General features: G+C 44.0%; 3 protein-coding genes across 3 annotated transcripts in view; 1 reads left to right on the top strand and 2 right to left on the bottom strand.

Moving 5' to 3' along the window:
- Positions 1-11,136: 11,136 nt before the first annotated feature.
- GLYCTK (glycerate kinase) lies at positions 11,137-21,542 on the bottom strand. The gene is made up of 4 exons (XM_056863386.1): positions 21,241-21,542; positions 19,092-19,243; positions 13,655-13,830; positions 11,137-12,033 (listed from the first exon to the last, which is right to left on the bottom strand). Exons 1-4 carry the CDS (start codon positions 21,525-21,527, stop codon positions 11,137-11,139), a joined length of 1,512 nt encoding a protein of 503 aa, XP_056719364.1. The 5' UTR covers positions 21,528-21,542.
- Positions 21,543-39,424: 17,882 nt separating this feature from the next.
- WDR82 (WD repeat domain 82) lies at positions 39,425-60,614 on the top strand. The gene is made up of 9 exons (XM_056863542.1): positions 39,425-39,586; positions 45,980-46,077; positions 53,879-53,945; positions 54,169-54,268; positions 54,490-54,606; positions 57,908-58,063; positions 58,415-58,484; positions 58,892-59,034; positions 60,555-60,614. The coding sequence occupies exons 1-9, from the start codon at positions 39,426-39,428 to the stop codon at positions 60,582-60,584; spliced, it is 942 nt and encodes a 313-aa protein (XP_056719520.1). The 5' UTR covers position 39,425; the 3' UTR covers positions 60,585-60,614.
- Positions 60,615-65,337: 4,723 nt separating this feature from the next.
- PPM1M (protein phosphatase, Mg2+/Mn2+ dependent 1M) overlaps positions 65,338-71,474 on the bottom strand; it is a 25,273-nt gene continuing 19,136 nt past the window's right edge. The window contains exons 6-10 of the mRNA XM_056863530.1: positions 71,325-71,443; positions 70,045-70,108; positions 69,299-69,406; positions 66,140-66,288; positions 65,338-65,482 (exon numbers count right to left, since the gene is read on the bottom strand). Coding sequence (XP_056719508.1) covers positions 65,338-65,482; positions 66,140-66,288; positions 69,299-69,406; positions 70,045-70,108; positions 71,325-71,443 — 585 coding nt within the window. The remainder of the gene's footprint in view (positions 65,483-66,139; positions 66,289-69,298; positions 69,407-70,044; positions 70,109-71,324; positions 71,444-71,474) is intronic.

Below are 71,474 nucleotides of genomic sequence, written 5' to 3'. Positions count from 1 at the left end.
CTGTGCTCTTGGTTAGCAACCCCGTTTTTAAAGCGTCGTTCCAGCAGCAGGCTACGGGAGAATTTTGCCTCAGCCTCATTTGCAAACCGGCAGAGCTGGCTCTGTCGGCAATTGTGAAGAGTTTGCTGCCCTTTCTACTTGTGGCTTCTCACAATCCTCACCAAGTACAACTTGAGAGGCTTGCCTTTAACTACAGAAAACCTGTTTGGAGCAGTATGTTCAGGTCTCTGCTTCCAGGCAGTTTTCTGAAGTAGTTCTCCATCGTCACTGGAAGAGAAGAGCACCGGGGATTGCCCGTAAACAATGGAAGAAATGACCATTCTCAAGTGTGTGTGTATGTGTGTGAAAAAGTGGTAACCGTGTCTGTTTTGTTAGGTTGCTTCCTTGTTGAAGTTTTATGGTCAAAGCCCACTCATCCGAGAGAAAACTCTTCTTCTAAAACTTCACGCTGTGTGTCTCACTGCGGAGTCTATTCTGACAGAGGAAGAGGATGACAAATGTTTGCACCTGGGCTGCAAGCGGAGTCTCTGCAGCCTTTATGTAGATTTAGCTGGCACTCTGCAGCCGAGGGGGAGAGGTGCACAGAATCTGATGCCTGAACAGGATTGTTGTTGCTTATGTCGCTGTCTTCCAAGTTTCCAAAAGAGTGCTTGAGGGGCTTTTTAAAGGCCTGGCATTAAACCTGTTATGTTGTTGGAAATTACAGTTTGCGAGAGTTTACAGGAGAAACCCTCCCCCATATTCACTTCATTAAAAAGGGCCCCCGTTAACACCTTGTGAAATATTACCCATTTATCAACCTCTGCACATAATAAACTATCCGCATATCTCACTATCTAATCCCTAATGAAGCGGTAATAGGAATGCTGGAGAGCAGGGATATTAATGTCTCCTAGGAGGCCACAGCGATGGTACGGCTAGAAGCCAGTTTCTTAATTCATTGCCAAAAGCTTCCACTGTTAATAAGGCAGTTACTTGTCCCTAACCGTTCATACTGTTTGGGTAAAAGTGCTTGGCTGAAGAAAAATGAGCTCAGCCCTCTAAAAGTGCTTAACCTGATCCCCTCTGTTTGGCATGCAGAAGGTCCCATGTTCAATCCCCGGCATCTCCAGTTAAAGGGACTAGGCAAGTAGGTGATGTGAAAGACCCCTGCCTGAGACCCTGGAGAGCTGCTGCCAGTCTGAGTAGACAATACTGACTTTGATGGACCAAGGGTCTGATTCAATATACGGCAGCTTCATGTTCCTCTTCTGCCCTAAGTGTAGCTACTACAGTTTACCCAGTCAGCAACCCTATTCAAGTCACTGCCCTGCTTTCTTGTTTGGCTGAGACATAGAGGTATTGTAGCATCCCCTGCTCTGCACAGAAGTGTAAGCTATATTACTCCCAGAAGGACCTTCTCCTCCACATCAAGTGCACATGTGCATGCACACACCCTTAACAAGTGTATAAAGCCTTCCGTGTTTTGTGCTGTGGCATCAGCTTCAGAGAGATCCAGCAAGGTGCCTCCTGCTCCTGGAGCTTATTTAACAATGTGCAGGTTTAGGCTGGAGCCTGCCAATTGCTGTTCCGAGAGTTGAAGATCCTATAAGAGTGAGAACCATGGTTACTCTGTCGCTGGAGCAGTTTGGCAGGTTTTTGAAGCACTACAAACACCTGCAAAACTGTTTCAATGGAGATGATAGTTGGAAGAGCGTGCATGTCATTGGCACTGATGGTTCTATCATTCCACCTTCAACACTCAGGGGGGAGGGGAACACCTGTGTAAAAACACTGGGTGGCTGTTTCAGGATTCCAGGAGACACGTTCAGCTTATCATCGACCATTTTCTTTCCATGCTTACTGGAAATTCATCCTCGGGCTGTGCTCCCCTTTTCCATTGCAGAGCTGGTTTGGAACAAATGATACGATGACGAGAGAAAACAAACGTTATCTGTGGGAGTCTCACCTCTTTAAACCCAAGTTAGGAAATGTGACCTGCTTTGTTCACATGCCCACCCACACAAAAGAATGCTGGGTGTTCCTATAATTTCTCTGTGCTATATTTTAAGCTCTCTCTTGCTGTGACATTTTCATGCTTTATCATTCTTGAAACGATTCTCCACTTTGCAGGAGCTCTGTAAAAGTGTTATTGGCCCCTATTATACAGAAGGCAAGTGAAAACTCAAACTCCTGCCACTTCACTTTGCTAGTGGGCTGTTCTTCATCAGTAATAATAATAATGAGTGTTGATTAATATGGCCAGAACTCCTGCAGCGGTGTTTGTGGCTGGACATTTGGTAACAACTCAAGGATTTTGACTCTTGCTTTCTTCTGTTCCTCTTTCTAGGCTATCCTGCCTCCTGGGCTTTGTTCACACAAAGCATTTCCCCTACATGTTGTAAAAACAAACAAAACACCCCACATGCCTAAGTGTGACATGTCATGTGGCAGCTGGTATTTGTCTTCTCATAATTACACCAGTGGTTGTACATGCAGGACTGTGGACTTTCCCTTCCTGCCCGCGGCTGTTGAATGGCGGTGTGGTGTGGGTACTGTGGCTTCCAGTGGGCAGAAACCCATGGTAGCTTTGGTTTTACAAAAGGCTCCCCACTTCTTTGGTGGCCTAGCAGAGATGGATCCCCTTTCCCACAGGAAGTATAATACACAGCCTCTGATGGAATGCCAGAAGTGCAATCATGGCGAAACGGAAACTCATTTTTCCTGTGTCTGGGTGCTCAGGTAAATGCGCTATGCATGATTATCCTTTAAACTTAAACTTAAAAAAACCTTTAATGGCATAAGGATTATCCTTAAGTAAGAAAAGTGCAAGTGGCCCTCGCTGTGGGGGAATGTTGGCACCCCAGGACGGTGGTCTTTCTCAGTAGCTATACACGTGGCAAACCATAGCCCTGTCTTTAGTCATGCTACTGTAAATCCAGCACTGTCTTTGGAACAGAGATCTTACACATTGAGTCACATAAAAATGGGTCTCTCAGAGTCCCCTCAAATTCCCATATAGGAATGTCTCTAGTCCTTTTGCCTGAAAAGATAGGCAATAAGGCCGCATTAAAGGGGGCAGGGAGCATTTTCATAATCCCTATTTGCTTCTGCAAATATACCCATTTTAAATGTGGCCCTCTTAATTATCTTTCATGACATACCAATGTGGTTGGTAAATATTTTGCACTGGCATTTTCCACACAGGAATGTTTGGTGTGCCTCTGCTAAACAATGCCTACGACAATTGTCATGACTGGCAAAGCCAGAATAAGTTAGGCAAAAACAGTAATAACTGAAGGCATGTAAAATATGAAGCTTGGCCAGTTTGCCTAATTCCTGGAGGTTCCAAAAACTCAGCTTTTCTTACCACAAGACTTGGCTCGCACACCTGCTAACATTTTGGTTTTAGCATGAACTGCAGGCAACCCTGGCCATGTGGCTCCCCAGTGTCATTCCTATTAATTGGCAAGGGATGATAGCGGGGGCCATTCGTCTATTCAGAGTACTCTCTCCTGCCCGCCACCCCCCCTCCCGCAGCAAACGTCCCTTGACAACTGCTCCATCAGAACTCTGGCAACAATACGGTGAGGGATGTTTTCTCCTCAGAAAGGGCTCTCTATCTCCCATGACCCTCCAGTGAGAGTCAGGCACGTTGTGCATGTTTGAAAAGTAAAAGTGTTCTTGCAGCCTCATTGTCCTTGACCAACTTCCCCCATTCCTCATTAAAGGAAAGGAGATTGGAAAGGGGGGGGGGAACTGTGCAAGGGGAAAGGGAGCCAAGTGAACACGGATGCGAAGTGTGCTTCAAACAGCAGCGTCCTTTCATCTAACCTTTTTTATCAGCCTTTTCCCTTTACAGGAGGAATTTATTTTAATCATCAGTGAAATACTCAGCTTTAAAAAAAAAAAAAACCCACACAGGGACGTTGTTAGTGAGATGTATGCTATTTTAACAGCTCAGGGATTACCCTGGAGAAGTGGATGCTGCTGCAAAGGCTTTGTGAACCTGTCTGAGCATAAGCAGCATCTTCAAGGATTAATGAAGAACTCTGCAGATATAAAAGAAATTGTTTTTCTCAGAGGCCACTGCTGAGTGTGGGGGGAGGGCGCAGAAAACATGGTGGGGCCAGGCAATCAGATAGTACAGATGGGTTTAGGCCCGTACAAATCATCACCGGGAGGCAGATTTAGCAAAGCTTGAATGCTTGGTTTTAACATTTATTTATTTTTTAAGAAAACACCTTTTATCCTCCCCCCCCCGAACACTCAAGTTCTACATTCGCTTAATTCCTTCTTTGCAAAACTTCACACACATTTTATTTGCCATTCAAGTACTTGAAAGGACAAGAGACCCTGTGATATGTCACACTTTCTGTGCTGGTGAATGCACTGGCAGCAAGGGAAAAGACACTTGTGTATCTACACCAAAAAGTATACTCAAGTCAGGTTTATTTATTTAATTTAATGAAACATTCCTACCACCTACCATTTCCCTTTCTCCGAAAAGGGGACCCAGTGCAAACAAAACAAAACCCAGGACAAGACAATCTACAGTGAAGAGTTAAAAAAAAGTGAGAATCATGAGACCAACAATAAAAAATTAAAACTGCCGCTCATCAGTGTTAACCAAAAACTTGGCGATGTGAAATTGCTTTACATCCTGAACGTAGTTAAGGCAGATACATGCCTAACTGCCTATGAGATATCAGTGCACAAGACTGTGGCTACGATCCAAAAACCCTGTTAATCGGCTTGGAATTTGAACTTGGGTGTCTCACATCCTTGTCTGACACTCTAACCACCATTATTATTAGCAGTTGGATTTCTAACCCGCCCTCCCCATCCAAGGCCAGGCTCAGGGCGGGGAACAACGTTAAAAATCATACATATAAAGCATCATAATAATTTTACATTTAAAACCAATAAACCTCCAATGATATTAAAATGGCGTAAAACCATCTTAAACGACAAAATTAAAACAGCAGATGGCGCTCATTTGGAGTACAGTAGCCACTGAGAGCTCAGCAGTCAAGACGGTACCCCCTATAGTTCATAGGACGAACAAGGTTGAAAAGGGGGGGTTAGGGTATGTATTTTTTGACGCTCAAAAAGAAAGCTCGATGTTTCCTTTCTATATTTTAACCACACAGAACATGCATGAAAACATACTCCCCTCTGGAAAATCCATTCAGAAGAAGGGTGTCCTAAGGTTACCTAGAAGCTAAAATGACTAAACTGTGGCTATTGTATTTTGGTCATGTCATGAGACGACAAGAGTCACTGGAAAAGACAGTCATGCTAGGAAAAGTTGAGGGCATCAGAAAAAGAGGAAGACCCAACAAGAGATGGATGGACAATAAAGGAAGGCACAGCCTTCAATTTGCAAGATCTGAGCAAGGCTGTCAAAGATAGGACATTTTGGAGGACTTTCATTCATAGGGTCGCCATGAGTCGGAAGCGACTTGACAGCACTTAACACACACACAAGGTTACTTTCACACATTCAACCATAGAGGCAGACTCCAACAGTTAACCCTATCTCCATGCCTTTCAGACAAAGAACCATCTCCCTTACGCATGTTCCCATCTTGTCTGCTTCCTCAGTTGGTTCTGCCATTTACTCGATGCCCGTGCTGTAATGCAAGCTGAATCTCTGCTGGGGTGGCGGAGAGGAAGAGATTTCTAACTGTAACAGATGCAGAACCGTGGACCTACTTAGCCAGAGATTCTGTTGTGCAATTTTAATATTGTACATACGCATGTTTTTCTGTAATACTGTTGTTCTGGCTGTGGCTAATACAATGCAGGTTCATTATATATGTAATGAATGTGACATACTTCCCACCTTGTGTACTGTTTTTAAGAATACTACTCCCTAGAAATAAATGTTTTACTTTTTTTACTTCATCAGAACAAGAACATGGTATTTTATGTATTTAACCAATAAATAACGTGTTTAAGGATATTCTGGTTTTCTGATCTGTTTGGAGCCTATCAAACTGAAGTATCACAAAACTGTGCCTTGTTTTGCTAAACTACTGGGAAGATATAGTGTGAGACGAAGGTGCTCTTTAGACATTCTCCCCAGCTGACTGAAGTGCACGACTAACTCTTTCACAGCTGAGAGTTTAAATGATCCCATTACCTCAGGCTGATTCCATGGCAAAGACCCAGGCAAATCAGCCCCGGAGAATGTCTAAGGGCACCCGAGCAGTGCAACATTGCTCAGCGAGAACGTAACTGTGCCACCTTGCATTTGCCTACCATCTTATTTAAACTGGGTACGTCTCCTAGCACCCCATTGATCAAAGTTGGGAGCCTTCCATCAATGTAAGTGGCTCGTCCTCCAGTGGAAGAGCTACTTGTCAGAGGAAATCTCCTTGGGCATCAAGAACTTCCTGCAGTCTCAGGTGTAGGATACATGCCATTGAGAGCACCATGTTAGCACAGCAGAGATCTGAAGCCCAAGTAGAAGAAGAGTTGGTTTTTATATGCCGACTTTCTCTACCACTTAAGGGAGAACCAAACCGGCTTCCAATCACCTTCCCTTCCCCTCCCCACAACAGACACCCTGTGAGGTAGGTGAGGCTGAGAGAGAGTGACTTGCCCAAGGTCACCCAGCTGGCTTCGTGTGTAGGAGTGGGGAAAACAAATCCAGTTCACCAGATTAGCCTCTGCCTCTCATGTGTAGGAGTGGGATATCAAACCTGGTTCTCCAGATCAGACTCCACCGCTCCAAACCACCGCTCTTAACCGCTACACCACGCTGGCTCTCACTACACTGGTATGCTAATGATGCACTTAGTGGGCTTTCACACACAGCAGCCTAGTTTAAATGAGACCCTGAGTATATATAAAGTCACACAGGTACATCTTTCGTGCTCACCATTGTTACATTTAAACGAGGCCTAGGAGTCTCATAGCTCTGAGATGGTAACTCCATTCAACAGGTGGTGGTTAACGCTGACCACTACTGAAGCTGGACCAGTAGGCAAGATGATGCAACTAAGGCTGTTACGCACTAGGTATTCCCAGCGATGTATTAAGAGTTTGAAAATGTTATAAAAAATACTGTTCGCACTTTCTATGTATTCCCACCAATGTATTAAGAGTTTGAAAACGTTATAAAAAATACTGTTCGGACTTTGTTTGGCCCCTTTAGCTGTGAAGATGTCTTCCAACCATTTATAAGCCGTGGTATCCAAAAACCCTTTTAAAGCGATGTTTTTTACAACATTTTCAAACCCTTAATACGTCGCTGGGAATACAAAGTGCGGTAACCACTTCTGTGATCCTGTAGTTGTTTTTTACTTTGAACTAAGCTGCACTGGAATAGGATTATTTTAAAGTCCATGTGTTTATCATTAGAGCGTGAGTCTCATCCCAAACCCGTTTATCACCCAAATTTAGGGGTGCTGAGGTAGGAAGAGTACATTCAAAAACCTATGACAATGACCTATTCACATGACCCTTTTGAGACAAAGAAGACCAGAGACTGGATTTGTTCATTTGCTTGGTCTCAGCAAACCAGAGACTGGGTTTGTTCATTTGCTTCGTCTCTAGCTGGTGATGCTCAAATAACGGTCTGCATATCTCTGCCACAGCACTTTGAGGTCAGGATAGTTGACTCTGCAGGCTTTTTGTTCTTTGGGATTAGAGGAGTTAATCAGAGTGACAGTGACTTCTGACTTTATGCAGTTAAAAAGGTCACAAACTTGAGGCTGCATTGTTTTCTGGCCAGCTTGCAAAACAAGGCATGGGAGTGCTCACAGCATCCACATGACACTGGGCATCCTCCCGTGAAATATCAACCAGCAAGAAAATGTCATCACAAAGGGTGAGCAAAAGGGCACAAGGTCAGATTATATTTCTGCTAAGACATCTGGCCTGTATTTCATACCACTCTTTCTACAGCACAGGGATAATACGCTCCGCTTTGGTGTTAAGTATTGACTCAAAGATCAAAGGGTCCTTACTGAATTTGGAGCACATTTGACGAAAGCTCTTCTGTCAGGGACTCTCCCGGTGAGGGAGCAAAATAAGATCCCCCCCCATCAGACCCAACCTGGGGTGACTTAATGTGCAGAAGGCTAATCTACTGACACCTCATGTGGGGACAGCTGCCACAACATGACAACATGCCCACAAAAATGGTAGATAAAAATACCTAGTTAATGTAGACAGGGGGGTGAACTGCTATGACGTTTCTGTATACTCTCTCTCTCTTTTGGCCATCAAGTCACAGCTGATGTACGGTGACCCTGGGGGGGGGGCTTTCAAGGCAAGAGAGATGGTTTGCCACTGATTAGCAACCTGACTTCCTGGGTGGTCTCCCATCCAAGTACTAAAAATTACAGACTGTGCTTAGCTTCTGAGAGCTGATGAGATCAGGCTAGCCCTGGCTATCTAGGTTAGCGAATACCTTCATTAGGGTATGGGGTATTTAATGTCTCACCATCCATCACTTTCTTATCCAGAACTGTGTTGAGAGATGTGGGCTTAGGCCGGAGTTCCTGAATCCCCCTGGCAAAAACGTAATTAATATTCTTAAGAAGAATGTTTTTCCCCAAAAAAAGAAACAAAGTCAAGCATATTAGAAAAGAGAAGAACACAAAAATGCATTCCAGTTTGGTTATACTGATTTAGAGATGGTAAATACAAGAATCAATACTAACATGTTTGAATCAATGGCATTTCCTCTTCCAAAAACAGCATTTTTCTTCCACCTACTCAGAGGGGCTCAAATGTGCAAAACGTGTGGGCTATCCAGGCCCTGATCTGGATGGCCCAGGCTAGCCTGATCTCGTCGGATCTCCGAAGCTAAGCAGGGTCAGCCCTGGTTAGTATTTGGATGGGAGACCACCAAGGAATACCAGGGTTGCTGTGCAGAGGAAGGCACTGGCAAACCACCTCTGTTAGTCTCTTGCCTTGAAAACCCCAAAAGGGGTCGCCCTAAGTCGGCTGCGACTTGACGGCACTTGACACACACAAAACAGGGAGCCACGGGTATATGTTTTCATGGAGTATAATGATCTCATAAGACCATGTGATTTAGAACAAATCGGGAAATTGGTTCTTGTAGGTTATCCGGCCTGTGTGACCACGGTCACACAGCCCGGATAACCTACAAGAACCAATGAACTCTGAGCGTGAAAGCCTTCGACAATAAATCGGGAAATATTTTGATTTTACATTTAATATTGGACAAAAGCTTACATATGAGTCATTGTGAGGAGGAAGGGGGAAAGCCTCTTTTCCAACAGAGAATGATTAACACTTAGCTGTGTGTTGGGAGGGGTTGTTTGGCCTACAACAGACTTAAACAGATGTAAAAATTTATACAGTTCCCCAAAGGGATCCAAAGACAGGCAGATCCTGTTACACTGAAAGGATTATATTACAATATGGCACCATGGACACACTATTCAAAAAGACCAAAATTAATATACAGAATAAGCTTACATGTTTTCCACCATGCTTTAACACAGGCCTAACGCAACCAATAAGGTAATGCTGACTTCACTTTTATTACCTTTTTTTTTTTTTTTTTTAGCAACTGGACTTTGGGAGTCCTGGATTTCTTCTCTTCCTTGGGGTGGGAAGAGTTCTAACTCCCTTTCAGATTGTGCACTGCAGGATCAAAAGATGAGCACTTACCACTGCAATCACCCCTGTTCGACAAACAGATGTGAAAAGAAGTTTGATTCTGTGACGGACAGGAGGCTGTCCTGCCCCTGAAGGGAAAATCAGCCACTCAGATGAGCTGGTAGGAGTGCTGCTCCAGCATCCAGTCACCTTTGAGAAGGGAGATGAGATGTTGGGAGGGAGCACAGGAGAAGGGGGAGTCGAGTTCTGCCTCAGGGAGAGAGAAGGGACTGCTCAGGTCTGGCTCCGGAAAAAGAGCAGATGGAGTAAAGGGTAGCTCTGCCCGGCAGTGTGGCAGAACGGTTCAGCTCCATCTCTGGGAGAGAAGAGAGGGGCTCGACTGTTTGGCCTGTCTCTGGTGATGAGCAGGCCTTGTACCATTTAGCCTGACTCTGGGGAAAGGGCTGGCTGGTTGTGGGTGGACTCCTGTGTGAGAGAGAGCATCCTGCCCAGTGGCTAGTCAATAAAAGTCTGCTTGTGCCTGAAAGCACTGTTAAAAAAAAAAAAGTCTAACTACTCTCTGAAGTCATAGCCAGTTGACATTTTTGTGCCTCAGCCAGCTTTCTACTTTGTTTACCTGGTGACCTGTGCTGCTGGTTTGTTCCTTTAAACCCAACCTGTAAATAAATAAATCTTCTTACTTGTTTATATATTAATCCAGCCTCAGTGATCTCAATAATCTTGTGCGCACTGCAAAACTTACCCCACAGAAGTGAACCCAAAGCCTGTACACTCGCTACCTGTAGAACACCTGGGAACTGAGGGTAAGGTTTATAGTTCAAAAAGAACCTAGATCCCAAAAATCTTAGGAGGCTGTGTGCATCCCCTCAGTAGGACAAAAAAAAAGCTTGTCACAGCTTCTGACTCTACAAACCACATTTCCCCCCCCCCCCAAAACACCATAACTGGAAAGGAGCAGAGGAGTGAACATCTTAAAGGACAGCTGTTTCTGTTGTATGACCAGTGTGTCTTTGTTGCCTTTATGGATACATACAGCAACAAGCCAAATCTTGGATGGAAGCACGAAGAGTCAAAGCGAAGGCACATCTGCTTGATGTGTGGCGGTAAGACCATGAAGAAGCCCAAAACTACAGAGGCATTCAGGTGAGCTCTGAGTTCACACATCTGCTGAAGCAGGCTGTTGCCTATGACAGCTCTTGTCCCAATGAACCTGTTAATCTCTGAAGTTCTACAGCCCTTAAATATTAGAATAAGATGCCATTCTTACCAAAGCTCGCATGTTACAATATGCTTAAAATCACAGGCATTTCTGCTACTGCAACATGCATTTTGGTACTAGTTGCAGGCTGAAAAACAATTCTGCAGCCCTGGAATCCAGGATGATATTGCTGGTGTTACCTTTTGTCGCAGCCGAATTAGAGGAAATGGAACATCTGCTAATTAAGAAGCCTTCCTTTATGTCGATGTTAGCAGCCTGGAGGGCAGCAATCTCCGCTGGGTGCAGTCTTAATTTTGATGCTCCTCCTTCTCAGCTCTCAGGTGCCATCACTAACCACCTCTGGCTCTGATCAAGACAACGTGAATGTCCATGACATTTGTGCCTGTCAGGCCTGTCATCAGCAGGTGACGACCGTTTTGGAACCTGGAGAAGAAGGTGTACGAATCATTACTGCTCAAAAAGGCCTCCACGTCGAAACCTTCCTGCTCGGCCTCGCCCACCAGCTCTGGACTAGAGAAGGCTCCAGCTGCCTCCGTGGGCCCGTCTTGTCCATCGGTGCCTCCGCTCAGGAACACGGCTTCATACTTCTCAAGGGAGCTGCCATGGCCGGATGACTTCGCCCTGTGCAGCTCCAAGGCCACCCGCAGGGCCAGTTCTTGGTTCCTCCCACCTTTCCCCGTTCCTTCAAGCTGCACCGTGGTCTCCCCGCCAGCCAGGAGGCAAACGGGTCTTTCTGCTTGGGATCCTTGCAAAACATTTACAGCGTCCACAAGATTCAAGCTTGGAATCTCCAGCTCCGCTGCAAGATTCAACAGAGCTTCTCCCACCTTGCCTTTTAAAGGGTCGTTTCCAGCAGCTCTCAAGCAAACCAGCTGGATGAAAAGGCTGTAGAGGCAGGCGACAGAGCTGACCTCCCCACACACTGCATCGCTCAGAACCAGAGTCAGGTAGCCCAAATTCTCTGCCTGGCGTTTGGCTTCCTCCAAAGCAAGTCTGTTTGAGCCAATGATGACGTTGTGGACACGGGCAGAGTCTCTAGGAGGGCCACGCTCTGCAGCCGGGCTGGAGAGCACTGTCTGCACCGACTCCGGCACGACATTACTTAGATTGTATTTGGCCAGTATCTGGAAACAGTCCTGGGCTCTGGGAGGACTAGCGACAGTGGGGCCGCTGGCTATAAGGTCCACAGGATCCCCGACGATATCGGAAAGGATGAGGCTCAGCACCTGGAAGCAAAGGAAACCTTTCACAGAGTGCAAAAGGACTGTCATGGATGTTCAACGGCGCCCACCTGGAATCTGGGCCTCAACTGCAACCAAGGGCAAGTTTCCCTCTGTGTGTGAATCACCCAATCAAGTGATGAGTTGTGTTTGTGGAAAAGCCATTACAGATCAACCACCACAGAGTGCACTTTCCCTATCAGCTCAGAAACGGCAGGTTTCAACGGAGGAAGCATTTTCAACTGAAAACAATGGAGGAGGCTGCAATCCTAATCAGCATTACTAGGGAGCAAGTCAATTTGAACTCTGTGGGATTGAATTCGGGGGGGGGGGGAAATGCTCAGGATCATGCTGCGAGTGATGTCTATGCAAACATGAACCAGCATGAACAGAATCATTTTAATGTGGGGGTGGGGGTGGTGGGGACCATGTTTTAAGTATGTGATAAAGGTTCTCCATCAGCATTCCCAGTTGGGCAAGGGTATTTTAAGCAACCCATGTGCCGTGTATGCTTTTGGCTGTGTGTCTGCTGTGGAAAAAACTGGTGCAGACCCAGCCACCATGCTTGCCATATAGAGTGTGGAGACTCCTTCAGCCTCTTTCCTGCTACTTTGACCAAACTGGTCCCCCTCTCCTTATTTTCTGGTGAGAAATCATTCTTCTTTCTCAGTCCGTGATTGGCGGTTCCCTCACTCCTTTCTTTCTGACTTGCTAAATGTTGAATGCAGACTTACGAAAAAGCAAGTCAAACGAATTACAATTGCACACATTCACAAACACACATACATACACATCCATCATGGTGCAACTATGCAGACCACAGAAAATATGAATTAAGTAACTATATATATACATTCCATTTACATAATTTGTTCCTGCTGCATAAATTGGGGTTTTTGATTGCATGATTTTGGGATTTGTAAGCATTGAATTTCAGCTCCTCTGCTAAAGCCGTCTGTTTGGTTAACAGACTGGATTATATTGCTTTTGATTTTGAAAAAGCAGCTTCTGAGCCCTCATGGTTATGTAGAAGTAGTGTGAAAAAAGGTTGGTAAGAGCTTCAGAGGAAACGAGTTTGCTCCTGTAGATTTCACAGACTGTCATGCTTCTGTGCTCCGAATGGCTCTCTCCTGGCCACCTTGCCTTCCTTCTCTCCACACGATCCTTTCCACCAAGCCCTCTTGCATCTCTCACCTTCCAAACATACAAACCCCCCCCCCAACAACAACCAAATTTTGTAACAACTGGCCATCAGAACACCACACACACTCCTTTTCTCTCTCATTTTCCATAATTTATTCCGGATGCATCATTTTGGATTTCCTTGGCACACAATGTGCACAACCCCCCTTCTGCAACCTGAAGGTGGAAACCCTACCAGAAGAGCTGCGCAGCTATCAGGTGGTCTTTCAGGTCAGTAATGCCGGAATGCCTCTAATGCGTCCCACCAGCTATCTGATTTGCAGTCACTGACACTGATCAGGACTGAAAGCATCCAGCCCTTCTGTACCCACCACAGTCTAATTCTACCTCCCCCGCCCCCTGGGGCATCTGAGCTGAAAATCTAAACAGCGCCCCTTTCAAACATTCACAGAATTCATTGTTAGAGGCAATCATTCACACCCACCTGTGCTGGGAAGGCAGCCCGTGCCAGCCCTCCACCTTTTAACACAGACAGCGCTTTCCGAATGGTGTTAAGCTCTTGAATGGTGGCTCCTTTTGAAGCTAGGAGCTTGGTAACAGTCTCCTTTTCTTCAAGGGTGACTGGTGGGGCAGGGGCAGGCAACAGTGCAGAACCCCCTCCTAAAACACAGAAGGAAGTCACAGCTAGGACGTTTTTTATACAAAAGGATTGCTTCTCACAACCCAGAGACAAGCCTCTCACAGGCTTCCTATGAATGGAAGCAGATTTTGTCCTCGGTTTGAAAACCACACGTGCAGTTTATTGGAATGATGGCCAGCTGTGCTTTCATACCTGGTGGTCAAAACGGAGAACCAGATGTGAAATCCCTCTGAATGTATTAACACTCATTGACAGTTACTTGGGGCAGTCCGGGATCCGTAAATGTTGTTAACACAAGCAGCTTGTGCAAAAACCAAAGGACCCGGTGTAAGAACACAGGTCTTCCAGGTATATTGAAGAAGAGCAGTCGCACATCCGCATCAGGGCAAAACTAGAAGCGGTGCTTCTCCTGGACGTGCCTGGGCTGCAGCAGGTGGCTATGCCCCTGCCCTGATCTCTGGGCTGCCAACCATTGCTATGGCTTCCCCGACTGCAAGAGGGCCGACACCGCCTCTTGGCCAAGGGATGCACAGCTCCTCCACATCACTGAGTGGCCCCTTTAAGGAGATGCCAGAAGCAGCTGGACCATCAGGCAAACCAGGAACAGGTGCGGCAGGTCAGGGTGGGCTGTTGGCAGGGTTGCCAGCTCTGGGTTGGAAAATACATGGAGGTTTGGGGGGGGGGCAGAGCCTGAGGAGGGTTGGGGAGGGGAGGGACTTCAGTGGGGTATAATGCCATAGAGTCCACCTTCCAAAGCGGCAGTTTTCTCCAGGTGAACTGATCTCTATTGCCTGGACATCAGTTATAATAGCAGGAGAACTCCAGCCACCGCCTGGAGGTTGGGCATGTGTGCCACCAAACCTGGCCCATATAAGCAGCCAAATGTCGGGCCAGGGAGGAGGCCCCAGGCCTTCTCCAGGCTTTGCAGGCGAGTTAGCTACCAAATTCCCCACAAATAGTTCTGGCAGGAATCCATGGGGTTGGATCCCATGGGAAAGATCCTTCTGCATAAAGGGGTGAGGCAATTTTTTGCCTTTTCCGCACTGCTGTGCCTGCCCTTCAGCTCTTTCCTCATGCTGCTCCTGGGAGGTCCCCCACCCTCTAGGACCAGCACATTGGGGGTATTTTAGGCTGCAGGGGAGAGGGGAGGCGGGGAAGTTGTATTTCCATTCATGGAATTTAGACAGGATTCAGCTCAAGAAGAAGAAAAAGGAGTTGGTCTTTATATCCCACTTTTCTCAAAGTGGCTTACAATCTCCTTCCCTTCCTCTCCCCACAACAGACACCTTGTGAGGTAGGTGGGGCTGAGAGAGTTCTGAGAGAACTGTGACTAGCCCAAGGTCACCCCAGCTGGCTTCATGTGGAGGAGTGGGGAATCGAACCCAGTTCTCCAGATTAGAGTCCGCTGCTCTTAACCACTACGCCATGCTGGCTCTAGGATGTGATGCTTCTACTTTGAAAATAGCTGCTCGTCCACATCCCTGGCCATCAGCCTCTTCCCCCGTTGCTCAAGTGTGTGGAAAGTACAGGTGAGCATAGTGCAGTGTGTGTGTGTGAGTGGGGGGGGGAACAGAGCAGCTGAGTAGGGAATGTTAGTTTAGTGGTATTTGCTGCCCAGAGGGAAGGGTGTAGAATGAGGTCATGGTGGTCTACAGAGAAGGAGATTAGGTCACAAGGATACTGAGACTGGAGGCATGCAGGGGAGGGTGGGAGCTGTTTTGGAGGCTTAAGGAGGAAATGGGAGATGGTCTAAGGTGCTCAGGTCTAAAGCAGAGGGATCCAACTGGAGGCAAGGATGGTGCCGGTGAGAACTGATGGGCAAGAAATGAAAGAATGGCATAATAGGATTGGGTGGCAAAGGTTGTTTTTTGTTTTTAAAAGGTAGCCACTGATCCTCCCACTTTCCTCCACAGTTTGCTAGGTGGGCAGGTTGACCCTTCAATTCATTTGAGTTTGTCGCTCCTGTACTAAAGAAAACAGAACAGCTCCAGTGGGGGAGAGAAAGAGAGAAGAAGGATTTACAGTCCTCATTGTTTTATTGACCTCATTCATAATGAGAAGCTCTTTTTTTTTAAAGCACCAGCAGTCCAAGCTAAATATAGAAACAGAGAACCGAACTGCAGCTAAAAGCTTATGGCAAGTGACACAGAGGGATGGGAAGGAGAGGGTCAGCAAAGCAAAGAGAAAATAGCTCAAGCAACGAGGCTCCCGCAGAGATTGGGCAATGGATGCCTGATCACAACTAACAGGACAAGATGTGATAAAAAGTTACGAAAAGGGGAGAGCGAGCAACTCTGCAGCGCAGTATGCATTCCAACGCTGCCATTAAAGGATAAACACAGAGATTTGAGACACAAACTCTTCAAAACATGACAAACCAGACACAAATGAAACAAGCATGACTTTTCATCGCTCACGAGGGATCTAACCAGCAGACAGCAAAGGGGTATTTTAAAAAAAAGGGAGTTTTGCACATGGTTTATTTTTATTTTTTTAAAAGGAAAACAGAACAGGCTGTGGCAGGATTTTAAAGGCCTACAAGACTTTGCAGGCAGAAAGAACTAAAAGGCAAGACAAAGCTCAAGGAAATTGCCCATCAAACAGTACTTCCCCCTGGCAGACTGAACAATGGTGTGGAATTCTGTTGTACCCCTTGAAGCAAAGCAACCTTCACTAAGACTACACTGGACTTGGGGGAACTATCAAACATGTAAAGTGTCCCTGAGGGAGGGCTCTCTTGTGAGTTAAATGTGGCAATGCTAAGATAGGAGTCTGTGAACATGTACACACACATACATGTATGCCTTTGCTGTCCATTTCTACACATGAGCAGTGTGGATGCCTTAGAGACCATCTTCACCCCTACGCTCCATAACAATTGTGGTGGTCTCTGGTCCACCGTCCACTCATCAAAATAAGAACCAGGATGGCACACAAAGGCACTCTGATCTGGAAACCCCTCTTCCTTCAGGGCCACAGGAGCCCAAGGGCTTTATTGTCTGGACTTTAGCAGTTGAGCATAGTTCAGCCCTAAACCTAAGGAATATCAGCAAGATAATGTACACACACACAATGTTGTATTGCATAGATCTTCAGTGGCTCAGTACTCTATGTTGAGAGCCAGCGTGGTATAGTGGTTAAGAGTGGCAGACTCTGATCTGCAGAACCAGATTTGGCTCCCCAATCCTCCACATGCAGCCTGCTGGGTGGCCTTGGGCTAGTCACAGTTCTCTCAGAACTCTTTCAGTATCACCTACCTCACAAGGTGCCTGCTGTAAGGGGTAAAGGAAGGCAATTGTAAGCCACTTTGAGACTTCTTACAGTAGAGAAAACGGGGCATAAAAACCAACTGTTCGTCTTCTTTGAAATGCAAAAGGGCCATCCTATAAAACAACATTCTGGTCATGGTCTCTGGGCAACGTTACTTCAACATTATCAGGTACTGGAATTATGCCCATTTATCTAAAAGGCATTCTGAATACTACACAGGCAAACTACCTCTAATTGTGTAAATTGTGTCCCAGATGCAACGCCTCTTCATCCATTTCTGTACCATCTAATGCAGAGGTGTCAGTTATACGGCCCAGGGTCTGGATCGGCCCTTTGAGAGCTCTTATCCAGCCTGCAAGCCAGCCAAGGCAGCCCCCCCCCCAGTCCTGACCTGGCAAGCCCGCTGCAGGCTGGCCAGCTGAGGCAGCCCCCCTTGATCTGGGCTGGCGAGCTCAGCAGCCGAGGCAACCAACCCCCCAACCCCCAAATCTGGGCTGGTGAGTCATGGTCCAGCCCGACCAAGTGACATTTATGTCTGACCCTCATAACAAATGAATTCGACACCCCTGATCTAATGCTACTCCTAGCAACAATGATGGTCCTTACTGGCAAACTGGATTCAAAAAAGGCTGTTCTGCCAGCACACCACTATGCATCATCTTCCTTTGCGCCTACGGGTATGAAAATGTTTCACATAAGTAGGTTAACTTGTCACCCATTATAGCTCTTGTGAATGGCCACTGTGCTTTTTGCATAGCAATGTGACAAACAATGCCTCCTACTTTTCCTGGTATTTTAGCCTCCACTTTTCACATTGTTTTTCCTCTGTGAGTAGCTATAACTGCTGAGTGAGGCAGTACGTCATGTATCTGATGGAATGGGCTCGAGCTCAAGGTAGCATTAAATTAAGATGCCGTGAGAGTTTTGCTATAACAGACTAAGACATCTACCCAATTTGAAAATGCGAAAATGCCTCATCATCACACACCAAAAATCAAGAAAATACAGAACATCCTGTTCAGTTGCTTCACCTCCCAATTAGAGCAAACCAGGGAGCACCTTCTCCAGTTGTATGGTGCCTAACATTTTCATCCCCAGCCCTTTGCTTTAAGATTTTCTGAGTCAGGGCTGCCACCTCCTGGATGAAGCTTGTCTTGACGCTTCCAAATACATGCAAGCATTTTGAGAAACAAAAGCAAGAGCACTGCTTTGCAAGGCTTAAGAATACAGCAACGTAAGGACAGAAAGCTAACCTGGAGATTATTTATGATTGCGGGAACCTCAGATCTCAAACATGTCTGCGAGAAAAAATGAGGCAGGAAAACTTGAGCGAAAGACCGGAAAGAGGAAAAAGTTATTTAGCAGAGGGAACAAAACTGACATAACCACGTCATAATTAGAAATCTATGTTAGTGAGGTAACTAAATTGCTCAGTATTAGAAATATTTAAACTAAGTATTCCCAATTACAATACTTTCCACAAGAATGTCAGTGGAAACCACGCTAGATCAGACCAGAAATCTATGTAGTTCAACAACTAGTTTCCCACAGCAGCCGGATGGAGTGATCACATTCCAAAAGGCAGCTTCCTCTGGGATGTAAGAGCAACCAAAACTGGGAACAGGTGGCCTATACGCTACCTGCATCACCACTGACATCATATTCAAAGCCAGCAGATAGGAGAGCAAGAGCTGCGTCTCAGAGAGCAGGCCGCTGCCTGTTGGAGGAGCACATTCTAAAACACATGCAGCGAAGTTGCCACCAGTGCGAGAGTCACACTGGGAACTACTCTGAGCCGCTTTCTGCTCCAGTTCGGCTTCCTCTGCAACAGACAACATGACCTAGTTTGCCAAGCATGTTCTTCCACGCACAAAGAAGAAGAAAACAGAAACCGGACTGGGAAAGGGGGAAATGGGAAAGGACCACTGTGAGAAGGCAAATGGAAGAAAAGAAAGCTATGGCAAAAGTCAAACCCCCACCCCCCACCCCGTTCTCAAATCCAAGGCATTACCCGAGATCAGCACTAGAAGAAGGTCCTCTGCCGTCAGGCCCTCAGCCAATTCCTGGATGGCACTGGCTGCTTTCAGAGACTCTCTGTCGGGAAGGTTGTGCTTAGCTCCTTCCATGACTTGGATGCGACTCTGGGGCTTCAGCAACATCTCCCTGCAGAGTTAAAAAAAAAAAAAACTCAGCAGGTCTCTCCTGAGCTACACTTGCCTGACTCCCATTAAGAATGCCCTTGAGAATGGAGGCCCTATAAGGCAGTCAAATGCAGACTGCTTCACTGCTAACCAGGGCAAGAGCCAGGGTGGGGTCCAGTGACCCAACTAAGCACTGATTCACCTCACCCAGGATTTTTTCCCATAAACTACAAAGAAGAAGAAGAAGAAGAAGAAGAAGAAGAAGAAGAAGAAGAAGAAGAAGAAGAGTTGGTTTTTATATGCCGACTTTCTCTACCACTAATCAAACCAGCTTACAATCACCTTCCCTTCCCCACAACAGACACCCTGTGAGGTAGGTGGGGCTGAGAGAGCTCTAAGAGGGCTGTGACTAGCCCAAGGTCACCCAGCTGGCTTCATGTGGAGGAGTGGGGAAACAAATCCAGTTCGCCAGATTAGCATCCGCCGCTCATGTGGAGGAGTGGGGAATCAAGCCCGGCTCTCCAGATCAGACACCACCGCTCCAAACCAACATTTCTGTTTAAAGCGATTTTTTTTAAGTAAAGGAAAAATTCCGAACAAAAATAATAATAATCAGTAACAGCTATTGCCTCCCTCCCCCAAAAGTGGTAGTGCTCTAAACTCCGCCCACCCAAGATTCACCATGGTGAATTTTTTCAAAAGCACAATTACCTTTATCGTGCTCCAGTGAGCCTGAAAAAAATTCCCTCTTTAGCTACTATGAGTCTAACAAACTGCTTAAACGAGGTAAGGGGTAACTTATGCAAGTTATTATTGATTCGAGAAGATATTTATTACAGATAGGTTAAAATTTCAAAACTTTTCTTACTGGATGTAGATTAAAGTGTACTTAGGCATCTAGGCTTGGTAAGATGCTCCACCTGAGAAATATGGCAGCGCTACAGACTGAAGAAGACTGAAGCTCCTAGTAGCTCAGTGGGCCTGCGCACAGTCCAGTAGCTCTACAGGGCCAGGGTTTTCCTCACACAGAAGACTGATAAGAGTGTTCAGCTCCAGGGCAATGTAGGCTGGTGCTTGGACCTCCCGCAAAACATAGAGCACCACAGAAAGATTTCAGTTGGCACTCAGGGCCAAACTAGATGTGGCAACAGGAGAACCACAGCTGTTTTTAAAGCTTAAATTGCAGTTCTGACCCAGCTTGGATCAGCACCATGGCACAAGATGGCCACGGCTATTTAATGATCCCAACTGTCCCCCTGGGATTCTATTTGCCCCATACAGATGCCCTTGTCTTCCTGCCCCCAAATTCACAAGGCAAGCAGCAGCTAGGAGGGAATTCAGATTGTAAAAATGGCACAGGAAGTTTGGAAAGTATGTAGAAGAGAACCATACCCACAGTCTTGAGCTTCTTAGAGGAAGGACAGGATAAAAATTGGATAGTTTGGACCCCTACAGTTATAATTTTTAATTTATAAAGCAGCATGGCTGTGCCACTGGCATTCTCATTTGGTCCTAGGTTACACCAGGTGGCCCCGGCTGCCTGCAGAGCTTCTCTTATCAGCAAGGTTGTATTTAGCACCCTTTGTGTTCTTTTGGTTAAAAGGCTTCTTTGTAGGGCAGGGTTTAGATACCAGCAACTTTTGGCAGAAATGTAAGACTGGCGTAAGAGATCAAGAGTGAAACTAAAGTTAGGTCAAGTCAGAAAGAATTCAAGGGAGAATCCTAGAGACTGACAGAACTTTTGCTCCCCGCATCTTTTTGTTTTTGCCATCATTCTTGGTGACCCCGTAGGGTTTTCAAGCCAACAGACTTTCAGAGGTGTTTGCCATCGCCTGCCTCTGCATCAGGACCCCGGCATTCCTTGGAGGTCTCCCATCCAAATACTTACCAGGGCTGACCATGACTAGCTTCTGTGAACTGATGAGATCAGGCTAGCCTGGGGCTATCTGCATCAGGGTCCGTCCGTCCCCATATCTTAGTTTGCACTTATTGTCAAATAACAGGGCACTGCTTCCTCACCTCATTCCTTTGTGCTGCAGAGTTGCCTGAATGCCCTGAGGAACACTAACAATTCCTCTAACAAGGTGGTCGCCAAGGATGCTTTCTGCCGCCGCTGCCATGCCCAGGACAGCCTTCCCAACGCCAACCAGATACAAGTTCCTCCTCAGTTCAAAAGACCGACCGTGGACTACAAGCCTGGGGTGTCCGCCTGTTTCAAGCACCAGGGCCGCCTTCAGCATGGGACCTGGCAGGACGGTGCCGACAGCACTGCGGAAGAGGTGCAGCCCATGCTCCTTGAGGGACATGTTGGGAGGAGCTGCCTCGCTAACAGAGTGAAAGGCCGGCCGCCAGCAAGCCCTGCAAACACCAGGTAAACCCCTCCAGGCAGAGACCATGGCCTTAGCAGTTAGCCTGCAATGGTCAGAAGAAAAAGAATTGGTTTTTATATGCCGACTTTCTCTACCACTTAAGGGAGAATCAAACTGGCCTACAATCACCTTCCCCTCCCCACAACAGACACCCTGTGAGGCAGGTGAGGCTGAGAGAGGTGTGACTAGCCCAAGGTCACCCAGCTGGCTTCATGTGTGGGAGAGGGGAAACAAACCCAGTTCGCTAGATTAGCCTCCGCCGCTCACATGGAGGAGTGGGGAATCAAACCCGGTTCTCCAGATCAGACTCCACCGCTCCAAACCACCGCTCTTAACCACCACACCACGCTGGCTCTTTTCTACCAAACCTGCAACAACAGGTAGAAAAGGTTAATATTTTAAACTACTTAATAATAACATAGTCAGTGGAACTACACGTTACCGCGTTCCTGTGTCAGCCACCTTGGTAGCCCTGAGCGGGCAGAAATGTGGGATATAAATATTGAAAATAAATAAAAATTAAAAAAATATTTAGTGCTGTGATAATTTTCAGACTTTTTTTCTTTTGCAAATGGCGATGTGGGAACTGTTTTTTAGATGGCAAGGATGGTGCAGGGAGGGGAACCTTTTAATCGTATTCCCCACTGGAAAATGCCATCCCGCAGCCGTTGTTACCCCTCCTGGGGCAAAATATGGACACTGGTCAATTTTCCACATTGAGGGTAAAAGCATCTCTAGGGTTTAGTGATTCAGCAGGGAAAAAGCAAGGGAAGACAGGGTTGAAAAGGCACAGCCCCACTCTTTCCATCCAAAAAGCAGTCCCAGCAGCTGCATTTGCAAAAGAAAAATAAACTCTATTAAAATGATCACTGAACTGAGCATAACATGCATGTCTGCCTTGTGGATAAGACATGGGTGATAGGATTGCCAGGTTCCTCTTCACCACCAACAGGTTTTTGGGGTGGAGCCTGAGGAGGGTGAGGTTTGGGAAGGGGAGGGACTTCAATGCCATAGAGTCCAATTGCGAAAGCGGCCATTTTCTCCAGGTGATCTGATCTCTGTCAGCTGGAGATCAGTTGTAATAGCAGGAGATTTCCAGTTAGTACCTGCAGGCTGGCAATCCTAACGGGTGATGAAATGTGTTCATGTCCCCCCTTGCAGCTTACCTGTCTTACAGAAACCCTGCCTCCATCCCAGATTGTTTTCTTGCCTCAGCCTCCAGCAACAGTAATGCCAGCTTCCTCCTCCCCTAAGAAAGTCCAGAGGTCTTCTAGTCCAGCCAATCTAATGGAGGTTAATAATTAAAAGGTCAGGGCCTACCTGAAAACCCCTGTCTTCCATTAGGAAACTAAGCAAACCAGGAGCCCACAAGACAGAAAACTTCAGAAACCTACAGGCATGCCTAACTAGCTTGTTTCCCAAAAAGGTATAGGATATACTGGAAGACTGCAAGACAGCAAGGCCATAAGGTTAGGGTTTGTGAGGTTAGGGTTACAAAATAATGAAGCAAATGGGAGAGGGCTCTTTAAGGATCACTTGGTTGAGCAATATGAGCACTGGAGGATGAGAGAAATAAGGATTGCCATTATTCTTCAAAAGATTTGATCCTATTACCAACGATTTCCTCCAAGGACACAATAGTGTCTGTCAGCAGACTAATCAGCAGGATCTTTAACATAATGGCCATAGATGAGAAAATAAGCTTCCAAAGGTCCTCTGTCTGCTAAAGACCACAATCTCATAGAATTCGACAGACTGGTTCATGCTCCCCACTTACTTGAGCAAGAAAACTGAGGGTAGCTTTGTCAGTTCAGCTTCTTTGTGTGGAGGAAATAACGGAAGATTTTGTGGTGCTTTTGTAGTACCCGTTTGCTTACAAGTACATAGGTTGAGCTGATGGGAAATAGTAGGCAGACACTGGCTGTTACCCCACTAGGTATTCCCAGCGATGTATTAAGAGTTTGGAAATGTTATAAAAAATACTGTTCGCACTTTCTATGTATTCCCAGCGATGTATTAAGAGTTTGAAACTTATAAAAAATACTGTTCACACTTTGTTTGGCCCCTTTAGCTGTGATGACGTCTTCCAACCATTTTTTAACTGTGGCATCCAAAAACCCTTTTAAAGCGATGTTTTTTATAACATTTCCAAACTCTTGATACATCGCTGGGAATATCTAGTGCAGTAACAGCCACTGTTATCTCCTAAGCTGCACCAGGCCACAAAGGCAAGAGCAGCTTCCCTAGAGATTCCCCCTCCCCAAATGCTGTTTCTGTCAGCTAATTCAAAGTGTAAAGTATTGGATTTTTCTGGCCAGACTAAAAAAATGGCAAGAATTGTTGCTTTCAACAGTTTCAGCCTGCATGCAAGTGAGCCTTCAGATGCTTCGTGCTGAAAGCTTTAAATAAACAGGTCAACAATGCTGGAATGTCACGCTTATGACACCCAGTTCTATTTTTCATTATCGGGCAATCCAGAGCATCTGAGGCAGACCTAAACCAATGTCTGAAACCTGTGGTAGGAGGAGGTTGTTATGCCAACTGATATGAAATGTGGACATTTATCAATTTGCTGTACAGTGCAAACATGCTGAAGGCATGCGGTAGGCGGGGCTTCCTTTTCCTGAACAGATTTACCGGTAGTCTAGGAGAGCTTCTGGACCTGGCATTGTCCCAAGAGTCTCATATTTCGCAGCTGTGGCCAGAAAACACTTGTATCAGATTTAGCTGATGCATAGGCTGTGCCCTTTTCTAACAACAGGGGATCATGCCCGTCAAGTATACCTTTATAACCTCATGAGGATCGACTGTTACAATGTGCTTCTTGTGACCTGTCCTTGAAGATGGCTGAAAAGCCTGTGAGTTCAGAATGGAGCAGACTGTTCTCTTGAAAGACTGGGGAGATGTGAGCATGGAGCAGCAGCAAGAAGCATGCCTCGTCTGCACTGGCTCCCTGTGCAATCCTGAAGTGTGCAGGGCCTAAGCAACAAACAGATTAATTGATTTTGACCTATAAAGCCCTAAACCTTCTAGGCCTTGGAACTATGTCAAACTCAAGACCCAAGGGCCATGTCAGCCCTTCTTGTGGCCAACGACACCCTGTCACACATTACTGAACAACTTTCAGCGCCCTTCTGTTGAGAAAATACAGGAGTCACCTATCGGTGCTAGTATATGTGACAACTGCAACCGCTGGAGAATTTCCACAGCTGGCTTTTGAGGGATGGCAACGGTTGCTCCTCGGGCTTCTCTGTAGGACACAGCAAGGAAAATGAGTGCATGCATAATACCTTTTGTTGACACCTTAATAACGGATAACTTGCCAGAACCGCTGTAACCCTCCCCCCCCACCACCACTTTCAGTTTTGGCATCTAACTGAGCTAGAATCATTGGTCTAGCTTTAAAGTACGGAGGAACTGATTTTGTTTAGTGAAATTAAATAATACCACCTATACATCATCTTGTAGATATTTTCTCTTAATGACTGAGACAGTATGGGTTTCATATCCCGTGACCAAAGTCTTTCCCATTTATTTAACAGTATATCATGGCCCAACATCTGTGCCCAACTAGTCATAGTGGGTTTTATTCTTTCCTGCTCGCAATAGAGTTCTAACAGTAACTTGTACATCTTGGATATTAAATGATCATTTGTATCCAATAAAAGTTTTTGAAAAATTGATTTGTTTTTAGAAAATCCAGTTTTCAAGTCCTGAAGAAAGACAGAGTTTATCTGATGGTATTGAAACCAGGTCAAAAGATCCTTAACTTCATCGTAGTCTTTTAGCGAGCATTTATTTCCATCCCAGAAAATACTTTTCTCAATGTAGCCCACCCCGCTCACTGCCCGTGCCCTAGAACGTTTTTGTTAGTGGAGATGCCATCAGGGGGCAATGGAAGAATCGTACATCACTCAGAATGGGGCTCCTCCCCCTCCACCCCCCAGCAGCTGCTTCTGCTCTGCGAAATGAGCTGGCTGGCAACGTTCAGCTATGCTCAACATCACAGGCCTTCAAAAAGGCTTGCGGGACTTCCCCCCCCACACACACATTGTAAAAGACTTTTATGGAGACGGGTTGGTTTATTATTATCATCCTACATTATTATTATTATCTATTCGATAGCGCCATCAGTGTACCTGGCACTGCCAAGGCCCCTGCCTCAAGGGGGTTTCAATCTAAATGCTGACAATAGGAAAGCCCATAGAGGGAGGGAAGAGAGCGGCAAGGGTAACAAGGGATGAGCATATGCAGTTCCACCTACTTAAGCTTCATTATCATGTGCTTGGCTTCATGCTGTGAATGTGTGTGGCATTAACGGGTTTAATCTATTGTTATTAGATTGTACTTTTACGGCATTTGGTGCGCTGCTTCAGTCTGGAAAAGAAGGGAAAGCCAAGTGCTCACCCTCCGCTGGCGGATCTAGACAGAGAAGGCTGTGACCTTGTTTGGCACAACAGAGTGGTTTGCCCAGAACATCACTGCCGATTTGCTACAATGGGAATGGAGGATCTCACAGCGGCAGCTGCTTTCCCTGCTTCTGCTTACTGCTGTTCCCTCCTGAGCAATGAAAGAGCCGTTGCAGCATCCATAAATGTACATAATTTATGATCGGAGCTGAGCTGAAGCAGAATTTCAACTTATGACAATGACGATAGCCGGCCCAATATATCAACCAAGTTTTTTTGTTTTTTAACTTCTGAGCCTCTGTTTGGAAAGTGGTCCGGAAGCCCTCATTAATCTTTGCAGAGATTTGCTGAGAATTGCTTCTTCGGTGACAGGATTGCGCAGGGATTGTGACAGGCTTAGATTAATCTTCTTTAAATGAAAACTTCATGAGCTGCCATTAATGAATAATGGCCCCAATCTGCATATTAATTTGAATAAATCATCACAATATGCTCTTCTTTGGGAGGTCCTTTTGTGATTCTGCAGCAGCCCGCTGTCCTGAGCACCAATACATGAGACTAAAGTTGGTCTCATATGATGATGATGAAATTCATCAGAGGTGTTGCAAAGAGGGCATTCTAAATAAATATGAATCGGGGCCCCAAGCATATTGCACAGTCATCCTTTTGCCTGAAACAATAAATCCAAAAATCAAATTATTACTAAAGAAACAACCAGTTCAAGAAATAATAGATTTAGTCAACGCTACCTCTAAAACAAAATTTTGGGTCACTTGTACAGCTAGGCCACTGGAAAACTATCAGACACCAAGGAATCATGGGTTAGATTCAGTGACCTATCAGTGGAAAGTCCTGATGGTGATGGATATTTCCTACTTTACCTCTCCCCCCAACAGTCTTTTCTGATACTTTGGAAATTTATTCCGGGGTGTGTGAGACATGAACTAATAGCCAGACATATCAGGATGCTGCAGAGGGGAGGGGAAAGGGATGGGATTGTTTTTCTTGCCTTCTCCATCAGTGGAGTTCAATGCAAAGCATTTTTCAAAAATAAGGACCAGACACCCACTGGCTAGCAGTGAAGTTTACCTTCAAACAAATGTCACAGCAGTAATTTCACAATACAAGACTCCACTGTTTACTAACACATTTATCACCCTGCATTTTTGGGTATGTGCTTTAAACATCCTAGACGTACTTTAAAATTTAATGAGTTCACCAAGAGGCTCCAGAATGCTGCCATCTGGCGGCAGAAAGAGTGGAAGCCTCTAGAACTGATATAAGGTCATCTAGCCCAGTGTTTCCCAACCTATGGGTCTGGACCCAAAAGTGGGTTGCGAAGCCTGCAGAAGTGAGTTGTGGGCTCTTGTGGGCTTATGGAGCCTCTTCCCTTCCGCTCCTTGCCTAGTGCCCGGCTGAACTCACGCTTAATCTCTGAGGCAGGGTGCAGAGGGCCAGCCGCCCAACCAGCAGTCCGTGGTGAGCAAGACTGCAAGCTGTGCCTGGAAAGTAGCGCGGGTACCTTCTTGCCCTACACAGAAGTGGGCTCTGTCATCATCCCCTTCATTTTTTTTCCTTTGTTCGGTCACACTCCTCCCCATGCTTTGCTTTGAATACCTAGATGTTTCTCAGCAGTCACTAAGGTGGGTTTTTTTGTTTGTTTTTTTAAAGGCCTTTTGTGAGCTGCACCTGCTCTTGCAGCTGCAACAAATGGCCAAAGGAATCACTTCCCCAGGAAAGTTTCTGGTGCTGCTGCTCCTGCCTGCTTCACAGGTGCCATTTCTTTGAAGAAGAAGAAGAAGAAGAAGAAGAGTTGGCTTTTATATGCTGACTTTCTCTGCCACTTAAGGGAGAATCAAACTGGCTTACAATCACCTTCCCTTCCCCTCCCCACAACAAACACCCTGTGAGGTAGGTGAGGCTGAGAGTGTGTGACTAGCCCATAGTCACCCAGCTGGCTTTGTGTGTAGGAGTTGGGAAACAAATCCAGTTCACCAGATTAGCCTCCGCCACTCATGTGGAGGAGTGGGGAATCAAACCCAGTTCTCCAGATCATACTCCACCGCTCCAAACCACCGTTCTTAACCACTACACCACGCTGGCTCTCTCTTTGCTGCTGCTGCTGGCTCCAGCCCTGCTTGGTGCAACAGCAGCAGCTCCCGTGCTGTGTGTGTGCTCTTTGGGAGGGGGGGGGTCAAGGGCAATAGTGCTGAGATTATTACGTTAGCCCACAGGGGGAAAACATCAGGACCAAGCTACCCTTGACTCGTGGTCTCTGATTGCTGGGGAAGGCACGATTTATACACATCTCCTGGCCCTGCCTCTTCAGTCTTCTGCAAAAAAAAAAAAAAAAAGAGCCAATGCAGAATGGGGTCTGCTTGGTGACTATCCAGGAGGAGCCCTTAGAAGCCGTCATGATCCTAATATTCCATTTCATTTTTAAAGGTCTGCCCTGCTGATGCATGAGCAACTGACTAGCAACTTTCGCTTTTTAAAGTTGCCATTTTGTTGGGCAAGGTTTGTGATCAGCGTGGCAGCCCTGGTGGAGGAACAAAATGGTCTTCTTGGGCCTTCCTCCCACATGAGTCTATATTATTTTTCAATCCAAGAAGCATCTCTCGGATGTGCTCCCCAAACCTGTATTTCACAACCTTAAAATGCCAGTTTCGTCCCCTCTCTCACACCGGCCATTGGCAGAGACAGAATGTGTCTGGGACTCTGGATAGGATGTCCTGGTCTGAGTTGATGATCAAAAGAAAACAGAAGGTGCTTCATGTTTGGAAACAGATACATTTTCCCAAAAGGAGAAATGTTCCACGGAGGTTAAATAGAATATGAGGGAGGGGTCCTTCACTTCTAAAACAGTACTGTAAGAGGGAGGAGCTTGATGCTTGAAATTCGACTAAATAGGGAGCAACCCAAGTAAATCCCAATCTCTTTTCCATGTTTTGGTTTCTCAAACTCTACTTTAGAGGCTAAGTAAATGGGTGGGACCCCGGCTTTGTATACCCAGGTGAGGCCAAATCCCTCCCCCTGGCTTTTGTGCGGTTTCTCTGAAGTAAATCCCATTTAATTCAATGGGGCTTTCTTCCAAAGCCAGTCTATGTTTTCTTACCTAGGAGTAAACCCTGTAGAATACAGAGACTTACTTCTGCGTAGACATACATAGGATTGTGCATTCTGACAGGGGTGTGGAAGAGATGCACTAATTCTTGGTGCTACTTTCTTCAATTACATTTTAAATAGCCAAAGGAAAAAAAATAGATCTGGTAGCCTTCAAGGTTCAACAAGATCCATTTGCTGCGTCTATAATTTTTATAGCTCATGAAGCTATAACTTGCAATCCGATAGTTGTGTTCGTACATTCACATTACTGTGATGACTTCATGGAGGCAAGGGATCACGGGGTCTTGAAAGCACCGGCCAAGTCACTGCCTCCTTGCACAGACGGTTTTTATTTTCAGTTGACTGCTCCAGCTACCTGAAGGTGTGGTTATCTTCACCCACCTCAGGGTTACCATACATTGCAAAGGAGAAGAGCCACAATTCTGCAACCTGCCTCTTTGCCTAGGAAACCTCCCTGGGACAATTCTCCCTCTCTGGTTTCCTCCTCTTCTTCTTTGCCCTTTTCCTCCTGGCTGGCTTGGCTTTCCTTTCTGCTCCCGTGCCTTCTTCCTCCAGCCAGCCTCATCCCATTTCCCTCTCCTCTCTTTTTTTAGCCCCAGCTTCACACCTGGCCCTTGAATTAAACTCCTCTTCTCTGCTCCCTACTGTCCATAGCCATGCCCTGCCTTAAAACACCTGGGCCCAGACAGCCGTTGTTCTCCCATCCAGGCTTGCTCATTGCCTTTATACCTGTTGAGCTTTCTTGGAACACACTGGAGACTACCATGACTGCATCCTCCTGCCCCCACCCTGCTCCTCCAGGTGAGTCCTGCTGCTGGGTTCAGGGGTGTGTCTGTAGCAGCCCGTGGCAATAATTGGCTTGAGCATATGGTTTTCCTCTGGATCTAAATAAATAAAAAGCATTCCTTAAGACCTAATGCAGTAATGTGGGGTAAACGTCATACCACTTACAGCTGTTTTGAAATAACTACACGGCTACAAGGTTAAAGGCACTTCATGCTGCCTGCTTGATAGTTAAGTCTGAAAAGTCGGCACTTGCTTATCTGAGGTGCTTTTCCAGGCATAGAATGGAAGGTCATCTCTGTTTTGGGATTTTTGGTCTCTGCTTTGAGATACAGTGTAAAGGACGGAATTATGCCACTGTCGGACGGAATTATGCCACTGTCTGATAAGACAGTGCAGCAGTACAATAAACCTTGTACTGGTGATTTTGCACTTGTAAACCTGGTGACTTAATACTTTCTGCATAGATGGGTGAAAATGATACTGCCAGTCACTCTCCAGAAAGACCTGATTTGGATCCATGACAGAGGCCTGAAGATTCCTGACTCAGCTCAGATAACCACTGATCTGAGAGGATATAAGGAAGCCTCAAACGGCCAAAAGGCAGGAGGACTGGTAGAGGACAGCTGAATGCTGTCTGGCTGCTGGGTCTCCCTGACATCCTCCTAAGATGTTAAACTAGGAAAGCAGAGAGTTGATGGAAGTTGGCTGACGCTGACCGACCTCACTCTCTATACTTGTCTCTTGCGTGAGACACATGAAGTGAGTTACAGAGAGGGCAGCAAGTCTGTCTGGCCATAACTCATTTCCATTATATTCTATCATTTCATGTCTTGCGTGATATGAAACTATACCATTTCACAACATGGAAGTTGTGAAACCCAAACTACAGAACTGGTCCATACAGTTCTTAGAACCAGAAACAGGGAAGAAAGGAGTCAGAGGCTCCCCCAACATAATAGGGGAGGCTTCTGTACTCAGAATAAGAGGCAAGAGATGTTCCTGGGGGAAAAAGGAGAATCTCTTTTCTCTGTAATGAAGCTTAAGGCACATATAAAATGCTTACATAAAACATATACAAAATCTATTAAGCCTATTCATGGAGACTCTTAGTTCAGGAAACATATTCACTGAAATTGACAAAGCTAGAGAATAGCTGAGTCTTCCATACAAACACTAATACAGCCTTAAGCTTGCACATAATAAATAATATATAAGCTCTGCATTGCTGACTGTTAAGAGATACACATACCATCAGCATGTATGAAGCATTCCTGATCTTAAAAGTGATCAGACATCTATAAACATAGAATGGTTTAAATATAAAAGATCATAGTATCTTATCCTCTGCATACTGCATTGGGTAAAGATACTACACATAGCTGTAATAATTGACTATAGCTCAAATAGCTCTAATTTCAGCTTTCCCTGATAAACAGACTTCAGAACAGTATTTCAATGAACCTAAACTGGCATGAAATACTCAATGAGCTTTGGACTATAATTCTTAAATAAACTAAGAACCAGAGAATCAAAGATATGGTAAAGACATAGAAGCATGGGAAAAGTCTATGTCCTTACAGAAAAGGTTTGCAATATCTTAAATATCAGCTATGCATATGAGCTGGAGAGGTTTTAGAAATAATATAAGGTTGTACTTAATTTACTATAACTTATAGTTTATATTTCAGGTACTTTGGATAAAGAAGCTTTTTGCTATAACAAATCTTTTTCCCATTATATTTAACCATATCTTCTCTCTGTGAAACTAATCAGGTTTTTACAAGATTCTGTAACTGTAGTATTCTGAAAGAATCTAGAGATACTAGTTAGAATCTCATAAAGAGAAATGTATTAAAGGTTTAAGGTTAGGAAACCTTACATAGAGAAATTGCTTATAAAGATTGTATGAAACTGCTTGCATATGTTAACATAACTGAACATGTTAAAGAATCATGTTTGTACTTTATGACATGTTTTGAGAATATGTATTCACATGCATATATATTTTATGTGAAATAAATGTTATTTAAAGGAAGTCCCTTGTTCATAAATTTTCAGGCACTTCTCAATAGAAAGCCTACAGTCCTTGTAGGAATTATCATTGACTTCTGGCTGTGAGGTCTCGCTGAATAGATAGCTCCATTTCTCAGTAAATGGTACATTCTAGGAGTGTAGACCCCTTAACGCCACAAGCCGTGACATGTCCTACCCTGCCAGGTGAGTTGTTGCCAGATTACCCTCCACACCTATCTATCTTTCATCTGCTGTTAGGAAAGCATAGGTGTACTACTACTGCTTATCATAACCACCTAAATTATGGGAATGAACATGGGGATGAAGAGTATATTCTGGTACAATATTGTGTGTTAGGTGCCATCAAGTTGCTTCTGATTCATAGCTACCCTATGAATCAATGTCCTCCAAAAGTCCTATCGTTAATAGCCTTGCTCAGGTCTTGCAAACTGAGGGGCGTAGCTTCCTTTATAGAGTCAATCTATCTCATGTTGGGTTGTCCTCTTTTCCTGCTATCTTCAACTTTCCCTAGCATTATTGTCTTTTCCAGTGACTCTTGTCGTCTCATAATGTGACCAAAGAAGGAAAGCCTCAATTTAGTTGTTTTAGCTTCTGGGAAGAGTTCAGGCTTGATTTGATCTAGAACCCACTTATTTGTTGTTTTTTTGGCAGTCCACAGTATCCATAATACTGTCTTCCAACATCACATTTTAAAGAAATCTACTTTCTTCCTGTCAGCTTTCTTCACTGTTCAGCTTTCACACCCATACATACTAATAGGGAACACTATGGCATAAATTAACTTGATCGTGTTACCAGTGAATCACATCTTTACACTTCAGATACAATATTACCCACAACCATATGGGAAATACTGCTGGATGAAGCTAGAATCTACTCGCTCCTACAGAACTCAATGAAAGCAGAGCTGCTAGGAAACTAAGAGAAATTCCTAAATCATTACATTTTAATCCTGACTTTCCTTCAAGAACTTGGGGTGGCATACATAGTTCTTTGCACCTTCATTTTATTATTATAGCCATATCAGGTAAGTTAGGCTATGAGAGAGTAACTGGCCTAGGATAGCACAATGAGTTTTATCATGGTGAGGGAGAATTTGAACCCGGGTCTTCACAGTCCTAGTCCAATATGCTAAGCACAACACCACACTGGCTGTCAGGCTGCATTCAGACATCACAATAAACTGAGTTTGATCACAAGCACCTGTGAATTATGATATTCTGAATATAGATGGTTCAATGAACTGGGATTTTCATCTAAGGTTTGCAGCTGGTTTGTCAATTACAGTTTGTCCACAATGTGGTAGTTGGGACATTTGAACTCTCAAATCTCAGTTTGCTAAAGCTGCTTGGCCACAAAAATGGCAGCACAGGGAGGATATCATATTCTTCCTACTGGGAGGTGGAGAGAAAGCCAAAAGGAAGCATACCAGCACTTATGCACCAATTGAAATTTATTAAGTAATTGTCTGGAATTCATTACACAAGCCACAGTTTATCAAAGATGTCTGAATGGAGCCTAAGCAAAATACAAGAAATAGCCTTCTTGACAGTTGTCTTATGCCCTGACTGAACTAAAACCCTATCCTGCTTTCTGTGAAGTTGAAATTATCTCTGCGGCACGGACTCCTTTCTTAGGCACTTAATATAAATGACTCTTCAGGGGCGGATGACTGATCCACACAGCCAAATCAATACACACATCATCCCACTATACTGCTTCCAGATTACTCCGTTAAAATGTCTGCTCTGTAACAAAATGAAGACTGTCAACTAAAAATTTTCATACAATAGTCTGGGATCAAGGGCTTGGGTGTCATACCCTAGCACCAAAAAGATGAACAAACTTGATATTTGCTGAAGTGCTGCTGTCACTATGTTTACAAGTGTCTGGTCAGTAGAGTAAGCATGGCTCTAAAATTAGTGGAATACCCAACAGAATATTCGAAAGGAGGTTTCTCTGCAACGAGTAAGCCTGTGGACACTTGGGGTTGAGAAAAAAAATAGGGATTAGCAAACTTGAAGCAGGGGGAGCCTCTCTAATTTTTACATGGAAATGGTGTGTGGCAGAGGGGACCTTAACTCTCCCCGAACTTACCTCACAATCTTCTTCTGGCACTTTCTTCTCCAGCCTTGCTTACTTCTAGTATTGAAACTGGGCAAAAAGAAAAGCGCCTGAAAGTAAAGCAGAGGAGAGGAAACTACTCAGCTCCCCTCATGCAGGTATCCCATTTCATGTAAAAAATTAACTACCACCCTGCACTGCGCATTAACTGGGTAGACACATGAGGGACCAATGGGGCTGCCTCCTGCCAGGTCTGCTCTGCGTATTCCTATCTCTCTTCATTGTCTTCGTCTCAAAGTTAAGACCACAAAGCTCTGTGGAGTGGAAACCCTTATGCCCTTTGATGGCATTGTATATAATAATAAAAGACAAGGAAACCTGAGAACATTTCTGGAAGGGGAGGGGAAATCCCACAAATCCCTGTGCCTTGCTTTCTCCCCTCTTGCTTGGGTTCTGTTTCCCCTCTGTCTTTCTTCCCCAACCTGCCCAATTACCTGGTTCTCCCCTGCCCCACCCACTGTCTCTTCCCCTGGCCTATCCCTACTCAAAAAAACACAACCACCCTTTTTTTCACTTGGCATCTTGGCAACCAAAGACATCGGCCGGGTTTTTCTGTGACGCCTGTGCAGCATGTCATTGATTATTAGGGAGGGGTGGGATAACTTGCCTTTTTACACTGCAGAACCTTTCATTGATTCCAAATGCAGTGGCTAGGCTATTGTCATGAGCCAGATGCAGGGATTGTATCACTCCTGTGCTGAAAGATCTGCACTGGTTGCCAATTTGTTTCCAGGCACAATTCAATGTGCCTGTTCTTATCTTTAAAGCCCTATATGGCTTGGGGCTGGGGACTTGAAGAACCACGTCCTGCAATATTGTCCAGCCTGCAAATTGAGATCTGCCCCACAAGACTGCTCTCTGTGCCCCCACCTTCAGAGGTGAGGTGGGTCGCAACCAGAGAAAGGTGGTACACACCAGCAGTGGCTCTTTGGGAAATGTATGATTTGGCCACAGTTGTTCATGCCCTGACAAATGTCGTTTAGATAACTGCAGCAAGTCATTTATGGGGTTGCTGGTGAAGACTATTTGGAAACTTCCAACTAGGTCATAATACAGCTGCAAGGTTTTTGACTGGTGTGGACAGGAAGGAACTTATATTTTGCATACTTCAAGTGTTTCACTGATTACCAGTTGGCTTCAGAGCAAAATTCAAAGTGTTTTGATCTATCAGTCCCTGAACTGCCTGAGATAGCTGAAGGATTGCCTACTCCATTATGAATCTGCTTAGCTTTTAAGACTGAAGTACTACTTGTCCAATAGTTTTTACTCCTAAGCCTCTGAAGGAAGCTGTAATCCATCTGTTACTTAAAAAGTACGTTCTGACCAATTATAAACCATAGCTTTAGGACTGGTCATCATCAATATGCTGATAACACTCAGCTATACGTTTCTTTAAATAAGCCTCCACATGCTGCTATCTCTGTCCTAGGCCAGTGTCTAGTTCAGGGGTGGGGAACCTTTTTCCTGCCAAGGGCCATTCGCATATTTATAACATCTTTCGGGGGCCATACCAGGTGTAGATCTCCCGTGGGGGGGAGAGGCTAGGGTTGCCAGGTCTCCAGCCACCACCTGGAGGTTGGCAACCCCAGCGGAGGCCACCCAGAGAAGGCCTGCAGGGCGCCCCCACTCCCCCCTCCCAGGTGGGAGGGCAGCCAGCGGTGGGCCCCAGAAAACAAGGTGCCAGGGGGGAGCAGCCCACAGTCGATTGGCAAGGGAGGAAGGGAGGAAGGAAAACAGAGAAAGAGGAAAAGGGAGGGAGGGAAAAAGAGAGAGAAAGGGAGAAAGAAATGGAGAGAGGGGGAGAAAGAAAGAAAAGGACGGAGGGAAAGAAAAAAAAGGACAGAGGGAGACAAAGAGACAGAAAAAGAGGGAGGAAGAGAGGGAAAGGAGAAAGAGCGACAGAAAAAGAGGAAGAGAGAAAAGCCTCCCCCCCCACACACACCCCCGCGCATGCTGGCCTGTGCGACAGGGCCCCAGCCACCCCACCTCCCCCACCCACCCACACACACCCGGCGGCGCACGGAGCACCAAGCAACCGGGCCCCAGTCTCCGTGCACTCCCCTCCCCAGAGCTCCGCGGCAGGGTTCCCGTGGTAGGGTTCCCGGAGCTCCCGAGGGCCACAAAAATGTCCTCAGGGGCCGCATACGGCCCCCGGGCCTGAGGTTCCCCACCCCTGGTCTAGTTGCTCAGTTGAAAGGCTGGGGGAGAAGCAAAAAGTGAACCCAGGCAAGACCTGTTCGATAAGGTCAGTGTTCTGGATGGAACTGAACTTCCTGCTTAAGATGTGGTAAATCTCTCCTTTGAAGAACTTGGGAATTTTAATAGAGCTTGCCTTTTTGCTGGAAAACCAAGTTTGTACTGTGGCTAAAATTGCATTTTCTTCTCTGTTTGGCTCCCCAGTTATCATACCTTCTAGACCAGTGGTGGTGAACCTATGGCACACGGGCCAGAGGGGGCACTCAGAGTCCTCTCTGTGGGCAAGTGCGCCATCGCCCCAGCACAGAGTTCGCCTGAGTTCGTTACTAGAAAGCCAGAGGGACGCAGGGCCGGGCTGCTCCCCTCCCCCTCTCTATGCGCACCTGAAGGCATTTCTCACTTCACTCGCCCCTCTGCCCGGCAGCCCAGTGGGAGCGCTTCCTCCCTCCTGTCACATGCGGCAGGGCGGCTCACATGCGGCGTGAGGGTGCAGCGCGTACGGCAGCCTGTTGAGTCTGTGGCGAAGGTGATTCTCATGGTGGGGTTGGAGAGGAGCTAGGTTGGAGGGGAGCATAGCTCACAGCGTGGCATAGCTGGAGGGGAGCAGAACACTCAGGCTACAGCGCGGGCTTTGCGGCGCCTCCCACCTTTCAGTGAAATCCCCTACTAAAAGAGGAACACCTACTAGTATTCAGGTTAAATTGCCATGTTGGCACTTTGCGATAAATAAGTGGGTTTTGGGTTGCAGTTTGGGCACTCGGTCTCTAAAAGGTTTGCCATCACTGTTCTAGACAGACTCAACACAGGGCTATCCTTGAAGACTATCTGGATACTTCAATTGGTACAAAATGTGACAAGCTGTTTTTTAGCAGGAGCAAAATGTTGCGCTCAGATCGCTTCAACTGTAAGATCACTGCACGAGCTGCCAATATGTTCCTGGGTTCAAAGTGCTGGTGTTTACTTTTAAAGCCCCCAACCAACCTGGGACCCACATACTTGAAGGCCCACCACTCCCTGTACAAACTTGTGGGCAACTCCACCTTGTCCCAACACCTTACACCTTGTGTAAGGAGGGAAACAACCACAGCCTGTTCACAGCCTTTTCTGTAGTCTGTATACTAATAATTTTTAGCACAAAATGTGCCCTTTTCACTGCTGCCATGCTCCAAGCAGGCATTTTAATTGAGCTCTCCACCACAACCCCATCATCTCCTTCCTGGTCAGCTGCTGCCTGGTCAAGTACATTCAGCAGAAATGTAATTTAGGTTGTGTGTGTCACTTTCCCCCTATGTACCCTGAACGTTATTTGCTATGTTATTTATTCTCCAAGTTTGAAGGGATACTCTTGGAGCTCTTCAGTCTGCTTTGGTTTTCACCAACCTCAGTAATTCGATGTAATCTACAAATCTGGTTACTTGAAAGCTGCAAACTAAACACCTCCCCGTTGTCCGTTTCTCTTACTTCTGAGCAGTTCCCAGGCTCCTTTCGCTTAACTTAATGCTGTCTGTGCAGAATAGGGCAAAAGGTCACCGCAGGGACCTCTAAATAGGGACCTTATAGTCAAAGCCATTTCTGCATGGGAGGTTTTGCCTTGGATTTGCCACTCTTTAGATGCACATTTTTCCCATTCAGGTTCTCAAAACTCAACAATAAGCCCCCATGCAGAGTTTTGAGGATTCGGATGGGGAAATGCACACCTAGCGGCAAAACCTCCCATGCAGAAATGGCCAAAGTTGCCTGTGATCACATAGGAGAACCACACACAGCCATCTTGACACTGGGGAAATAAAGTTGTTGCTTGCTAACATAAGTTTCTAACAGTGACTGCTGTTTTGTAACCCCAAGTCCCCCCCCCCAATAGTTAAGGCTGGTATGTGCCCCAATAAACAATGCATTGGGCTCTCTTACAATAATATTTCCTTGCAGAGGGGCTCCTCCGTGCAGCTCGGCTTTTTTCTGTGCCCGCTCAATCAATGAATGGCACCGAGTTCAGCAGGGAGTATTCCTTTTTTTAAAAATATTTTTATTATTATTTCCTTCATTTAATATATCAACATATACATCAACATCTATTTACTAAAAAATTAATAAATAATAAAAAACAAAAAATAATAGTAATTTAAACTAAAAAAGACTCCCCCCTCACTCTTTTCCATCTAAAGATAAGTTGTACATACTTTTGCTAAGAACATTAATCCCCATATTATTTAATTTATACTTATGTTATATTGTTAAAATGGGTTAATTCAGCACCTTAATGTAACCATCGTACAAAATATATAAAAGGGATTAAACCAAAGAATATCCTTTCAATGGTCCCATTAAAAATTGATTTTCGCAGTAAGTTCTCCACGCCTCCCATTTCCCCCCCCCCCAAAAAAAGTGCACATTATCATTCTGATTTATCCAAGCTGTCTCTTATCAATTCCAGCATCTTATTTATCCGGTCATTTTTAGTCGGTATCTCGCCATAGCAGGGCGTCTTCCCAAACCAGAGCGATCGCGTCTGCAATTCGCGCTTACGATTGCGAAGCACCTCCCGAACGCATTGGGGAAACCACCTGCAACGAGGCGCGAGACTCTCACGACGCGCCGGGGAGGCACGAGGGGCAGAGCGGGCAGAGCTCCGCGCTGAACACGGCCTGGCCGCTTCCGGGCTGAGAAACCGTCCCCCCGCTCTGCGGTCCTGTGAAGCGGCAACTGGAGGGAGGGAGAGGGAGGGAGAGCTCGCGGCCGCGCGCCACTGCCGGAGCCGCGTCACGTGCCACAAGCCCAACGCTCCCCATTCTACCGTTGCCGCCCAGTCCTATCCCGTCATGCGTTGCTCCGCTCGGGTCGCCTCACAGCTTTTCCCGCCTCCCCTCCCACCTCCCGTTTCCTTTGCTCCCCCACAATCCCGCGCGCCGGCGGGACCTCCCCCCCCCTTAGGCGCCCCTGAAGCAGCAAAATGGCGGATACAATGAACAGGAGACGCCTCTTCGCGGCTTGAATCGAGCCCGCTCGAGGGCGCACACACACACACGCGCGCGCCCCCGTTTCCGCTACCGCCGCTCCTCCCAACGGCTGCGGGCTCTTATTTTCTCGGCGCTTTCCTTCACCGTTAGCTGGTGGTCGCAGGCCTTTGCCGGTTCCTCTCCCCCTCCCCCCCGGCGGCGGCGGCATGAAGCTGACGGACAACGTGCTGCGGAGCTTCCGCGTGGCCAAGGTCTTCCGCGAGAACTCGGACAAGATCAACTGCTTCGACTTCAGCCCCAACGGCGAGGCGCTCATCTCCAGCAGCGACGACGACTCCATCGTGCTCTACGACTGCCAGGAGGGCAAGTGAGTCCCGGGGGGGGGGAGGGGAGGAGGGCCTGAACTTTAGCTAGGGATGAAGTTGCAGTCGTTGGGGTTTATTTGTACATTTCTGTCCCGCTTTTCTCCCCAGCGGGGTCCCAAAGTGGTTTGCAGCGCAGTTCTCCCTGCTTCTGTTTTGCCTTAACAACGACACCCCTTTGAGGTAGATGAGGCGGAGAGACAAGCCCAAGGTCGCTTTGTGAGATTCTATAACAGAGTGGGAATCTGAACGTGGGTCTCCCAGATTCTAGTCTAACACTCCAGCCAGAGCATCGCGCTGGCTCTAAAGAACATTAGTTGGTCTCTCTCTGAGGTGGATGATGAAGTTTGGTTAGGCCAGGGGTCGGCAAACTCATTAGTCAAGAGAGCCAAATATCAACAGTACAACGATTGAGATTTCTTTTGAGAGCCAAATTTTTTAAACTTAAAATATATAGGTAGGTACACTGTTTATTAACTTAATAAACTTTAAAGTTTTAAGTCTTCATTAAACTATAGGTACACTGAATAAAACTTGACATCATACTTAATAATGATCTTATTTATTGATACAAATTAAATTGTAAGTAACATATCCATAACATTAAATCATGACAATGACTGACAAATACTTAATGTGAACAATGGCCTTGCATCTCCTTGGAAAGTTTGGGTAAGGCAGGTTTGGATGTTGTTTTTAATTTTAGGCACGATTCCAGGTTCTCATCAATCAGACGACTTCTCAATTTACTCTTGATAAGGTTCATGCTTGAAAAAGCTTGCTCGCATGAATATGTAGAACCGAAAAGGGAAAGAACAGCAAACGCTAGTTTTTTCAACTGATCGTATGAGTCAGGAATACTATACCAGGTGTTAAAAATCATCATGTCTTCCTTCTCCAGGTCTTTCAAAGCAGACCACTTGTGCTGTGAACTGGCCGAGGGGCCAGGGAGGGTGCCTCGGGGGTTAGGCCCCTCCGTCGTTGGCAAGCCCCCCTCTACACTGTAGGGAGCCCCGTGCTCTGGCGCTCCCCTTGCCAGCCCGGGAGGAAGGAGGGCCCGCACGGCGGGGGGGGGGAGGTGGCAGCCGCCAGGGCAGCTCGCTCTTTGCCTCCCCTTCCCCTCCGGGCTGTGGGCGGCCTCAAGAGTGGAGAGAAAGGTGCCGCGCAGGGCTTCCTTGTCCTGGCGACGCGCATCCTTTGGCGCAATGCGAATTAGAGGCTGGGATGCTCCGTCACAACCCCTCCCAATCCTAAAAGAAAACTTGGGCTTACCATACAAATATCGACATGGCAAGCGCTCCCTCCACTGCTTAAAAAAAAAAACAATCCCCACAGCAGGCCCGCCAGCATCAGTGGCACGCCGTCGCTGCTTCGTCACGCGAGCGCCTCCTGCACAGACTCTCTCCCCACAGCAGGCCCACCAGCATCAGCAGCACGTTGTCGCTCCTTTGTCACTCGAGAGCCTCCTGCGCAGACTCTCTCCAGCCCCCTTTTGGTACTGCCTTGCTGGTATTCGTCTCGTTCCCCCCACCCCCCGTCTCGACCGACATTTGCGACCTGCGCGCCCGCACGTGGGAAGAGCCGCACTCAGGGGCCCAAAGAGCCACTTGCGGCTCAGGAGCCACATTTTGCCGACCCCTGGGTTAAGCTATAGGCAGTCAAGAGATGAGGCGGGGGAATCTTGAGATTTTCTAGTTGAGGGACTCTGCCTTTAGCTGAGGGGTGGGTAGGGGGTGAATGGAGAATAGAGTGACATTTCTCATAATGAGGGTTTTCACAAATACATTTTATGTTATTTAAAGGAGGGCACATTTCTATGTCAGGGCATTACAAAGTACTGGGATTTGCACATAGTGACAGTGATGATCAAGATTTGCCTTCACATTTAAACGTGTTGGAAAACCCTGCCAGTACTTGACAACTATGGCTGAATTCTGTGGTTACTAGCTTTTCTTTAATTAAACATGATTTTAATAACAAGATGTACTGATGCTTTGGGGAAACTCTTTGATAATGAGGTGCAGGAGTTCACAAGAGTTAAGACTTGGAGAAATAGGTGTGATGTCCAGAAATGGTACAAGAGCTGGAACATATTTGGACTATCAGTAGAAATGCATCCAATTAGTATTTGGTGGCATCTGAGGCTCATAACAAGTAAACATTTAAGACATAACATAGTGGTCAAAATATGTATTATGTTTGTGTTGCATGCTTATGATACACTGATCTTGAGCATACATTCAATGAGAACTTTGGACTTAAGGGCCATCAGCTGACTCCATAACATTAGGATTCATTCTTATTTGCCGAATACTACTTTTTTAAGGCCCGAGGGAGATATCTGGGATTTTATCATCTGTACAAGTTGAGCAGCGTAAAGTGACTCTACTTTGCTTACTGTTGCAAGCTATTGCAAATAGGGAGAAGGAGCTGCCTAAAATTCCAAATCCATGGCCCTCTCCCCCACTTGCACACAAAAGTTCTAAACTGATCCCCTCAGATTTGTATATCACCGCTTTTGGAGCTGTATGGCTCCATTAAGAATCACTGAGCTAAAAAATAGCATCATACTGTGTGCCTCTTAAATATGTGTGATTACTGTCCTCTGGTACAAAATAGCATCATTGGATTAGAAAGCATATGTTCTTGGGCTGCTCGGTCTTATTTGGGCATCTGTATCATATAGCACTAAGACACAGCTGGAATGATTTGGAGTGATCACAGTTGTTATAAGTGCAATATGATGCTGCTGTTACTGGAGCTGAAGGAAACAAAATGTAATTGTGAAGATTTCTATTTTATTGCAGTCTCCTTTCCATATTTTTGTAAAGATTAATCTAGCAAATACCCCTGTTAAAGATACTTAAATATACATGTACTCTCTCACACGATTCCTAGGGATATTTACCTAAAATACATTAATTACAGCTTTGAAATACCTAGCTTGTCTGATTTCTGCAGAAAGATAAAGTACAATAAAGTTTTCTTCCTCACTTCTCTGATGGACCAACATGCCAGCTCTAGTGTTTTTTGCACTCTGGCGCTTGGTTGAACAAATTAGATTTGCATATACTTGTAAAACTGTTTTAATACTGGCTCTTTCTGTTGTTCAGGTTTTTTGCTTGGCTTCGTGTATTTTTAGCTACATTTTCTCCCCCTTTGTTTGGAGTAGTCTAGATTTGATGTTAGGCCAAAGAAAATCCACAAAAACCTGCGCCTACTACCAGCACGTTTTCTTTTTGCGTTTTGTCAGTTTTTAAACATAAGAACTATGTCTGTTTAGTTTTGTCTGTATGTTCCAGGTAATATTAAAAGACATTTGCATCAGTTTTACATTAGTTGCCAGAAACCTTAAGCATCATGAGGAGAAACTAAATTTCCAATATTGTTGTTGAGTTTCTTCGGGGCAAAAAGCCCCTGTGCATAGTGTTTTGAGAATTTGTCTGCAAATACTGTGCCGTTAGAGAGCAGCAGATCCAGCGGAAACAGACCATGCATAAAAGGCCCCAGACTCCGAGATGTGACACCATAGTAGCCAAGTTGCTATCAACCAGTATTTACCAGAAGAGCTGAGCTTAGAATAGGAGCTATTCAATTTATTATGACATCTGAACACAGCAATTGTTTATACATTTCCTCAGTCTGATAAATCTGACCTGAATACATTATATGAGGAATTCTGAGTGGCTGCTTTCCTTCACAAAACCTAAGTGGCTGCATTTCTGGCTTATCACTCAGATACTTGCAGTGAAACCCTTAGTGTAGTTAGACCCTTCTATGTCCATGGAAGTCGGTTAGATCTCTCCTCCTCTGTATCTACAGACACTCATGAGAAATGGTTAAGGAAGGGGGTGCTGGAGCGGACCATTTCCTTTCCGTTCTTCGGTTTCTGTTCATTAGAAATTGAATTGGATCCTAAGTGAGGACAACAAACAACAAGAACTTTGCCCTTAGGACTGCAGTTGAAATTGCAGTTCAGTCCCATTTCCCTGGGTCTTAGGATTCCATCCTGAGTTGTCCCTATGCACACTACAGAAGAGAATTGCTTCCCAGACATGAAAGAAAAACTCATAAAAGATATACAGGTAAACCAATCAGCTTTATTGAATCAACTTTACAGAGGCAGCCCTAAAACACCCACATGTTCTCATATGGGCCTAACTATGTGTGACACTGTTTCAGGTCCCCTCTTAGTTCTGGTGAGCCAGAGAACCTGGGGCGAAGCTGGAAACAATCTCACATGTAGAGAAGTCCTGAGTTGCTTCCAATGAAGGCAGTGCAGAGAAGGCAAGAAACTTGGGGTCACAGGGAAAAATTCCTCTCAGCTCCAGTTCAGGCAACCAGCTATAAGCCTGCAAGGCAATGCCCTGCACCCCTTCCCTAAATCTCCCCCTTTTCTTTTTCTTCCCTCTTCCCTCCTTTCTTTACTTTTCTCCCCAAAATCTGCCCCCTGATTCCCTCCCTCATGTCCCCTCTCTCTCCATACCCATCTTTCCCCCTTCCCCATCCAAGAAGATCTGGGGTAATCTGTCATTGCAGACTTTGAGAGGCCTGATACCATAGGGTCAAGGCCCAGCTTTAAGAGGCAAATGTGCCCCACCCACAGCTGGGACAAATTTTGGGAACTTTTGTTTACTATTCTAGTGTATCTTCATTAGGCCAGTTTAGTAGTGTGTAGTTGATGTTCAGCATTTCCAATGTGCTTGGCTTTTTTCAGTTGGACTTGTGATAGTTTAAGAGGTATAATGTGCTAGGGGGAAAGTAATTCTTGCATTATAGGTGTAATATAAGTGACAGAACACACTTTTCAGTCATCAAGAGAAGTCTTTTAATTTCCCCCACCACTGGGGAGGGGATTCAAAACGTTTGGAAAGAAAATGCCATTTTTAGTGTTAATTTCTCAAATAATGTATTCTGACAGCTGAGAGAGGTTTTGTGGCACCTGGAAGAATAGGTTTCATTGTGGAAGACCAAGGTTAAAATCTGCTCTGCAGTGACATTCATAGTCTGTAAATCTGCCGTATGCAGTTGCGATTTTTTTTAAAAAGAGACTGATTGGAAGTCATCTTGTCATGATAATATAGATTACTATAAACTACTTAAAGCTGATGGCTTAGAATGAGAGTTTTGCATATAGATTTCATAGGAAGAGGCCCACAGATATAAGCTTGGTTTAGTCATTTCTTGTGGTTGCCCCAACCCTTCCCACTCCCACATTCTTAAGAAGGATTATATGATTTCCATATCACACTGAGGTTTGGAGTAGGCAGTCTGCAAACATTACACACTCAGGTCTTTTTCTACTGAGCAGGATCAATTTTATTCATTGCTACTGTATCTGTTATGCAAAATGCAGGATTTTTCAGGGTTTGACAAGACTGGATTAGCTCTGTTGGACTTTGGAGCAGGCAAAGTAGCCTATGGGACATATCAAGACTGCTGAGCTTCCTGCCTTGACAAGCAGGTTTACGGAGACCTGTTCCCCAGGCAGCAGTAGTTGATTTCTTGATATATTCAATCTAATCCTAAAGTACTGCATATGTTCCACAGTTGTGTTCCATTGAAGGAAAAATTCTTAAGAGTTACACATGAGAATACTGGAAAATGAGTGCCAAAAGTTTATTCAATTTGTCTGTCTTAAAATCTCTTCAAATGCATTCCAATGTGGATACTGGTTGTAATACAGTGGTGACCCTTGAAAAAATGCCCAGTACATCTTGTGGTCCATTTGTGAATCATTTGAACCACTTAACCATGATGCATGTGGGAAAGATCTTTGGATCTGTTAAGACACCACTTGTACTCTGGATACCCCAGGGGTCCAGCGTCTTTGAAAAAGCAGCCCAGACTTCCTGATCAACTGATTGGGATTGGGAAGGAAGCAGGCAGCACTGGTTTTCTGCTCCAAGCTTCCTTACCCTCCCCTCCAGCTCTAACCCCTCCCTCATTCACTGCCTAGTGGGAGAAGCTGCCTGGCACTCTCCCTTCCCACTCTGGTCGCCACTTTCCTTCCTCCTTCCTGGTCTCATTTTGATTAAGAGGGGAGAAATTTGGGGAAGAGTATGGGGGGATTTCCTTCCCCTGCAAGTCTCAAAGGTCCCCTGTTCTGGTGTAATTCTGGACTTTGTTGTTTTTTTTCTTGTTCATTGGGGGCTATTGTTAATCCTGCACCTTTTTTAACTTGCTTAAACCACGATTTAATAAAGATTTGTTAGTCTATTAGGTTACTCACTGTTGATTTTTCTGGTAATTAAAGTCAAGGCATTCATAGAACAGTAACTGATTTATTTGATTTATGGCGTGCAGTTTCTTTTTAAAAGGCTTTGATATGGCTGGCATTGGCAGAGCTCTTGTGTTGGAACAGATGATATAATTGTTCTTGTATTTCCTCTTGGCAGACCAAGGAGAACACTGTACAGTAAAAAGTATGGAGTGGATCTCATCAGATATACACATGCTGCCAACACTGTAGTATACAGTTCCAATAAAATAGATGGTAAGTGATATATTCATCATTACTAATCTCTGCTTGTCCTCTGTCAGGGTCAGATAATAGCACTGGAGGCATGGGGAAAATATTGCTCTTGACTAAAATGAATAGTTTATTCACTGAAACTTTTAGGTGGTGAATGAATGTTTTCCTACTGTTAGGATTTAATTTCTAAATCATGGCTTTCAAAAAGGTTCCTTGACCAGTTCTTAACAGTGAATCAGGGTGAAATAAGTGTATCAGTGATTCAGTACCTATTAAGGGAGATGAAATTGTCTGTTAACTTTGCCACTGGCTTAGTCCCAATCCTTAAAGTATTTATTTAGAAGTATGTCCCATGTGACCGCCAAATAAATATATTTAGCAAGGCAGCCTTAGTTTTTCTCTTCCAAAATGTTATAGTGAATTGTTACTGAATTATTTAGAATCAGTGATGCAAACTACATTGAAGTGGTGCCTTTTATCAGACCAGTTATCAGAAGCAAAATTTTGTATGTCAGAATGTGTTGAGACTGAAATGAGGGACAAACCGGACACGATGGCCAGCTCTTGTCTATTAATGAGCACTGATACAGATCTGGTAAAAGATATCAAGACACCAGTTTTATGCATCTCATATAGGGCAATTTGAATATGCAGACAGAGTATGGAATCATCATATTGTACTTATGACCCGAAGAGCTCCCTTAACAGGGAACTCCTGCTGTTAACGTTAAATAATATCTGGTTAATATGTTGTCCTTGTTTTCTCAAAATTCTCATCTCAGGTAGAGATGCTAAAGGAAGAGCCTGTGTTTTATCCATTTAAGTTGTGTATGGGATGCCATTTCATACCCACTTCTGTTTGACGCTTGAGTAAAAGGATGATAGTGGCTAGGGTCAGGTCAACCATGTAACCTAAGAAGATGTTGAGATAACTGTACATATCTTAAAAGGGGAGGGGCAGAATCTGGAGTCAATTATCAATAGATTAACTCAAAAGATTATTGAAAAGGCAGTATAGATATACAAGGAGTGTGTTATAGTCATACAAAATATCACTTGAGCTTAAAGTTTTAAACGTCAGTGGTCTAGAACAAGAATATTTGATATGTATATAGTTCTGCAAACTTAATACTGCTGTGTTGGAGGACTTCTCGCTTTACTAAAAAAGGTTCCTTCCTTGTTAAGCTATGATAACTGGTTGGCAGTGTTTATCTAGCATGAGTTAAGCATTTAGTCTGTTAAAGATGTCAGTTGATAAGTAAGCCTAGAATCAGTATCTACTTTAAATGATTCCATGTCTTCTGATTGAAGAATGGAAGCTGGAATTTTCCAGATTACAGCAGATGTTGGTATAATGCTCAGCATTGAGTTAAGATACTAGCGTATCTCATTATTTGGCATGCAGAGAAAGAATTTCCACAATGGTGGGACCATGTCACTCCAGTCTGTTTCTGGGTACAATTCAAGATGCTGGTGCTGACTTTTAAAGCCCTTGCATGGTTTGGGATCAGCATACCTGAAGGACTGCCTACTCCCTTTTGAACCTACACAACCACTATGGTTATCTTTAGAGGCCCTGATTTGGGTGCCCCCACCTTCTGAGAGTAGGTGGGTGGCGACCCGAGAGGAGAATGAAAGAAGTAGAGATAAAGATGAATGTGTACAGATGTGTATGTGCAGAAACATGGCATAAAGAGTGAATGGATTATTAGAGAAATTGAGGTACAGAATGGGGAAGAAGGGTAACAGAGGTTGGGATACAAAGATATCTGTGGCAGTTCAGAGGGAAAAGGGAGGTAGCAAGGAATCTAGACAGATCTGTTGATAGGAATACAAAAAAAGGAGGGGTAGAGATAGGACAGTATGTGCTATGGAGTGGAAAGAGGAAACAAAGCAGGTAACTGCTGGATATAAACAAGCTGGTGATAGAGAGGAACAAGGAGTAATATCTATGGGTGGGATGGAGAAAGAAAGATGGGGATGCAGTGAGACTTGTTGGATAGAAAGGGGGAATAGTACATAATGATATCAGGTGCAGAGAGCACTATGGAGGGAAGAGTTAAGGAAGGGTCAGCAGAGAATAGTTCAGGTGGAACTAGTGCAGTACAGTGAGTGAGTGTACTGGGAGGCACCAGTGAAAAGCTGAAGCTGGTAAAAGGAGTTATTTGCCATAAGGAAAACCTGAGCTTCCAACCCTAGGCCCAGGTTAAGGGACTACTTCCCCCCTCAAGCCTGTTATTTTAGAGGACATAAAACCCCTTCTGGAAGAGGCTGTCTCCTGATTCTGTGGCTAGCACTGAAGAGCAATCTCTGAGGGCCAAAGTACTTGTTATACCTGCCATGTCATCAGGACAGAGATTTGTAGCAGGACACCAGCTGTGAGTTCCCTGTGGGAATTCAAGTTAGAAGCACTTCAAGGGCCCGATTCTGGTTGAGACCATGGTGTGGTGGGAGAAGGAGCTGCTCCCCCCCCCCAATGCTATTTTCTTGACCTGAAACAGCACCAGGAAAGGCATCATTTGCCCCATTGGGAGGCTGTACTTGCAAATATTCAGTGCATGTGTCCCCCTGGGCTGTTTTGTTTCAGGGAAACCAGACACAGAAGAAGGCAGGAGTGCTTCCTCCTTCCATGCCACAGTCCCAACAGCATAGGGCATCTGTGGCACTTCTAAATTGAGTTCCCTTGGGGAACTTGCAGCCGTCATATGGTTGCAAGTCCCTGTGACTGTCACATGGTAGATGTAGTGTGTAGTTTGGCCCTCAGTATTGCCTGGACTGATTTTTATTTATTGGCATTCATCCATTCCCTTATGTTCTCCAAACATTTGTTCATGGCTTCCCTAACTGATGCAAATGTTAAGGAGAGTAGATAGGGTGTCTTCTGTATACTGATGATATCCACATCACTTGAAATCCCCAGTATCTCCCAGCAGTTTCATGTGAATGTTCAGCAGTATTGGGGGTGATGACAAAATACCATAAATGTCATGGGACCAAGCATCATTATCCCAGCACCACCTTCTGGAAAAGACCCATTGAGTAGGAGCAGAAGCATGGTATCCCCAACTAAGCTAACCAATTCATAATAATAGCTCTCCTCACTGTCTTAGCAAAGATTATAAGTCAGGGTGATCAGGTCCCGAAACCAGACCTGAATTTGGATTGAAGTATGCCTAGGTAATCTTTCTCCTTCAAGGCAGCATGAAGTTGTGTGGCTGTCACACACTCAAGCACCTTGTTCGAGAATGGACATTATCCAATAGTTGTTTAAATTGGTTAAACCTACAGAAGCGTTTTCAGGAAGGGGTTCTCAACCACATCTTTGAAAGCAACTGAAAGTATCCCTTCTTTAATGAGGCATTTGTCACCACCTAGAGGTGTGAGGGCCTTGGGAAAACAATAGAAAAAAGTAGGAGGGGAATTGTGTCCTGTGTTCCCTCCCCCCCGAGATCTTTTTTTTTTCCCCTGTTGGAAAAATTGGAAAGTTTGAGGGGGAACCATAAAAAAACTCGTATGAAATATGTTCTCTTAGAATGAGTAAAATGCTTCTTAAAGCAAGGTTTTTCACATTGACTATATGCAATATGAAAAAGACTAAGGACAATTTAGAGTAGCTCTAAAAATAACCTATATTTTTTATTATTTTTTTAGTAAGAAAAGTCTTGTTTTACAATGCATTTCACTATTCCAAACGTACAAAATGAAAAAGTATGAGAACTTCCGGAGAGCACTGGAAAAGAACCCCTTATACTGTGGACATATACAATATTTCCAAGATGTTTTTTGTTTAAATGTAAATACTTTTGGCAACAATATGTTTAGTGTTTATACATTATTAAAGAATTCATTGTTTTCAGTGTTATAAAGTTTAGCTTGTTATCTAAACATGCTGGTTGTCCTACCAGTTGTGATCCTATGAGACAGTTTTTGTCCAAATAATACTATTTTGTTTATGAATTTGTTTTCTACCTTTAACTTTTAGTTTTTCCTACCTCTCTGATGGCAAAAATTAACGATACATGTTCTATGGTAGTATAGAATGCAGTAGTTTCCAACTCTTTCTTAAGTAGCGGGTATACTTGCAGTTTTTCTTAGAGAAAATGAGGATATTCATACTTCTAAATTCCATAAATATACCAAATAGTTTTTTATCTGTGTATTCAAAATTTCACATCTCTGTAACCACCTGGTCTCATTTGGTCAGCCCCTTGCAACAAGGTTGTAAGCCAGGAGGAGCACGTATAGATGTGAGTAGCTTGTCTGCTTCATCAGGCCTTGTCAACTGAAATTCATCCAAGCAACTGTGATCACTTGCATGCTGAGATTGACACTGTTGTAAATGTGGAGGACCAAACTGCAACAGATGTGAGTGATTTTATCCGTAAATGTTTAATAAGGGAGTCACAGCAAGCAGATCTTCTAGGTCTACATCCTTTGAAGTTTAAAATACAAGTCCCCTCACAATCCAGAAAAACCTTGCTAGGCAGCATTCTGCAGACCTGATGGCTGCAAAGAAATGAGCTTGCTTTGCCATCATTACTGCCCCAGAAGAAGTACAGTGTGCTCTCACTTGTGTTTAGTTGAGTTCGCATTGAGTTTTCCTCCATTTGTGCTGTCCACCAAACTCTTTCATCATTTCAGGCTCTTCCATGAAACATGGAGCTTTCCAGATTCTTCAGAAGAGTAAAGAGTGTTTTGCAGTGATGGTGTCAGCCACCCAGGTTAATTTTGCATTCCTTGTATTGACCGCAGTTTTGACAGGAGCACCAAACCTGTCAACCAGTCATCAGGAACCCATCAGCCTCTGAGAGTGGGCCATCCACTCTGCCCTCCCCACAGAATTTCTGAGTGTCAGCCTAAACCTCACCAAGTGATGGTTAGTCTGTGACACAGGCAGAGTAGAAATCTCCCCCAGTACCAGACCGTGTACTTTGTGCACAGAGAAAACCAGATCAAGAATATGTCCTGCTACATGTGTTGGGACTAGCATGTTCTGAGACAACCCCATGATGGCCATGAAGTCCTGAGCCACTCCCTTGGAGGCAGTTTCACCATGTAAGTTGGAGTCCCTTGAGGAGCACAAACTCACGTGCTTCTCCAGGAAGGTGGGGGCCACGAATGTACATGTAGAACACTTCCACTGAACGAAGAATAGGAAAATAGGAGGCCAAGTGAATTTTCAGTTTGCAACAGCTGGTATGTACATATGAATATTTTGCTGCTTCTTAATTGCTGCTTGAATTTGGTGACAGTGTCCTTTGTGAAGAATTCCACAAGTGTTTGAAGCCTGATTCCGCCTGCCTGATTCCAGACTGAGGTAGTAGTTTGTACAGTTTGAGGGTCTATGATACCACCCGGTACAGGAGATAACTGTACAGGCCACTGCCTTGCCTGGGACAGAGCTCTGTCTGCCAAAAAGAGGAACTTCCCACCTGCATTAGATGGTGCAAGGTAATGATATTTACCTAGAGAGACTAGTAATATATCGTTTAAGTAACATATTCTGAAGTAAAGAATTGATGATCAGTTCATTGGCATGTGTTGTAAAGCATAGAATTGACTTTTCAGACCAACATGTCCATTCATGTTTGTCCAATCATGTTTGGCAGCAAAATTGTTCTTAAAATGTGCCTACCAGCCTCTGGATGACTGTGTAGAGAATAATGATCAATGATTCACTGGAAAAAACCCTGCTTGATCAGATTCTTTCCATAGAATAGAAGGATTGTAGAAAGCATAAGATTTGGTTCTTCTGCATTTTTAACATGGTTGCTTGGTTTCAAGGACTGGGCTTTTTCTATCATTCTCATTACCCCTCTCTACCAAACCAATTGACTTATTTGCAGTTCCTCATTTATAAGTGAACTTATAAAGACTGAGACATTCTTAATTCCACAAGGCATGTCTGACTTGTCTGCTGTTGTAGGTTTGGCTCCCCATTTATAGTTAGGTCTGTTCAAAATACTAGTACAAAAATGCTATAATCTTCCTGATTGATCCCAGCTTATTCAGTTTGCGTATAAATGTTGTTATATAGTCCACTTTTGCAGTGTTTGCTTTCCTTGATTAATTGTAATTTTAAACCAGATACTAAACATACTAAGGTTACTTTCAGATGTTGCATCAGGCTCCAGATAAGCCAAAATATAAATGAACATGGTTAGTTGTGCTCACATAAACACACCATGCAGAGTCCAGTTAAGAATTTCTGATTTCCAATGACATACAAATGCAGGCAATTCAGGTGAATTGGAATTATTTCCATTCTCTGTGAGCCCAATTTATAAACCATGATTTAATCCAGGGATAGAAGTCTGGATTGTGAGGAGTAAAGAAAGATTCCCCTGGCTCCTGGAACTTTAATTATACTCAGCATGAGGGAGGAGAGGGAAGAATGAAGCACAAACATGGCAACAGGCACGTTTCATCTAAATTAGAGCTTATTAGGATGTCTGAATGCAACCTAGGTAGAGATGAGAAGGTTGGTGCCAAGGGCACCGATTCTTTTTAACCCCCCCCCCAGTTTTTCTGATTGAAAAAAATGGGACATTTGGGAGAACGCTTGGTGGGGGGGAGTTACGATTTTCCCCCCTTTGGCATGCATGACATGAAAAGGTTTACGCAAGATGGGTAGTATGGAACATTTTATGTAAGACAATCTACAGCATTAGACAATTATTATTTTGTAGACTGTATGTATACACAACATTTTTCAGGACTGTTTCTTTAAATGTAAATTTTGCCAACAATTAATATGCTATAATGAGTTTAGCAATTATACATTATTGAAGCAAACCATGACAAAAATTATTTTGCTCTTGGAGCCTGCCAAAAATTTTAGCAGCTAGAAAGTTTCCCAGTCTTCAGAGTTTTGCATTTTGATGACTATATATTTGCTAATACTAGGTACCACAATGAAATTTCTAGATGCTGTAGCAACCTAGCTGCTGGATTTTTAAAATCCCTCTTTTAATGAATTCAGTGTTTTCAGTGTAATGAAGTTTAACTTGGTATCCAAATATGCTGGTAGTCCTGCCTGTTGAGACTATGTGTTTCTGTCCATAATATACGTTTTGTTTTCTGCCTTCTCTGGTTGCTTTTTTTTACCTATCAAATGGCAGAAATTAAGATGCATTCCATGGTAGCACAAAGTGCAGCAGTTTGCAATTATTTCTCAAGTATTGTGTTTACCTGGAATTTCTTATAGAAAATGAATTCCATAAATGTGCCAAATAATATAATTTTGTATGTTAAGTCATTGACAACCTAAAATGCATGATTTAATCAGAAAAATAAATATAGGTTTGATAGGAAAGAAAGTATTGCATATATTTCAGGTTCCCCTCCCCAAATTCATTTTTCCCCCTCATGGCTTCAAAATTTCCAGAAATTTTACATCTCTAAGCCTAAGATAGTTTGAGTCCGAGTCTGGGTCTCCCAATGTTACAGAATAACTACTTTTTGTTATGGCAGTTGTTGAACTGGAAACCAAGTAGGTTATCAGTGTGGCTACAGGCTAACACAGCTATGCTCCTGCAAGCCAGGCTCTTAACAGAACTGCAAATAGAAAAATGATTGTTTTTAAGCCAGTAATTATAGACTTGAAACCTGAATAATTTCTTTATGTGGTAATAACTTGAGGCCAGTTAAGTACTATTTTTCTTAAGCTATTCCAAGAGATTATACTTCTTGGCTTCAGTTTTTATGGCCATGGAAACAGTGTGTTAAGAATACTCACAGTCTTTAGCAATCAGTTAGTACCTGATGATGCAGTGCTGCTGTATAATAGTACTTAGTTAACCTTATTGATATTTTCTTGCAGATACGATCAGATACCTCTCGCTGCATGACAACAAATACATCAGATACTTCCCAGGACATAACAAAAGGTAAGATTTGTAGCCATAATATTGGTACTATGCAAGTAGGAGGAGATAAAGAAGGCAGTGGTTAACAAACCTGAGCCTCAGTATATTTGAATCACCCTTTACCTTCCTTCTCTTTAATTTTTTACCCTTTCTGCAACCTGTAGGAACGAAAGGTAAATATTATTGCTCCAGTTGCTGGCATTTTTATTTTGTATTCTTGAATCATATGTTATTTCTGTTTCAGAGTTGTCGCTCTGTCCATGTCTCCGGTAGATGATACCTTTATTTCAGGGTCACTTGATAAAACTATAAGACTTTGGGATCTTCGTTCTCCTAATTGCCAGGTAAGATACCCCTTTTCGACAGAGTGAAGTGTGCTGTGAACTAGATTGTAGTTCTTGGATCCACTGAAGGATGGCAGTGGCAGCACACACAAATGACATACATCTCATGCCTGTCTCATGACATTGCCCTGTGAGGAGTAAAACAATAGCGATAAGTCACATTTTCCATTTTTGGAACATAAATGAGGAATAATTCCTTTCTGTTTTTTTGTAAATTCTAGGGTTTGATGCATCCTCAGGGGAAGCCTGTGTGCTCATTTGATCCAGAGGGGCTGATTTTTGCAGCTGGTGTCAATTCTGAAATGGTGAAACTTTATGATCTTCGTTCTTTTGACAAGGTGTGTGGTGCTCAGGTACATTTGGGTTATGTAGAATCCCAGAAGAAACTGGGAAATGTTACGCCTATAGTAAGGTGGCTTTTAGCCTTGCATAATTTCCTTTTCAAAACAACAACAACAAAACAAGAACACCTTGTCCCACAGATTTTGTTACTCTTATAAAGTGAGAACATATAGAATCTCAAGTTAGGGCATAATTGACCTATGGTGACTGATCCTAGTGTTCATTCTTGCTTAAAAACATAAAAAGTCCTTCACTGGATCAGATCAAGATCCGTTTAGTCCTGCATTCTGTGCTCTGTGTGCCCTTGTCTGTAAAGTTGAGGTGGTTGGTGACCAATAGATGGGTCAGTGATGGCCTGGGGACTACCTTATTGTTTTTTAAGGCACCAGATCAAACCATTTCTTTTGATCCAGGCTTTTGACTAAGGGATTTGATCTTCTTAACAATCTCCTGGCCTGAAGACTGTCTTGCAGGTCATTTTAGGCTCCTGGCTGTTTAATGGCTGGGTTTAATCGTTTGTTAACTTTAACAGTAATCTATTGTATGATTTGTTGCGTGTTTTACTTTATGAGCTGCCTTGAGCAGGTTCTTCAGAGAAGCAGCATATAAATCTAAATCTTATAAGAGCCCAGCATCTAGCAGGCGCTTGCTCGTCCACCAGTGGACTTTGTGTTTAGGTTATAACCAACCCCTGAGAGTTGGCCAAAACATTCACCGGTTATTTTAAATGTACAGTTGAAAAGGAGAGCCTACGTGCAGTTTTCACTGGTTTAATGACTAGAACACTGGTTCCCAACCGGGGGTCCATGGACCCCCAGGGCTCCGCGAGAACTAAATTAAGGTCCGCTAAACAAAGTTATAAACCCATAATAAATTAATATTTTCAATTAAAAGTTCTCTAATATAAAAAACATATTCAAATGTTATTCTAAGTTTAATGTTTAACTAACAGTTATGATTAAAGTTTATTTTCAAATTCTCTGAATTTTTATTTTGAACCTTGGGGTCCCTGCACCGAACAAAAAAGTCCTAGGGGTCCCTGGCCAAAAAAAGGTTGGGAACCACTGGACTAGAATGACACCATAAAATGACCAAATAACCACATAAATGCACATGTATCATGTTAATTACCTCACTCATGGTAATTATACTTCAAATTAGATGTGCACAAAATCAAGTGAGGGTGGATGCTTTTTATGATGTTTGGAATCAGTTTATATATTTTTTGTCACCCATATTTTTGTCTTCATCCTCCACTTGATACTAGGAATTTATGGAAATATGTTACATATAGCACATGCAGGTATAGGCAATAAATCTGCAAGAACATGTTGTTAAAACTGTAAAACAAAACAAGTAACTGTAAACATTTTATTTCCCTTTTTGTTTTTTCTCCTCTGTTATATTTTCTTTGTAGTAATTCTGCCACAGCCCCTCCTGGGTTGCTTTTTCCCCACACCCACAATAAACTAGCGAGCAAGTAAGATAGATGCCACCCCATCCATAGGCAGTGGCGGGGGGGGGGTGCATTGTGCCCAAGGAAACCTAACATATCCTGCGAGGAATCCTTCCCTGCTTTCCCTCTCCCCTACGAGATTTGTGATGGGCTTTCTCCCCTACGAGATTTGTGATGGGATAGCCACCACCACTTCCTGGGTCACACCCTCTCGCCTGTTTGATGCTTCATCAAATGGAGCTATTGGGTAACATGAAAGCAGCAAGATGCATGGGTAGGGATCAGTACAGTCTTTTCATTCCAAAAGCAAACAAAAATTTTATTTTACTATTGCTGTCAACGTCTCTTGAATGGCTTCAGGCTGCGGAATTACGGCACAGGTTCTAAGAAATATCAGTAAATAGAGAAATTCCTAACCTAACTTGAAACTGTAGTTACCTGGCATTCTTCCCCACCCACCTCCAATCCTGGGCAGGAGCAAATGGGTAGCATGCAGGATGGTCCCTTGCTGTTCTCCCCCCCACACACACACACACAGAGACAGCAACTTGTTATTGCTTCACCTCCTCAGATGTATTGGAAATGCCAGGCCCACCTGGGGTGTGGAATACTGGTTCCTTGAGTCTGCCAGAATCTGTTAGCCAATGGGCTTGAACTACCCACATCACAGGGATTCATTATTTTACCCCAGGATGCAAAAACATATGGATCAGGACCTGATGAGACTTTCCCAGCCTAGCTGTCTTCATCTTACCAGTTCAGCCTCATAAATGTCAGCACTTCCTAAGATGAAATGGCTTTCCCTGCTCTCATTCCCAATATTGTTAATGTGGGGTTATGTATATTTGTTGCAAAACTGAGCAATAAAATTAAAACATTATAATTGTATGATGCCTTCTAAGAGATACTGACAGTGCAAACATAAGAAGACTGGAGTAACGCTGCATAGGATTGCACTGTTAGCGGCCAGCTGTTCTCTGCTGTAAGTTACTTACAGATAGCACGTGAATTATTTGAGGACCGTTTTTCTATTAATTTATTCCTCTTGTAAATGTTTTAGAGATTCATGAACCAAATGGTCAGTTTAAAGGAAAATCAAGTCCTTTGAATCAGTCTCTTGTGATAATGGAAAAATCTACTTGAAACAGAATCTTCTTCATCTAGAAAGGTTAAGGCCATGTTCTGCACTCCCTAATAGAAGAAGAGTTGGTTTTTATATGTTGACTTTCTGTACCACTTAAGGGAGACTCAAACCAGCTTATAATTGCCTTCCCTCCCCTCCCCTGTGAAGTAGGTGGGGCTGAGAGAGCTCTAAGAGAGCTGTGTCTAGCCCAAGGTCACCCAGCTGGCTTCGTGTGTAGGAGTGGGGAAACAATTTAATGCAATTTAATTTTTAATGCAATGTAATTTATAGCAAGTCCTGCATTTAATATTGCAATGTTAATATTGCAAGTTTTGTGGTTAGTCAAGAGATTGCTAAGAGGAATAAATAAGATCATTATTAAGTATGATATCAAGTTTTATTCAGTGTACCTATAGTTTAAGACTTAAAAGTTTAATTAAAGTTTATTAAGTTAATAAACAGTGTACCCAAGTTTAAGAAATGTGGCTCTCCAAAGAAATCTCAATCGTTGTACTGTTGATATTTGGCTCTGTTGACTAATGAGTTTGCCGACACCTGGCCTAGACAATTCAATTTCTCAGGAAGGACCTAATTATTTCAAAATATGAGTATTTTTTACACATTGACTTCTTTATGCAGAGTAACCTGGAGGAGTGTCATGTGTTGACCTAGAGTGGTGTGTCCTAATTTGGTGAATTTCTTTTCCTTCCCCCTTTAGGGTCCGTTCGCTACCTTTAAGATGCAGTATGATCGAACTTGTGAATGGACTGGTTTGAAGTTCAGCAATGATGGCAAGTTGTTTCTTATATCAACCAATGGAGGGTTTATCCGACTCATTGATGCCTTTAAAGGAGCTGTGCTGCACACGTTTGCGGTGAGCCTACTGTCCCTTAACTTTTGCGTTCAGCATTTCTCTCAAGATTAGTGTAACACATTTCACTCTAATTAATTCTGTTAGTTGTCCATGTGTATACACGTAGTCTGTCTGAATATATACATACCCAGACTACTTTTGATAACCAGTGTTAGCGCATCAATTTGCTTTAATAAACTTGAAGTTCCATTTAAAGTGTACACACTTTGCTGTCATATCTTTAGATCCTATAATGCTCCTTTTTAATCCCGGCAGTTAGAGGAAAGTCATCTTCTAAAGGTTTCTTGGTTATTAGCTGAAGGCATGGTTGGACATTTTTCACACCACTTTAGCCTTTGATCTTTTTTGCAGGGATACAACAACAGTAAAGCTGTCACACTAGAGGCTTCATTCACCCCAGATTCTCAGTTTGTAATGATTGGTAAGAGACCTGTATTTCCTCTTATAGCTTTTGGGGCACCAGCTCTACAGCCACTTCTCACATGAGAAATAGTTTCTACAGAAAACAGGACTTGATCTTGTAGACCTTCTAGATGAGGGGTGTTGAACTTAATTTGTTACGAGAGCCGAATATGACATAGATTGAGAGTGGTGTGTGTGTGTGGCTGACTGGCTGGCGAACCCACAGCGGGCTTACCAGCCCAGATCAAGAGCAAGGGTGGCTGCCATGGCTGGCTCGCGGGCCAGATAGGAGCTCTCAAGGGGCCGAATCTGGCTCCCAGGCCTTATGTTAGACACCTAAAGTCTGACTCGTGCTGATTTGGTATGATCTTTTTGGTTGAGGAACTGTTTGGTGTCTGGTACTGACATGGATAATCCATTCTGCAGGGTCTGAGGATGGGAAGATTCATGTCTGGAATGGAGAGGGTGGAATGAAAGTAGCAGTGCTGGATGGAAAGCACACAGGTCCCATTACCTGTTTACAGTTTAACCCCAAGTTTATGACTTTTGCCAGTGCGTGTTCCAACATGGTAAGAAACCTATTCTTCTCTCAGAACTCCTGGTTAAATCAGATCCTTTATAGAAGGCTTGCTCTTTTGTTGCGAAGAGGTCAAGAGACCATGATCTATCTAATTCGCAATGCTCTTTTTAGAAAATAAAATTATAACGTCCATAATACTCTAAAGTGACCCCAGTAACTTCCCAGATGGACAGAATGCAAGCTAAAAACATCTGTGCAGTTCTCCATATACACTCAGGAGTGAGTTGTTGCCGACTTTTTTGCATTAGGGAAAAAAAGCTTCCTGGTTTTTATCCATGTGAAAGAAAACAACACATAAAACAGAATATTAAATTGGATCCATAAACTTTATTTTAAATAAGTTGGTGTGAAATAACATCTAAGTTTAATTTAAAAAAAAACAACACTTCAATGCTCATACATAACATGTTTGCTGACCTTCTGCCCATTGAGTGAAAGGCCTGTTTTTGTATGTGAGGAAAGAGCATTTGGGAAAGGTTCGTGCATTTTAAGCTCAGAACGTAGAATTGTCTCACTAGATTATGTACTAATGCTGTGTCTAATAGAAAGCTGGCTGGCCTCTGAGTGGCTGGTGAAAGCTACATAATGTGGCTACCCACAGACGAGGTAGGGGTGGGTCTCAACCTACTCAGTGGACTCCCCAGGTATGCAGAAAAACATGACTTTGTACATTAACCAAGATAGAGAAATAAACTTTTTAAAAGCCTCGTGAGAACTCAGAATGCTCCAGAACAGATGGAGAGCAGTTAAAGAAAATGGGATAGTGGGAGAAATTGGCCTACTCAACCCCCTGAGAGCTTAAAGGCTTTGGAGGGGGGAGATTAGGGGGAATGGGGTAGATTTTCCAAATTGTTTTCTGCCTTCCTCCCTGCTATTCCTTGCACCCCGAGAGATTCAGGCAGGGCAGCAAACACAAGATGGAGTGAGTGACAAGCTGCTCGGGGCTTGTCGGCGAAGGAGCCTGGTCCAGTAACACCCCGATCCAGCACTTTCCCGCCCTACGCGTCTTTTGCAGGACTTAGAGGGGAAAGAACCAGAAGGGAGAGGGGATACCAACCAAGCCCCAAGCAGGCAGCTGCCCCAGATGACCACCCCCGGCGCGGGCAAGCAGGCAGGCATCCAACTAGTGGCGCACTCGCCCACATGGTGGCACAGGATGGTCTGTTGCACCAGCGAGGTGTCGCCATCCAGCTGCACACCGGAGTTGCTCCTGCATGGTCGGGGCCAGATTCTACAGCTCCTGCTACCTCCGCCTTCAGGGATGAAATGAGGACACACTGGCTAAGAACTCCCACACACACACACACACACACACACATTTTGGTCTGATCTGGGTTTTCAATGGTCCAGTATGTTTTAATTCTTATTTATGGAAACTATTTTTAGCCAGCTTGGAAAATAGATTTACTGTTACTGCAGAAGGGACTTCCCCACCCTTCCACTCAGTGTCTGAACCAGCAGTACTAGGCAGTGCTCTAGCTTCATGCTTACACTTGTTTCTTCTTTCAGGCCTTTTGGTTACCCACCATAGACGACTAGTTCTGGATTAATCACTTCTTTTGGACAGTTTTTACATCACGTGGACAGCAATGTGCTTATAGAGATCACTACGAAAGTATTGATATTGCATCACTTTGACGGAATGCAGTTCTTCAGCACATCTGTGTATCATACTTTAGCCCTGACTTTGTTGCTATCCTTCAAAAGGAATTCATTTGTCCATGTACTGTTTGGTTGGAAAACAAGGGTTCAAAATTTGCTAGCATCTGAACTAGCAATTAATTCGAGCTGAGCTCGTTGGCGGTGGTACTCTCACATATACTGATTGAATGTTGCTATGGGTGAAACCTATTGATACATCAATTCTCTTTGCTAGTAACTGAATGTTACCATTTCCTGTAAACTCCTTCAACCCTTGGCTTTTTGAATTTTGCTGCATGTTGTCCCCAGCCCGAAGCCTCAGCAGTATCCTTATTGCTCTTTTTTTAGGTTGAAGTGCCATAGTTACACACGTAACTTTTAATCTATAATTCAGGTTCTGGGAGAAACTTCTTTGACTGTCCTTATGCAAAGGAGTTTGTGTCTGCATAATGGGATCAGTGTTGACGCTACCAAAAATTTTGAGCTCCCAAGAGACTACATAGAGTACATGCTCGGTGTCATTTGCCTGTGGTATCATCTTGGACATACAGGACACTGAAGTGTTTCAATGGGCAATTCTGAGCAATAAAAGAGTCTTTCAAATGGAAAATACTCTGAAACAGACCTACTAGAAATTCTCTCCTTGTAACCCTCTTTCTGTATAACCTTTGCTGTTTTTGTAAATAGGGTTGGGGAAATCATATTTTTTTACTATTAGACATTAAAAAGTAACCTTTGGACCAATACAGTATTGCAGAATTAGTCTTGGTGGTTTTACCTGTCTTTCAAGCATTCTTCCTGTTTTTCAACTTCCAGCAACTTTTTCTGTGAGATCTTTATCCATTGTGTATCCTGTCATGTTGTTAAAGTTAGCTTGGTTCTTTTTTTCCATCAAGACTCAAATGCAGAATTTCCAGTTGATTAAGTTTGTTTCCCCTTGGCTGCCTCTTGTAGAAAGAAGCAGCTTATAATAAACATAGTTTTTGTCTCTTTTCCGGGACAGCAGAAAATGTCGTTAACTCATAATACTGTTTGATAACTTTGGGGCTAATGATACTGATGCCACAGTCTCACCAGATTTATTAAAGCATGGTAACTACTGTTCAAACAAGCAGAGTTTTAATGCTTTGTGCTCTAGTAGGGTTCATTCCCCTTCAAGCCTCTGTGCTTGTTAAGGTACCCTGGCTCTCCACATATTCTTGTATTCAAAAGCTATGGATAATTGAAGTATTTTTCCCCTGGCATTATTAATGTACATTGTACTGCGTTATCCAAAGAGTCCTGTGCATGAACCAGTATAAGGGATATGTCTTTTGGGACTTGGTGAGAGAGAAGATGGGGAAATTGTTTCTTGCTGTGCAGATCATACGCTGAGTGTTTCCTGATCCTGCCAGGAAGGGAGCTGCTGTTCAGAGGCTTTGTCACAGTTGCCCAGCTCATCCCCTCCAGGCTTCTGCTGCACTAATTCAAAGTCCAGAAGAAAGGACAAGGCTGTTGGATGCAACATCAAGACCCAAAGTGAGATTGTTCAAAGCTGTGATCCTGAGGGCAGTTCATTTTAGTGTGTTGCCTCAAGCTGAAGTGGCGTTCTTGTCTATGGGCAGATAGGATCTTATCACGTTGCTATATTTTTGGCTGTACCACCTTTTCTAACTTTTCATTCTTAATTTTTTCCCCAATCATCTGGAGCTAGTTAGTGGTAAAACAAATGAAATGTGTTTGTTTTGCTGAGATCTGACTTCAAGTGAAACATGTGTTAAGAAAAGCACTGCTGGAAAATGCATGATCTCCTAAGGCTCTCTATGCATTTTTAAATTACATGTTGCATTGGCATACTTTAGTGTGGCCTTACACTTTCAATCAGAAATAAATTACAGTATTAAATCTAGGGGAGCACTGCTAATTTTGTACCAAATTTGTAATGTCTTCTCCATTACTTGTATGTTTTCTTCACAACTGAACACATCCATTCAAGGAGCAGAAGTGATGAAGTTACCATTACCAATTTTAAGAGCAAAAATGCATAATTTTGCTTAAGTGGCTGCAAAAGTAAAGTTAACATATTTTTAATGAACATCTGGAAGCTGCTTCCAATGCACAAGGACATTTCAACCTTGGAAACACAAGATGCCATCTTGGCCAATCTATGTGTGGTCTCATATGGGCGCCAACATTTCTTGATAAGATTTACAGGTGGTAAATGTTCTACCAGGTCACTAGGTAAACCCCATGTTGATCAAACAATACTAGACAAAAATGGTGGACTGCAACTCTTCTAGTTTTTAAATATATAAAAATAAATGTTAGCTTTCTAGGCTTTAGCATGAATGCTTATACTATATCAACTTGTATTGGACTTCAATAACGTGCAGCTGCCTGCTTGTTTATCACATCAAGAGTTGGTTTTATTTTTGAAAGGGTATGTATCTAAAGCTTTCTTATGAAATCTAAGGTGCAAGCATCCAATCCTGGGGAGTGAGAGGAGAATGCCCAATTCTCCTCTTCCAAAGTGCAATTGAACACAGATCTGTAGGGAATACCGGTAGGAGTCTGCTTTTGCCACTTGAAAAGAAACTGACCAGTAAAACTAGTCTTACAAATAATGTCCTTGGCAGCTGAAATTCTTCAGGTTTGTAAACGAAGGCTGCAATGCCATGCACGTTACTTGGGAGTAAGTGCATGGACTGACTTGAGTAAACATGCATAGGACTTGGCTGCAAATTTCAGAGAATAACCCTGCCTAAAAAGAAACAAGGATGTTTTCAAATTGTTGCAGCTAAAATGTCATATGGAGAAATAAGTTTTTTGTGGTTGTAAATGAAAATAAAAGATTTGTAAATAGTCTGTCATAAGGTTAAATTGTGTTTGACTTGCATAGTGAAGCTTCCTGTTACATCATACACAGATTCAATGTGGGATGGGGAATAAGGTCAGCAGTTTGAGGTCTTGTGGAACAGTGGGCACCTGTAAAGTATCTCTCATTCCACAAACTGCCATAAGAACGCTGTGATAGCAAGACGGGGGAATTCAACCATTACTGAATTGCTTATCAGTGGGCTGAGGGGAAAGATCATGGTATCTGGTCAGGCTTAAAATACAGTTTATCAGACTGCAGCAAAATGTTCTTATGGACTATTAAACAGTTACCTACAGTCTCAAAAATTACATAGAAATTTAAACACATGCCCACCTTGTTGAACTCAATGGGGTATTAATGTATTTAACTTTGGCGTGCTTGTGCCCAGTTACAATAATGCAGAAATAGTTGTACTTTTTTATGCTTAGCAATTTATTTCAAACATTTGTGAATAACTTGCTTTTGTATAAAATTAAAGTATCTTAACCATCCACTACAGTAAAATGTCTCTTAAGAGGTACCCTGTGGGATCAGACTTAATGGGCCATCCAGTCCAGCATCTTGTTTCAGCGGATAGCCAGTTGCCCTAAAAGGGCCAACAAACAGGATGTAAAAGTTAAGTCCATGTTATTTATTTACAGAATTCATATTTCATCCAAGCAGGGCCACCAAGATGGCTAATGGTTAGAAGCAGAACACTGTAAAATATTTATTTACACCCAAGAACAATATACATATTAAAAAACAGACACAGCAATTAAAACAGAAGGCAGAAACACCAGATTTGGGGTGGGGGACAAGCCTTCACCTGCTGACAGAAGACTGTGATAGGTGGTAGACAAATATCTCTGAGGAGGGAGTTTGACATTTTGGTGCCACAACAAGAAGGCCCTCCTAGCACTGGCATTCAGAGGTTTGCTGCCTCTGCACATGGAGGTCCCTTTTATGCTTTTGTAACTGCATGGTGGGACTGTTACTGAAGACAACCCAGAAAAATCAGCTGGTTCAGAATTCCATAGTCCTGTTATCGGCTAGCTGAAAAGACCTACTTTAAAACTACTACATTGGCTTCTAGCGTAACTTCAAGTTAATTTCACTGCCAGGGTCTTACATAGCTGAAGGGACGGTCCCTCTCCATATCTCTGCACTAATTACAGTCCTCCATTTGTACCTCCTCTGGCATCTAGGAAATCCCATTTCCTTTCCTGAAGAGGTGAAAAGAGGACCATTGTTGTAAGTTTCAACAGGAGTTGAAAGCCATTTTATTTTCCTTGAGCATTTTCATAGGATTTGAGCTGCAGTCAGTTTCTGAGGTGTTAACTTTAATTATGAATTTTAAGCTGCTTTAGGTCCCCAGTGGGGAACAAAACATGCTATAAATTAAGGAAAAGGCAGGTTACAAATATTTTACATAAGTAAAGGATAACATTAGTAGTACACATGATTCTCAACTACAATTACTAGTAGTACCCTTTTCATGGCGTTCAACATAGGCCATTCCACCAAAATAGTTGGGGTTTAGGGGTAAACTCCATGTCCTGTCACAGAACAACCAACGGGGGGGGGATCCCACAAGACATCTCAAGCACAGCCTTCCATTAGACAAGATTTTTATGAGATGGAAATTGATAGCTGTCATGAGTGGTGGCATCTGAAACTATCCATGGCCCTTGCCAGTTTTGCCCTCATTGATTGAAGGTTTATGTTTTTCAGAGTGCTGGGTACCTATGCATACCATCTTAGCAACAGATATAATGTCCAAAATGCAGTAGTCATTTTTGCTTAGAAACAACCCTAGTTTTCATCCCTGTTATGAAGTGGAATTACAAATACCGAAATATCATCATAGGAAGCAGAGGTGTTGTTCAACAGAGTCCAGTAGTATCCATCTTTCCTTCCCCTTGCTTTCCACACTAGACACTTGGCCAGTTCTGAAAACCTACAGAAACAAGATGTTAATTACTGTGTTATCACATGCTAAACAGTGACTAGCAATTCTCAAGACATGAAGTTTGATCTCAATAAGCAGTGCAGGGCTAAGCTTTGATGTTCAGTTCACAGGTCTGGCATAGCCTCTGGCATACAATCAAGAAAGCCACGATCAGTATAATCAGCTGGTTAGATGCAAAACCCCTTATCCCTTAGAATACCTTCTTCCCTTAGGCCGAATCTTTTTCTAAATCCTTACAAAGTGATTGCAAAAAGCCCCTAAGAACACTTGCCCAAATCAGTCAAATCATCACTGGGATCCTGAGCATTAGCTAAAATACAGTTAAAATACAACAGAGGCACCTCTGCTGTTAACCTTTCTTACCCATGGGACAAGCAGCATCAAATGGGAATCAGCTCCAGCACTATCAACTTGTAAGGTTTTCCACAGGCTGTACATGTTTATACAGTGGGAGGGGGCTCAGAATAGAGTCCGTACCAAGGGGCTAGAATGTAGGGATTACAACAAGCTATCTTTTGAAAGGGGAATATGTGAGCTATTGCCACTTAAACATCTCCATGATATAAGAACAACTACCAGTCAGCACAGTCTATGGCGGAATAGAGACTGAGCTTCTGCTAGCTCTATATTAGGGTGTTACTATACCTGTAGTGGTCAGTTCTGTTGTCTTCAAGAAAACTCCTGACCATTTGGGCCACATCTTCATTGGACAGAACATCCCAAAGTCCATCAGTTGCCATAATGAGGACATCATCTTCCTTAACATTTTGTGCAGTCAAGTCAAACATTTCCACCTAGCCAGAAAATTTGAAAGGCATGAGTTTTTCTTAATCATCCTTCCCAAATCATCAAGTGTTTACAATTCCTATAGAGGGGTTTAAAAACCGATTGTTATATTGTGACTCCCACGATAAGACAACCGTCTCACTGGATCAGACCAAAAGGACCATCTCCGCCAGCATTCTTTTCCAATGGAGGGCCACCCCAGGACTTCTGGGAAACTACAAGCAAGACATGAAGGGCACAGCCATCCCAAGCCGACCAAGCAAAATCACTAGAGACTCACGAAGTCAGCATAGGCATGTTCTGTTATCCTAGATGTTAATGATCTCCCCAAGGCAGAGAAGCTGGTGTGATAAATTGATTAGATTGTCAGACTGATTTGGGAGGAAAAGATTTGAACCTCCACTCTGCTGCAGAAACTCACCATGGCCTTCTCGGCCTAACACTTCTCACAGCTGGAAGAATGATTTTATTTAGAAAAATGTTATGCTACCTGCCCAATCCGAGGTCGGTAAAATGAGTACCCAGCTTGCTGGGGGTAAAGGGAAGATGACTGGGGAAGGCACTGGCAAACCACCCCGTAAAACAGAAGTCTGCCTAGTAAATGTCAGGATGTGACGTCACCCCATGGGTTAGGAATGACCAGGTGCACTGGATACCTTTACCTTTTTACCTGTCCAATGCAGCTTTGGAAGTAAAATGTTTTTTAAAAAAATAAGAGTAATTAAAACCTCAAATTAAAAACCCAGTTAGAACATAATATAAATAATTGAGCAGTTTAAAATGAATTTAATAGTTTACAGGCTACAGGTACATTATGAAAATGGAATTCAAAAATCAATCCCCTAATTAAAAGCCTGAGTAAACAAATGTTTGGTCTGGTGCCCAAAGGACAATAGGCAAGCCTCAAGGGGAAGGGTTTTCCAGAGGTGAGGTACCACCACTAAAAAGGCCCCATCTCTGCCACACACCTCACCTCTAGGGCAGGGCCCAGAGAGCAGGGCTTGTGAGGTAGATATTAACTGGCTGGCTGGACAGTTTGGAAAGAGGTGCCCTGGCCCCATACCATGATATTGTAAGCTACTTTGGGTACCCATTGGGGAGAAAAGTGGGATATCAATAATAAATTCCACATGTTCCAATATGTCAGTATGACAACTGTTCAGAAACTCACTGGTTCAGAATATTGCAGCTAGATTAATATTTCAGAGACCGACAAGATTTTGGGGGTATGAGCTTCCAAGAGTCAAAGCTCCCTCTTCACTCTCGAAAGCTCATATCGCAAAAATCTTGTTGGTCTCCAAGGTGCTATTGGGCTCAAGTCTAGCTGTTCCACTGAACATAAGCCACGCCCTGCTGGATCAGACCAGTGGTCCATCTAGTCCAGCATCCTGTCTCACACAGTGGCCAGCTAGTCCTTCTGTAGAATAGGGAACAGAGGCTGAGGCTTTCCCCCAATGTTGCCTCCTAGCACTGGGAGTCAGAGGTTGACTGCCTCTTAACATGGAGGTGTCCTGTAGTCACTATGGCTGGTAGCCACTGATAAACCTAGCCACCATGAATGTATCTAATCCCCTTTTAAAGATGTCTCTGTCTAATGACCATCACTACATCCTCTGGCAGTGAATTCCACATTTTAATCACTTGCTGTGTAAAGAAGTATTTCCTTTTATTTGTCCTGAATCAACTGCCCATCAGCTTCATTTGATGCCCTCAGGTCCTAGTATTTTGGAAGACAGAAAAAGTTCTCTTTGTCAGCTCTCTCCACCCCATGCATAATTTTATAAACCTCTATCGTGTCTCCCCTTAGTCATCTCTTTTCTAAACAGCAAAGTCCCAGGCTCATCAGCCTTTCCTCATAGGGAAGGTACTCCAACTTCCTAATCATCTCAGTTGCCCTCCTCTGTACTTTTTCCAGCTCTGCAATGTCTTTTTTGACCAGAATTGTACACAGCATTCCACACTGCAGACCAACACAGCTACCCTCTGAAACTAGATTAACATTGGAAGTATTAAAATCTCTCCACTGAGTGCCAGCACATTCCCAAAAACAATGCAGTGTTCTAGTTTTTTATATTGAAAGCCCTGGATGGTTCGGGATTAGGGCTCTGAGAGGATTACTTTCTTCTGTATGAACCTGCCCAAATACTGAGATCTGCATCAGAGGCCTTTTGTCAGGTGCAGGGAAATGAAGAGACGGAGGGCTTTTTCCAATGCTGGGGCACCATTTCGGGAATATTTTCCCAGGGAGTTTCAGCATATGCGTAGACTCTGTTCCATGTTTCTTAAAATCCTGACATGTTTTCATATAATTAAAGTAAATAAAAAGCATTTGGTCTTTGCAGTGATACAGACATGAAGGCAGCATCTTCCAGGAGCGCTAGCATTTAGAGAACAAAATGCCTCTGCTATGCATGGCGATGAGTCCATCTTCATAGCCCCAATCAAAATCTGTACCCACATATACTGCCTGCATCTCATATACCAGTGCCTCTCGGGAAAAAATCAACTTCTGCAAATCAAATATGCTCAGAATAAATATATAAATTACACACATTTATTGATTTGCAGTATTTTATTTTGAGAACAAAATATGGATATGAATAGCCCTACATGTACATTTGACTGCACAATACACAATGGATCCAAAACTAGAGAGTCCAAGGAGCTATGATCTCACAGCACTAGCTTTGTATGCCAAAGGTCCCAGGGCCCAATCCTTAACATCTCTGCAGCCAAGGGATCCCAGGTTGCTGAGTCTAGAAAAGACTCCCACCTGAGACCCCAGAGAGTGTCTCTGCCAACGAGAGCACACTAGATGTCCCCAGTGCCCAGCCTAGTATATCGCACCCTCAAATAGTCACAGTCAATCTTGCTTTGATTCCAGCAGCACTCAGTGGCTAATTCATCCCATTGGTTCCCACTGTTCTTAACAGCTACTCTTTCTTTGGCTCAATGTGCTACAATAGTGATCCAGCTGAACTCCAATGCAGAAGCCTACATATTCTACTGATTTCCTACCTTGGGAATACAGGAGAGGAAAGGCTTCACTTCAACATCTGTTTCGATGACTTTCAACTGATGATCTCCCAGGCCTCGTGACACAGCCAGGGTGCCAAGCAACCGAGCCTAAAACCAAGGATATGACATCATGAAGAGCTGAACCACAGGCACCAATCTTCAGAGCCAGCAGCAAACACAAAGTGCTGCTTGTCATTTAAATGGCTATTTCTGTCCTCTCCAGCAAAATAAAACTCATTAGCCAATAGGCCTTCAAAATCTAAAAAGATCACTGTTACAAATGACTTACTGCTTGAGCAGTAACCCAGTAAGATATGTCCACCAGGGTATAAAGGACCATGTCTTGCAAAGGACACAAATTCAAACATTTAGATATGGAGAGAACTTCACAAGCAAATGCTTACATGGACACGATTACTGACCACACTATCCATTGTGCTAAAGCTTGCTTTTATTAATAAGGAAGGAGAGGTATTTGGCACAACAGTAGCTTCATGTCCAACTGCAATTGCGAAGGTGTTTTGGAGGTCAGAGAACAAGCCCTACACTGTACTTTACCATTAAATTCCGAAAAATTTGACACCTCCCACCAGCCTAAGGAGTCTTTCTCCAACTTGTGGGTCTTCCACCAGAGGAAGAGCCACTTAAATGGAAGGTAGATTCAAATGTTGATGATCAGAGTGGCAGGGTACAAACCACTGTAAATAAAGCATGGGCTTATATATGCCTGTAGAGTGCTTCCCTACCTGTTTTCCATGTCCATGGATAAGAGGATACTTGAGGTCATCTTTCTCTATTGTCTTGTATCCCCTGAAACAGAAAGAGCATGGAGTCTTCGTTGTGGTAGGCCATTCTATCACTGGATAGCCACAATCCAGCACACAAACAAGAATATATTATCCAAAGAGCCTTTTGTTCATCTGCGGGCAATTTACTGGTGGTTCCTGGCCCGAAGGACATCCATCTGTCCTCAACTAGGGCCAGAGCCTTTTTGGCTGTGGACCCAGCCTGGTGGAACTCTCTGTCGAAGGAAACCCAGGCCATTAAAGATCTGGCCCAGTCCCATCTGGCCTGCAAGACTGAGATGTTCCATCAGGCCTTTAGTTGAGGTCAGCAACAGTTAAATGGCCTTTATGGCTAACATCATATGCCGGCCTGGATCGTGGGATTCCCCTCTGTTGTTTGCCATCTTGTCCCTCTACCTAGCAGCCCTCCCGGGTACCACCTGAGCTGCCGCCAGTTGTCGTACCCCTGGTTCTCTGTTGGTCATCATTGACTTTAATCCTGGATGCTTATTTTAATGCACCATCTTACATGGTTTAAATGTAATATATCGAGTTCGTTGTAATTTTAACAGTTTTACTTATTGTATCCTATATTGTTATGAGCCACTCTGAGCCCTGCTAGACAGAGGAGAGTAGGATATAAATATTAACAATAAATAAATAAATACTTAAACTTATTTGTTTCAATTGATTTCCATTATTTCTGGATATGGTTGTCGCTATGCTGACAATATCCATCCCCACATCTCTTCTATACAGTTCAGGGGAGACTGTGATGGTTCTTACTAAGTATCCAAGATCAGTGAGGGACTAGATGAAATCTAGCAAACCGAAGTTTACAGAAGACAGAAATACTGTTGTTTGGGAACATGGCTGATTCATGGGTAGGTATACAAACTGTGTTAGATGGTATACAAACTGCGTTAAGACCCAGGCTCAGAGTACAGGCCCATAGCTGCAGAGGGCAAAGAAGAGCACCAACTCTTAGAAATACACCAAGCTCCCCCCCACCCCCAACAGAATTCCCAGCCTAATAATATGGCTGGGTTAGAGGTAAAGAGCATGGTTTCCAGTGTAGACGGGGAGCAGCAAATAAGGCAAGGAAAGAGGGAGGGCTTCCTGAGGAAGAAAATGGAAGAACTTGAAAATAAGGGAGAAAACTGCTTGCCCATTGAAATAATGCTGAAATATTCCTAATCCAGGGCAGTCTAGACCCAGGCCAAGAGGCTCGATGTACTCACCAGCCTTGCATAGAGAAATCCCGGTACAAGACTTTCTGACCCACATCATCTCCCTTCAGTCTCCTTGGAAACTCAAACCGGGTGAATTCATCAGCTAATAGCTCTGGGTACATGAAAGCCTGAGAAAGAAAAGGGAAATTTAAGTTCAAC

Source organism: Euleptes europaea, chromosome 1 (assembly GCF_029931775.1).
Source record: "Euleptes europaea isolate rEulEur1 chromosome 1, rEulEur1.hap1, whole genome shotgun sequence".
NCBI lineage: Eukaryota > Metazoa > Chordata > Lepidosauria > Squamata > Sphaerodactylidae > Euleptes > Euleptes europaea.
Note: the sequence above shows the minus strand (reverse complement) of the source record. Positions and strands in the feature narration are given on the sequence as shown.

Bases quoted from the DNA above. Each gene is read 5' to 3' on its own strand.
- WDR82 (XM_056863542.1), top strand. From the start codon at position 39,426: ATGAAGCTGACGGACAACGTGCTGCGGAGCTTCCGCGTGGCCAAGGTC. The intron at 39,587-45,979 runs GTGAGTCCCGGG...TCCTCTTGGCAG, and splicing joins TACGACTGCCAGGAGGGCAA to ACCAAGGAGAACACTGTACA. The intron at 58,064-58,414 runs GTGAGCCTACTG...TCTTTTTTGCAG, and splicing joins CTGTGCTGCACACGTTTGCG to GGATACAACAACAGTAAAGC.
- GLYCTK (XM_056863386.1), bottom strand. From the start codon at position 21,527: ATGTCCCTCAAGGAGCATGGGCTGCACCTCTTCCGCAGTGCTGTCGGC. The intron at 13,831-19,091 runs GTAATGCCTTGG...TCTGTGTTTTAG, and splicing joins TCTTCTAGTGCTGATCTCGG to GAGGGGGTTCTGCACTGTTG. The intron at 12,034-13,654 runs GTGGGTGTGAAT...CTTTGCTTCCAG, and splicing joins GGGCTGCCTTCCCAGCACAG to GTGCTGAGCCTCATCCTTTC.